The 67,439-nt window shown below is 43.3% G+C and overlaps 1 protein-coding gene across 1 annotated transcript; it reads right to left on the bottom strand.

The window, feature by feature from the left end:
* Positions 1-13,449: 13,449 nt before the first annotated feature.
* LOC115457794 (solute carrier family 12 member 9-like) lies at positions 13,450-65,974 on the bottom strand. The gene is given in 14 exon segments (XM_030187397.1): positions 13,450-15,629; positions 15,845-15,991; positions 17,005-17,179; positions 19,074-19,266; positions 36,183-36,307; positions 36,708-36,790; positions 36,926-37,083; positions 39,706-39,817; positions 43,048-43,155; positions 47,881-48,151; positions 48,633-48,787; positions 51,124-51,258; positions 65,778-65,796; positions 65,798-65,974. Coding segments are annotated over 14 exon segments (2,646 nt in total). The 5' UTR covers positions 65,924-65,974; the 3' UTR covers positions 13,450-14,790.
* Between the last annotated feature and the right edge of the window lie 1,465 nt (positions 65,975-67,439).

Here is a 67,439-nt window from a genome sequence, read left to right as displayed (position 1 = left end):
TAGATATGGAAGCTTTTATGTATTTATTTATTTGTACCATTTGTATCCCACATTTTCCCACCAATTTGCAGGCTCAATGTGGCTTACATTATGCCGTAATGGCGATCGCCATTTCCGGGTACAGAATTACAAAAGGCGTTGCATTAAGGTGCATACATACATGGTAAAGAAGAATACATTATGGTATTGCATATAGGTTCCTGAGTGATAGATTGGATTGTAACATTCGTTAGGTCATCAATTATATAGAAATCATATTCGGCATAAGAATTAAGGTGTTAGTGCTTGTTCATTAGTAGCATTAAGGTTAGTCGGTCTGGTGATAACAGTTCGGTTTTATCTAGTTCATGTTCAGGCTTATTATTTAGTATTTAGGATGGATGTTTATGGTATGCCTTCTTGAACAGGTCAGTTTTCAGTAGCCTTCAGAAGATAGTTAGGCCTTGCGTAGTTTTTATGGCCTTCGGTAGTGCGTTCCATATTTGCATGCAAATGTAGGAGAAACTGGTTGCGTATGTGGATTTGTATTTTAGTCCTTTACAGTTGAGGTAGTGGAGATTGAGGAATGTGCGTGCTGATCTTTTTGCATTCCTAGTAGGCAGGTCTATAAGGTCTGACATATAGCTCGGGGCTTCCCCGTGAATAATTTTGTGGACCAGTGTGCAAACTTTGAATGCAATTCGTTCTTTTAATGGGAGCCAATGTAATTTTTCTCTTAGGGGGTTGGCGCTTTCGTATTTCGCTTTCCCAAATAGGAGTCTGGCTGCTGTGTTTTGAGCGGTTTGAAGCTTCTTAATGATCTGTTCTTTGCATCTGGCATAAATGGCATTACAGTAGTCTAGATGGGATTAGCACCATTGATTGTACCAGGCTGCGGAATATTTCCCTTGGGAAGAAAGGTTTGATCCTTTTAAGTTTCCACATTGAATAGAACATTTTCTTTGCTGTATTTTTCGCATGGCCTTCGAGTGTGAGATTTCGGTCAATTGTGACTCCCAGAATTTTCAGGCTGTCAGAGACCGGAAGGGTGTAATCTGGAGTGTTTATGGTATTGGGTTTGTTTGTGTTATATTGTGAGGATATGAGGAGACATTGTGTCTTTTCTGCGTTTAGCTTTAGTTGGAATGCGTCCGCCCATGAGTTCATTATTTGGAAGCTGTATTTGATTTCATTTGTGATTTCAGTTAGATCGTGTTTCAATGGGATGTATATCGTGACATCATCAAGAAAAATGTGAGGAAGTATTTTTTCACGGAGAGAGTGGTGGATGCTTGGAATGCCCTCCCGCGGGAGGTGGTGGAAATGAAAACGGTAACGGAATTCAAACATGCGTGGGATAAGCATAAAGGAATCCTTTGCCGAAGGAATGGATCCTCAGGAGCTTAGTCAAGATCGGGAGGCGGGGCTGGTGGTTGGGAGGCGGGGATAGTGCTGGACAGACTTGTACGGTCTGTGCCAGAGCTGGTGGTTGGGAGGCAGGGCTGGTGGTGGGGAGGTGAGGATAGTGCTGGGCAGACTTATACGGTCTGTGCCTGTGCCAGAGCCGGTGGTTGGGAGGTGGGGCTGGTGGTTGGGAGGCGGGGATAGTGCGGGGCAGACTTATACGGTCTGTGCCCTGAAGAACGCAGGTACAAATCAAAGTAGGGAATACACAAAAAGCAGCAAATATGAGTTATCTTGTTGGGCAGACTGGATGGACCGTGCAGGTCTTTTTCTGCCGTCATCTACTATGTTACTATCTGCATAGATGTACGGATGATATACTACAAGTGAAATCTTCACTGATAAAGGCTCCTAGCAGCATTGCATTGTATAAAGCATATATAAATAAACAAAATTCTATAGCTACCAACTGGTATTCATGATCTGTTCTGCTGTTTAAGGAAACTATTCTTCCATCAACATGCTAATTTAAAAAACAAACAAACAATATTGTCATCATTTTCATCATTTCTAGGGCCTTATATACCAGCGATGAAAAACCAACACTACTTTTTTAAGGGGTTTGAAACATGCTGTTTCTAATGAAAATGATTAAAAAGAGTTTCCAGGTCTTTTTTTTTTTTTTTTTTTGTAAAAGTGGGCTAAAAATACCCTATTTTTGGCATTTTTGCAAAAATCATCACCTTTACACTCAATTTGTGAACTAATGGAAAATATTAGGAGAATGAAATTTTGTATTCGAAAACTTTGTGTTGATAAGTTGTTGTGTGCAAAGATTCACGTTTATCACACCTCTAATTCCAGAGATATAAAAAGCCAAACTTTACAATTTTTTCATGCTGCAAATTTTTCGGACCAAGTTTGCTCCAAGTTTTCTTCACGGAAATCGCTCATGAAGATTTTTTTTATTATTTTGTTTAATAGAGCGCAAAAAGTTGTACAAGATGGCCAAGTTTTGTGTCTCTCAACAAAATATTGCCGGAGATACAGTGTCTCAAAGTTGTCGAAATCTTGGAGTCATACCATAGAAGGCTGCCGTATGGGGTCAGATTACTATATCTCAGCAAGTATTGCATCGGTGAACGTAAAACTTTAGCAGTGTTCGAAATCCGTGATGGTCGAGCAGGGCACTTCTCTGAAATCAGACCAATTGACGTGGAATGACCCTAAGACGATCAGATAAATCTGATTGGTTTCTTTGACTGGGTGACAAAACAATTGGATGTGGGAGGGGTGCTAGATGTGGTTTACTTGGATTTTAGCAAAGCCTTTGACATGGTTCCACACAGGTGACTGATAATAAACTGAATGCTCTCGGTATGGCACCTAAAGTGACTGACTGAGTTAAAAACTGGTTAAATGGGAGGAGACAGAGGGTAGTGGTAAATGGAGCTTGCTCCAAGGAAAGGGATGTTATCAGTGGTGTGCCGCAGGGATTGATCACAGTTTTTTCTACATTTCCCAAAGCTAACCTATTCCAGCAAATAAATTAAAAATAACACTTTTTTTCTACTTTCGTTATCTGGGGGCTTTATTTTTCCAAGCATGTTAGGTTGGGAGGGTAGAGACATGCCGGGCATATGTAGGAAAAGAGGGAGGAGAAAATAATTAGAGAAATACCGAACCTCCAGGTGGGGAGAGAGGGGGAAAGATGCTGGAAATAATGGGGGGAATAAGAGAGTAGAAAGAGAGAAGACCTGGAACAAAGGGGAGGGGGAGAGAGAGGCTGAACCATAGTTGAGTGTTGAAGGAGGAAGGGAAGAGAGAGGAGAAAAGCTAGACATGGGGAGGGACACAGAAAGGAAATGCAGACCATGAAGGGAACATAGGGAAAGGGATATAGAGAGGGAGGATGTGGACAAAGAGGACTGTTGCTGAACATGGAGCAAGAGCAGGGGGCAGGGATGCTGGATAGGATGGATAGGGACACAGAAGAAAATAGCGGCTATAGAGAAGTGTCAAAAGGACAGGAGACCCTGGAAAGAGCGTAAAGAGATGCTGGGACCGGAGGAGCAAGATGGCGGCGGTACCATCTGTTCGCATAGGTGACTAACTCAACGCTGCTGGAGTTTGAAATTCTCTTGGTGTTTTATTTTTTTTTCCTCATTAAAGATTTTTCCTGGTTCCTTACCTTTATGATGCCGCACACCAAGAGAAAAGGGACCGTTAGACCGGCGGCCCAGTCGGTGCTAACATCAACGCCCGTCCAGCAGAAGCTTGATCAGTTTCTATTGCGACATTCCACTGCTCAGGTTGGAGGCCCTGCTGATATTACGGCGGTAGGAGACGCCGAAATCTTAGGGATAGACACCTCGTTGTCTCCTCCAACTATTTGCCCACCTTTGCAACCGGCGGCGATCGACTTCGGGGGTGAAACGCCAAGACCGGAAGTCGGAGTAGGCATTCTACCGTTGGGCCAGAAAGTCGGTTTGCCTCCCGGGGCCTCCATGCCAACGGAGCCAGAGAGCTTTATAGCTACTCAGGAGAGTCCATTAACATCAACGGCCTCGAATGCAAAGGTCACGCTGGAGACGATATGGGAAGTGCTCCAGCGTTTAGATAATACGATGAGGATTTCAACAAATAAGATCGATTTCCTGACTGAAAAGGTACAAACTTTAAATACTGCATTTGCCACAATGAAAAATGAGGTCAATGAGCAAATAAGCCTTTTGAAAACTGACTCCACCAAATTGAAAGAAACAACTGTAAAATTGATTCAAGATAATACACAGATTCACAATAGACTTGAATATTTTGAAAATTTTAATCGAAGATTGAATCTTCGATTGTTAAACTTTCCCAGGACATCAGTATATTCACCTATGGATATTTTCAAAAGATTTTTGGTGGAAAATTTAAAGTTTGCATCGGATAATATTCCACCATTGAGTAAAATTTATTACTTACCAACAAATAGATCAAATGTTGAATTACAGACTCCGCAAGTTGATATAAGTGTATCAGAACTTTTGGAAACATCTTTGACATCTATAACTAATAGGCAAACCCTTTTGGTATCATTTGTGTTTCAACAAGACTTGGAGCTAGTGAGGAAACTGGCTCTAAGAAATTTACAAAACCCCTTTTATGGGGGGAAAATATGGGTTTTCCCGGACGTTACCAAAAATACACAAAAGCAAAGAAAGGAGTTTTTGACCTTACGACCAGCAGTTCTGTCATTGGGGGCTTCCTTCAATTTAAATTATCCGTGCAAATGCATTGTAAAATATATGGATATAAAATATGTTTTCTTTGTACCGGATCACTTAAAACAATTTATTGCACAAAAGAATATTATGAAAGATGTTTGAAACCAATTTGTACTTTCTTTAGGGAATGTATTGAAGATTATAGTGGTAATATCCGTTAAGCCTTACTTCATTATTATATATTCCTGTTTCTTTTCTCCTAAAGTTATCGGCATACTCCCCCCGTTATGGTGGTCTAAAACAAGATGCTTTTTTTCTCTTTCCTGTATAATTTCTGATTAAGAAAATTTCTTTGTAATCATATTAATCTGTTTTTCTTGTACAAGTATTATAGCTTGTAAATTTGATTAAAAAGATAAATAAAGAATAAAAAAAAAAAAGAGATGCTGGGACCAAAACAACGGCCAGATAACAAACGTTTTTTTGCTGAATTTATTAATTGTAAGTAGGTCAGCTTTGGGACATGATATTTTGCATTTCAGTATGTGACAGATTTTCTGCGTAGAGCTCTGCAATGTGTTCACTTTTTGCAGGATTTGTTTACTGGAGCTCTTATGGGATTCTTCTTCTTCCTCCTCCTCTTCCCCCAGTCCCCACTACCTTCAGAGAGATGTTATAGGGAGGACCCATTCAGTCCTTGCTATCCCACGGTCAGATGTTCTTTTTTTTCCTCAGTTCTATAGAGGTATTTTAAGTTTTACTTACATGTGGTAAGGGTCATGGATTTGATATACTGCCTTTCTGTGGGTACAACCAAAGTGTTTTACAAATATTTGCAGATATTTATTTCTGTCCTCGGTGGGCTCACAATCTAAGTTTTGTACCTGGGGTCATGTAGGGTTAAGTGACTTGGCCGGGGATTACAAGGAGGTGCAGTGGAAATCAAAATTCCCCGGGTTAGTAGGCTACTCCACCACTGTGGTGTATGTTTACCCATTCCTGGATGCTCCTAGTTTAAAGCCCTCTGCAGTAGGTTAGCCAGGCTCTCTCTCTCTTTTTTTTTTTTTTTTTTTTTTTTAACAGGAAGCTTTATTGAATAAATCCACAAGACATACAGTAGCAAACATTAACAGTGGAAAACCACATAATATGCAGATTCATTACAGCTGAGGAGCCCACCAAAAGTGGCTTCATCTTATATATCAATATTCCCGTCTTTTTGTATTTAAGTGAGATGACAAAATGAAAAGCAAGCCCTTCCCAACACCCAAGAACCTGTCCCACATCCCGTAGACCCACACCACTTCCTCTACACTGGAACAAAATCATTATCAGTCTTCATCACACTAAGGTAGAGAGCAAAGGAGCCCAAATCTTTTAGTTTGATTCTTTTTTTTAATAGGTGGCCTCCATCTCTGCTCAGCAGCACTTGGAAAATCATCCCATATTTCAGAAACACACTCGATGCCACTATCTGCTCAGTTCACTTTCAGGATGGGAGCCTCCGTTTTGCCTTTACCCTTGTCAGGAAGGATCGATGAGATCATCGCCTATGTACTGTTTCATCTTCTCTCCCAGAGCCGTTAATTCACTTTTGATATATTTGGTGGGATACCAAGCCGTATCATTCATGATGAGCAACACCAGATAAGTCAGTTCCTTGAGTCTCTGCAAACTGTTCATAACATCTCAGGTCTTGGTACCTTTGCACCAGGTACACAGCACATTTCCCACAACATATGTATCCCTCAGAAAGGAATCCTCAATCACCACTACCTGCAGAGCGCGACAAATCCCAGGTGCCAGGTTGCCATGGTGACTAGAAATTTGTCCCTGGTGCCTGTGATTTTTGTTTGCCAGTTTTCAGCTCACAGTGCTGCAGCAGGAAATTCCTTTTCTCTGTGTTGCATAAGTCTGAGGCAGGTGATGCAAGAATTCTTTCGCTGGCTTCAAATCTCACAAGGCTAGCATGATATTTTCTGCAGTAGATGGCTCAGACTTCCGCAGAGCCATGCGATGCCCTGAAGAGGAAGTTGAACTCTTTGCAAGTTGTGACACTTTTCATTATATGCACACAACAATTACTTAAAAATGGCGAGTACATGAGCTTTCCAAAGCCCCTTCTCTACATGTAACAATTACAGCCCAGAAACAAAATATTCTTAGAATGAACGCTGTTATTGCATTCACTCCTTTGGAAGTAATCAATATAAACAAAATAAAACATGGAAAAGAAAATAAGATAACTTAATACATTATGCCCAATAAAAAAGGTATCATTTCTTTTCCATGTTTTATTTCTATTGATTACCATTAAAAAGTGGACTAACGCGGCTACCACACCTCTACTCCTTTGGAGAAAATTGGATTTTAACAAAATCTAAATTTCAAAAGTACAAGTTCTAGCAAATGTTTATCACCAGGCAAGTAAAAATTTATGACATATTCCAAACCTCTATATGCAAACATCCATGGACAGCTAGTGGGGCAGAAGGGGGTAGAGGCTCCTGGCTTGATGGGGCACAAGACTGAGGAGGAGAGGGAGAGGGTGGCTGCCTGGAGTGCAAGGCTGGGGAGGGGGGTGGCTGCTGATTGTCTTCCTGGGTAGTGAGGGCTAGATGGGGTGAGGCCTAGGAACAGGGGGAGCCACAGATGCCATGATAACTCCCCCCCCCCCCCCATTTTTTTCTCTGCCTCTTTCAGTGCGAGGTGTTTATTTCCTTAGAGCCGGTTTATTCCCACCAGAGCCAGTGGTGGGAGGTGGGGCTAGTGCTGGGCAGACTTCTACGGTCTGTACCCTGAAAATGGCAGATGCAAATCAAAGTCAAGTATATACAAAAAGTAGCACATATGAGTTTATCTTGTTGGGCAGACTGGATGGACCGTACAGGTCTTTTTCTGCTGTCATCTACTATGTTACCTTATTCTGTGACTCTTAACAGTTACATAATAGGCATTGGGAGCCGGCAGATCTTAAAACATGCGCAGATGGTCAAAAGCCCCACGCCATGCCACTTAGGCAGCCCATAGAATTGTTGCTCTGGGAGAGTGAGGTAAGGAAATAAATGCCTGGTGGTGGTGGGGCAGTATAGGAGAGAGATGATGCTTGGGGTGGGGGAAGAAGAGGAAGTGCCTGGCATTATGGGTGAGGGATAAGGAAGGAGTGATGCCGAATGCCAATGAGGGAGGGAAAGAGAAATGCTAGAAACCATACTGGGAAGGAACGGGCAGAAGAGAGAGTTGCTGGAGACCATGGGGAGTGAGAGGGAGGGAAGGGGCTTGGTGGTGGGGGTGTTAGGAGGGCAGGAAGGAGATATGCTGGAAATCATGGGGGAGGGGGCTATGGGATGATAGGGAAGGGTTGGTGGTTAAGCTTGGGCACCCCCAAACTAAAGGGCATTCTGCTGCCCCTAGGATGAGGGATAGGGCTAGGAGTGGCTGATATAAGGGAGGAGGGAGACAGACGAGGTGGAATGGGCTAAAAAAAACAAAACAAAAGGAGACTAGGTGACCAAAGAGCATGGTGAATGAAGATAGGATAAAGAGAGACACATAGACCTTAGAATAGTTCCCCCCTAATCTGGTCCAGGAGATTTGCTACTTTTCAGTTTGTCAGATTGCACCATTACGTCCTCAAGGTTTATAGAAATTTCATTCAGTTTCTCTGACTCATCAGCTTTGAATACCATTTCTGACATCTTCCTCAGTGAAGACTGAAGCAAAGAATGCATTTAATCTCTCCGCTATGGCTTTATTTTCCCTGATTGCCCCTTTTATCCCTCGGTCATCTAGCGGTTCAACCGATTTTTTTGCAGGCTTATTGCTTTTAATATACATGAAAACATTTTTATTATGTATTTTTGCCTCCAACGCAATCTTTTTTTTCAAAGTCCCTCTTTGCCTTCCTTATGCTGTTTTTTTTTTTTAATTATTTTCAGTCAGTTCCTTCTTCCATTTTATGAAGGATTTTCTTTTAGCTCTAATAGCTTCCTTCACCTCACTTTTTAACCATGTCGGCTGTCGTTTGGTCTTCCTTTCTCTTTTTTTAATACACGGAATATATTTGGCCTGGGCTTCCAGGATGGTATTTTTGAACAGCATCCACGCCTAATGTAAAATTAAGTCCTTTGCAGCTGCTCCTCTAAGTTTTTTTTCCCACTGTTTTTCTTATTTTATTGTAGTCTTTGGATTTCCTTTGTGTACTTACTCCAAAGCAGATATCAAATCTGATCATATTATGATCACTGTTCAAGCGGTCCCAGCACCATTATCTCCTGCACCAGATCATGCGCTCCACTAAGGACTAGGTCTAGAATTTTTCCTCCTCTTGTTGTCTCCTGTACTAGCTGTTGCATAAAGCAGTCCTTGATTTCATCAAGGAATTTTACCGCCCTAGCATGCCTTGATGTTACATTTAACCAGTCAATATCTAATTGAAATCACCCATTATTATTGTGTTCCACACTTGGTTAGCCTCCCTAATTTCCAATGTTTTTTCTACATTTCTAGCAACTTCCTGATTGGATACCTATTGGTGTCACTCATACTTCTAAGTTAGAGAACACAATCAAGCTGGTATGCACCAATTAATATTAAACATTTGAGTGGAGTGGAGGAGTGGCCTAGTGGTTAGGGTGGTGGACTTTGGTGCTGGGGAACTGAGTTTGATTCCCACTTCAGGCACAGGCAGCTCCTTGTGACTCTGGGCAAGTCACTTAACCCTCCATTGCCCCATGTAAGCCGCATTGAGCCTGCCATGAGTGGGAAAGCGCGGGGTACAAATGTAACAAAAATAAAATAGATACTATTGGAGATTCTACATGGAATGTTGCTACTGTTGGATATTCTACATGGAATGTTGCTATTCCACTAGCAACATTCCATGTAGAAGGCTACGCAGGCTTCTGTTTCTGTGAGTCTGACGTCCTGCACATTGGTGATCTGCAAGGGCCGACTTCTAGTGGAATAGCAACATTCCATGTAGAATCTCAAATAGTAGCAACAGTGGAGGAGTGGCCTAGTGGTTAGGGTGGTGGACTTTGGTCCTGGGGAACTGAGTTCGATTCCCGGCACAGGCAGCTCCTTGTGACTCTGGCCAAGTCACTTAACCCTCCATTGCCCACCGCATAGAGCCTGCCATGAGTGGGAAAAGCGCGGGGTACAAATGTAAAAAAAAAAAAACCAAACCATCACTGATTTGTCCCAAAGGAAACAGTCTGTATGCATCTCAGAAATTCTGAAAGGGGGTTCTCTTCTATAGGTCAGAAGCTGTTAAGGGAGTGCAGGTAGCCAGGGTTACTCTTATCAGTCAGAAGCTGTGTGGAGACCAGCAGGGGGCGACTCTTCTGTTAGTAGTAGTATACATGCAGTGTAATGTTTCATTTGATTTTGCAGTCTTTGGAAACTGTGGTATCTTTTACGGGAGACATATACTTGAGCTAGCACACCTCACTGGCTTCATGACCTTGTAAAAAAAAAAACAAATCTCTTGTCCACCCCTACCTTTCCAATGACACACATGCTTATTTTTTCATTGTCAGTAATTAGTTTATTCTGTTTGTTCATCTTTTGAAATAAAAACATTTTTTCCCTCTTTAACAAACAAAATTGTAGCACATTAACATACTTCTGTCCTTGTTCATAACATACTGGGGTTTGTGGCGGCATTACAAAACATGTATGAAAAAGATACATTTTATAATAAGTTAGTCATTGCCTTTATTGTTCAAGTCAGTTGTTGCAAACAGGAAATATGAGGATGGCATGTCAGTGATTTATTTAACTTTTTTCTTAAGAAGCATTTTATCGACAATTCCTATGCAATGCTGAAGTTCATTTGGTTTAATTCTATTTTCTGTTCTTTCTCTAAATACCCTTGGTTCTTCCTCTCCCCTAGACCCATCTTGGATTTTGTTACCTGATATTTCTCTTTCCATTCCTTCCCCACTGAATATCCAACCCAGTTATCCAAGAGGGGCCAGAGAATTGGAAGTTATTTCACTCCTGCATAGAGAACCTGCCTCCAGGTGATCTGATAATTGCCCCAAGAAACATAACAGCAGAGAGCAGGGAAATTTTATAAAAATAATTGAATTGGGGTCATCTCTCTAAGCATTTCCCTAGTTGACAAAGCCAACCACCCTCCGCCCCAGCCTCCTCACTTTTTATTTTTTTGCCTTATTTGTAAGCCAGAGCTTCTCAAACTTACCCTGATGATTCCATAGCCAGTAGAAACATCAGCATACCTACCCACACTGACCATACATGACAAATTTGGATATGTTGAGGGGCAGTCTAAGCCAATGGTGGCAATCTTGGGCCTCGTAGGCCACAACCCGTTTGGGTTTTTTAGGATTTTCCCAATGAAATGGAGGTGAAATCCTGAAAACCCAACTGAGTTGCAGTCCTGGAGGACTGAGGTTGCTCACCCCTGATCAAACTTATCTTCCGCATATTCATTGTATAGCTATCCTGAAAATGTGCCTGTCTGTGTAGTCACTGGGACAGGTTTGGGAAGCGTTGCTGTAAACTCTTTTGTGCAAGGTGGCATAGGGTGCTAATCATTCCTGGTGCACACACTGTTGACTCAACTTTGATATTAACTGTTCTACAGGAAATATAGACCAGCTATACAACCAGGAAAACAGCTTCTTACCAAAGAAAGCCAAACATCCATTATTGACCTGACAAATAAAAATAAAGGCAGTTGATGACCACCAGGTAACTTCATTTTTCAAGACAGGCCATACAATCTTGCTCTTGCCCCATAATGGAATGCGTAGCTCTGAAGGAACCAGCTAGAACTACCCTGGCAAGCAGGCACTGGTTGCGTGGTAACAAAAACCAGGCCCAGAACTTAAATAAAACTGGAGGCATTTGATCACCCCCAGTGATTGGGGTGCAGCAAGAAAAAAAAATTATCCTTGTGGTATCTGAGCGGGTGACATTACCGGCAGCTCTCTTATTGCTAACACATGACATTTCTGTGCAAAGTATAGCTAAAGAAAAACAACAGTACCTGGAACATGGTTGATAGATCCACCCACCTCTATTCAAATGGCAAAGGTCACAGGGTAGTTGGGAAATATGGTTCTCCCCATCATCTCCAAATTAACACACAGTACACCCAGTGTACCTTATAGTTTCAAGATCTTTCACAAGGCAAAATCAGTGATACAGAAAATGCTCTTGTTCCCACGCCCTACAATTTTTACCTAAAACCATCCTTCGTTATCACATCTAGTAAAGCAACATCTCTCTCATTGAGTGCTCGTGTCAGTGTATTTCAACATAAAAGCAAAAAGGCACAGCGGAGACAAAAAGGATGATGACAAAAACTCTAATGAACTCAGAGTTCACATCAAAAGTTTATTGCTAAAACCTGGACTCGACACGAGTCGTGTTTCAGCCGCTCAGGCCTGCCTCAGGAGTCCCTGTAATTTATATATATGTGGCAATTTCGAAACGGTTCCTCAGAATTGTATATTAGAATGGAATACCAATTCAAAGATAAACTTGACTTGAATGTATGTCGCCAAACACTGACGAACACCATCACAAGACGTCAAAAAATTACAGGGACTCCTGAGGCAGGCCTGAGCGGCCGAAACACGACTCATGTCGAGTCCAGGTTTTAGCAATAAACTTTTGATGTGAACTCTGAGATCATTAGAGTTTTTTTGTCATCATCTTTTTTTGTCTCCGCTGTGAGTTTTTGCTTTGCTTGACCTGCGCGGAGGTTTTTTTTTTTGTTCTTCTGTATTTGTTGCTTTTAGCATAAAAGGACACAAATTTCAGTTTTGTTCAGTTACAAACCTCAATCCTCCCACCACCCCTAGTTCCTGGAGAGCTCTTGGTGCTGGTTTGTGAGGGATGTCCCACTAAAGAAACAAACCATTTCAGCCATAGTCTGTAGGAATATACAAAATAGAAATCACCATCTAGTATCCATCCTTCCATCCAATAGTAGCACAACCTGCACTATAATGAACACATTGAGACAGTACCAACATCCTACTCCTGTTAAATACAAAACTAAGAGAATAAAATCTAAGACCCCTGGTCTTTTCTTACACAGATAAAAAGGAGGGTGGTGACCATGGAGTTGGAGACAGAGGAGTGTAACAGAAGGAGTTACCTTCCACCTAAAACTGTCATGTCTCCGTGGCACCTGTTTTCCCAGAAGAGAAACTTCCCTCCATTAGGCAGAGAAATTGTCCATGAAAACATCTGAGGTGCAGCCCAAAGCATGGACAATTTAAATACGTGAGGCAGAGCCTAGACTGAAGGTCAATAGGAGTGTGTGAGAAACAACCCAACTATGTGTCAAAAGAGTGTGTAAGGCATGGCCACACTGAAAGTCAGTTTATGAGGTACAGTCCACAGTGTATGTGGGCATGTGTTCAACCCAACAGGAGGAATATGGAGGCACAACCAAGATATAGGTTAACCTCACTGTGTGCAACCAAAATATAGGTATGTGTACGAAGCATAGCCAAGATGTAAGTCATTGACGGAATGAAGCATAGCCCAAACCGTGGGTGAAGGGGGATATGAGAGGCATCTGAACCTACCTACACGGAAGGAATAAAGTTGTGGGACAGCACTCTGAATAGAGACAGTGAAGGCTCCCCCCCCCCCATTGCTTTTTTGTTAAAAATCCGAATCACAAACATCTGTGGTTTTTCTCATTCCACACACATTGAAAACACAATCCTGTTCTCTCGTGTCTTTAAACCAAGAAAGGTGCCAATAATAAGTGTAGCTTGACTTTACTGAACGGGCTGTGGAAGACATCAATGGATCATGTTAAGTTTTTCCCCAAAAAGAGGCAAAAAGGAGGTCAGGCAAAAAAAAAAAAAGGAAAATCTGAGTTGATCGTTCTTGCATCCATCCTCAGCAGTGCAGTTCTGATGCTTATTTCTGCCATGCCTAAATTTGATCCGTTTTTTTTAGCCTCGGGTCAGCAGAACCAAGGCAGGTGCCTCTTCATTCCCCCTCTTCATCAAAACAACGGAAACATGTTTATTCCATCCATATCTGCCTTCAGTACCTGAAACACTATACTGTGTCTACTGCTGTGGACAGTTCCAAGTTCCCTCCCCCTTTACATCTACCATCGCTAGAAACGGATGTGTAGGACTAAGAAAAAATGGAAGACAACATAATGTCCAAATAATGGAAATCATTTTCAAAATCAGTACCTTCCACTGAATTTTAAGAAGTCTCTCCCCAATTTTTGCCACAGAAAAAGTTTTGGTGGGGGGATACAGAAAACTTTGAAACTCAGTATATAATTTTTTATGTTTTTTTTTTTTTTAAATCCTGAAGCCAATTTCTTGCAGCACCTCAGAAGTCATTGATTGGGGACTTCGTCCTGCTCACAAGCACAGTGCAGAACATAAAAGGAAGGGGCTGCAGATTGGAGTTTTCCCTCCTCCTCCTCCACTCTGACTACAGGAAGTGCCTAGTCATTAAATTTTTTAATTAATTGATATCTACTGGAAACCGAAGAATTGCTAAAGGCAGTGTTTCAATCCAAAGAGAAGCAGTTTTTTTTTTTTGCCACAAGAGTGAACCATAAACTGCTGTAGGCGAGTTTTACATACTGAAAGATTTTAAGTTTCCCATTATAGAACAGTCTAAGCCAATCCAGGTTTAATTACACTTTTCTTGTAAAAGTATGGTTTATGGCTTATCTGTTTGGAGTAAAAGCCAGAATGGCTCAAAGGGAATCTTTCCTCAAGGAAAATTATTTCCTGTTTGGTCTTATTCACTTCCACAACTTGCCCTTCCCTGCTGCAAATTGTGATATATTCCCCAACTGACCTCAGATTTAGACTCCCAGAGGCAGCTGAGAGCGCAGAATTTTTTAAAGGATAATAAATTTGCCCTGGCTGCAGTGTCCCACCTTGGCACCCGAAGATGTACAAAGACCCTCCACAATCACCGTTAAAGCAAACATGACTCCCCATTTGGCTGCTGTTTCTGACCTATGGTTTTGCTCATTAGTGACAGAAACACCACCAATAGGAAATCAAAAAGCCTTGTTACACAGAGTTTTCTGTAATCCATTTGTCAACTCATAGGAGGTGGAGAGAATAGGGAGCTGCAGACCATCTTACTACTGCCATACAGCAGTATAAGGTGCCTGGAGGTGATAGTGCTGGGGAGAAACACCTGCATCCACCCCACCTTAAAGGTCTGTGCAGGTGACAGGAGTGAGCCCATGAATCATTAATGTAGGCCCCAGGTCCTTTGTCAGGATGTCCAACTGCTCCAGGTAGCGCACATACTGAGAGGTGTCCGCAGGTGGCCTGGGCAGGTAGAGGAAGCGCACAGCTGCAACCCCACCTTGCCGCAACACCAGCTCATTGACAGCATGCAGGTATTCATCTGATATCCGCATAACATTCATGTTGACAAAGGCCTCCCCCTGCCCCTCAGGACACAGCTGCTTCTGCAAGTGAAGGGCCACCACCTGGTCCCAGGGCACAATCTTGATGGTGGCCCTGATGCGGAGCTTGGTCAGCAGCTCTCTAAGTTTTTCCTCTTTGCGGATCCAGCCCTTATCGCCAGACTCAATGCAAAGGAAGATACGCAGGCGGGCAGACTTCCAGGAGGCTACCATGGTCAGGATGCAGGCCATCTGCAGGAGGAAGAGGCTGCAGATATCCACATAGCTGGTACTATCCGGCCGCAGGAGGTTGAGAGGCCAGACATCTATGCATTGTTTGTCCGGCTGCCTTTTGGCAAAAAGTTCCTTCTTGTCCAGCAGGAAGAAATAGCGGGCCAGACAGACATTCTTCTGCATTTTGATGGCATCTGAGATAATAGCGACATACTCAGAAGGTGCCAAGGCTTTGCGGCTTTCCCTACCTCGGACAGGGGAAAAATGAGCCTGCAGAGAAGTGATATCTACTCCGAAATGGTCATTCTCCTGGCCCATGCCAAAGGCTGGGTCCTGAAGGAAATAATCCTCTGGTTCACTGTCATCATAGAAACCCAAGACCAGGGTATTTGGTTTCATGCCACCTGTGTAATAAAAACCATCAAAATGGTTAGGAAATACATTCAATGATTCTCTCTTCAACTTTAGCTATTATGAACTTTTAGATTACTATTGGTCTATTTTATGTTGCTCTACAGAAAATGGAGGGAGACCGCCATGAAAACAGAGGCATCACTGCTACACCAGCTGGTGCCCATATTGCATTGAATCCACTGCCTTACATACTGGTAGGGCTTACCTAGGCCTGTGATACGCAACAGGTGCTGAGTCCCTTGCCGGACCGATGGAGACAGGGTGAGGTCCACAAAAGCCTTCACATTGACCTTGTCCACTAGGCTTAGCCAAAAGGTATAGTGTGGTTGGACAGGATCAGAGGGCATACAGTCTGCCAGAAAGAAATGAAGAGCTGACCAGTTAGAATGACCAATTATTTTCCCCACATCCCGACCCCATCTCTTTATCCTTCCGATTTTGATTTAGTTCACACCTTTTCAGTAGTAGCTCAATGCATGTTACATTCCAGGTACAGTAGATACTATCTCGCTACTATTCCTGCACCTCCTCTTCTCCCCCTCAATTCATCTTTTTCCACCTCATTTCCTCCTCACTTTCCCATCCTTATTACATCTGTTTCCCTTTGCCTTTCCCCTACTTACCCAACCTCTTCACCTTTCCCTTTTCTATATCATCTGTCCTTCCCTACATTTCCTTTCTTAACTCAATGCCCCTTTATCACTTTGCTCCTGCTTCATCTCTCATCACGTTCCATATTACTCCTCCGGTTCCATCTCCCCATTTGATCTTTTCCTCAACTCATCACATTTCTCTCCCACCTGCATTTCACCTCATTTTAGTCCTACTTCATCCATATCTCAAACTCCTCACACACCATGCTACAGCACAGAGTGGAGGACTAGTCTAGTGCTTACAGTAAAGAACTAAGAACCAGAGAAGCCAGGTTTTAAATCTGACTGCTGCCCCTTGTAACCTTGGGCAGGGCACCTCATTACATTATATTACATTACAATATACTTCTATACTGCTGATACCTTCAGGTTCTTAGCGGTTTACAATAAAACCAAGAGTGTCTCTTGGGAAACAAAAAAAAAACCCAGAATCTTATTCAAGAACTAATTTTAACAAACTTCTTAAAAAGATAGGTTTTTACATTTTTCTTGAATAAGGAAAGATAACTGAGCAGAAAAACAAATATTAAAATCACTCCAGGACCTCGATACTTGAACTGCCTCCGGACAGGGAAATACTTATAGTACCTGAGAGTAAGTCACCCTGAGCTAGTACTGAAAAGGCATTAGCTAAAGCAAAAAAAAAACCCCAATGTACCCACATTTTACAATGTGTTAGGCCCAGCAGGGACACTGCAACTCCCAGACTCACCAAGGTCCCCAATCTCCACATGTCCCAGCACGTACAAGCCACCCTTTTTAAGGTCATTGATGAACTTGATGAGTTGGCAACTGGTCCTCGGGTTGGAGACCATGAGCAAAATCTGTGGTCTCCAAAACTTAACATGTTCCTTACGGATGTCCAGGAGCAGCAGATACTTCCGGACCTGGTAAAGAAAACAGGAGGAACAGATAAAAGACTTTAGGAAGGGAAACTCACTGGCCTCCTCCCTGAATTTCAAGACATCTCTGCCACTACTAGTCTTAATATTTAGCTCACAATCAAATAAAAATACAAAACAGTCTTTTAGCCCACATATACCGCAAGATTCAATGCCGATAACAATACAGAAGCAGCCAATCAATAGTCAGGAATTACAGAACATGCTTGTGAGAAACCAGAATTGTACAAAATGTAAGTGTCTTGACTTAGGTCTTTAAACATTTTCTAAATCCATGATAGGAACCTATTTTCCTTATCATAGTTGGTACAGAATTCCAGATACGAACAATTTGATAAAGGAGAGAAGAATAAAAAGCTCTTTTCGGATTAGAAAAAGAGAATTAAAGAGTTTCTAGAAGATCTATGGATTTCCTTCTCCAAAGAACATATGATGCAGCTTAAATAAGATACAGCTAAGCCAAACAGTATTCTATAAGCCAAGGTACAGATCTTAAACTCTGTTCGTGCCATGACTGGAAGCCAATGTAAGGACCTCAATAGTGGCATAACTATCAAAATGGTGGGCAGAAGAACAAAATAAAAATCAGCCTAGCAGCAGTATTTTGGTACCATCTCCAATGTTGTCAACAGCAGCTTAGTGCTACCAATATAAAACAAATTGCAATAATCCAATTTTGAAACCAGTATATTCTGGACCACTAGTTGAAAAACCTGAGAAATCAAGCAAATTTCTGATTCTGTACAATTACATTGAGCAATAAGACGAACTATACTTTTTAAAAAGGAGTTCTTAATTCAATCTCATCACTAGGCTCAAAATTGACCGAGAATCTGTCCGCAGAGCTACCTGTGTCTTCATATATTCTAAATTGATCATAAACCAAAGATTGTATATTCAAATTAATTTGAGTCCTCATCGTATTATTTTATTTACATTTGTACCCCGCACTTTCCCACTCATGGCAGGCTCAATGCGGCTTACACGGGGCAATGGAGGGTTAAGCGACTTGCCCAGAGTCACAAGGAGCTGCCTGTGCCTGAAGTGGGAATCGAACTCAGTTCCTCAGTTCCCCAGGACCAAAGTCCACCACCATAACCACTAGGCCACTCCTCCACTGTTGCTACTATTGGAGATTCTACATGGAATGTTGCTACTATTGGAGATTCGGAATGTTGCTACTATTGGAGATTCTACATGGAATGTTGCTATTCCACTAGCAACATTCCATGTAGAAGTCGGCCCTTGCAGATCACCAATGTGGCCGTACAGGCTTCTGCTTCTGTGAGTCTGACGTCCTGCACGTCAGACTCACAGAAACAGAAGCCTGCGCAGTCTTCTACATGGAATGTTGCTAGTGGAATAGCAACATTCCATGTAGAATCTCCAATAGTAGCAACATTCCATGTAGAATCTCCAATATTCCATGTAGAATCTCCAATAGTAGCAACATTCCATGCAGAATCTCCAATAGTATCTATTTTATTTTTGTTACATTTGTACCCTGCGCTTTCCCACTCATGGCAGGCTCAATGCGGCTTACATGGGGCAATGGAGGGTTAAGTGACTTGCCCAGAGTCACAAGGAGCTGCCTGTGCCTGAAGTGGGACTCAAACTCATTTCCCCAGGACCAGAGTCCACCACCCTAACCACTAGGCCACTCCTTGCCAGGTACTTGAGACCTGGATTGACCACTATTGGAAACTGAATACTGGGCTTGATGGACCTTCAGCCTGTCCCAGTATGGCAACGCTTATGCATGCATTGCAAACTACCTAAATCTACACGTTAGTTAAGGCGGTATAGTAAATATTTTCTAAATAAATAAATAAAAAATGTATAATCTTTTCCAGCTCAACTCTCAATATCTGTGTCTCACCTGGTGGAAGATAAGGGCCTGGCTGATGTAGCCCCAGCTGCTGGTGGCGGAACGAAAGTGGATAAAGCCCAGGAGGATGACCATGATGACAATGCTACCCGAGGCATAGGCTGGATTAATAAGGAACATCATGACGAAGCAGCTGACAATGCCAAGGAGACAGGTGTGCCAGCTGAAGACCTGGAAGGTGGGCCTGGCATCATTAAATAAAATACACCATCATTAAATAAAACACAGATTATAGTTCTAGCATTCAAACAATATGAAGCCTACTTACAACCATTTTAAAAAGGGAGGGGGGGGTATAGGTGGGGCAGTCACAGTCACTTGGTTGTTCCAAGTTGCTGGTACTCTGTTTTATCTATATTGATTTTCAACACAAAGGTACTCTAGTATTACTTGACACTAACCTTTAATGAGTAATAATAGATACCCATACACTATCCACAACCTAATATGGTTTCCTTAGGAACTCACTCATACAGGCCTTTCACACCGTATTATTACTCATTAAAGGTTAGCGTTAAGTAATACTAGAGTACCTTTGTGTTGAAGTTTGTATAAATTGTACTCTAATATAAGCGATTTTCCACTGAGTAAAATAGATTTTTATCTATATTGATGCCAAGTCTCTCTGTTAAATCCATACTGTACTGATGCTGATGTTGCTTATATAAATTAATTGCTAAGATAACTATGCTTTGTATTTTTGAAATGAGAATGTGTTAGGTAAACTATGTTCAGAATTAACAATATTCAATAAAGACTTCTAAAAATTTAAAAAGAAAAGATAACTATGCTTTGGCGGTGTACCTAATAAACTAACTTAATGCATTCAAATACCAGGGCTGTCACTGAACTTTACTAAAACAACCAGGATTCTTAAGCTCTTCATAGGGAATGAAAAGAAAGCCAGGCTAAATTAGAGCACATTACAGCTACCAGCAGAAAATGGAGGCCTAGCTTGCCCCACATTTAAACTGTATCATATGGCCTACTATTACAAAACATCAATAAAGAAAAAACATTTGCCCATGAGTGCATGGAGGGTACAAATGAGAAGAAAAGATCTCAATTTCTAATGTCCCTCAGCAGCTTAGCCGATACCTTGCTGTGCTAAGAGTTTCAATCAGCAGCGTAGCCAGACCTGCCATTTTGGGCGGGCCCCGCATTAACCTGGGTGGGCTGTTCCCAACCCCACCCCTACACAGTAATTTTAAAATATTCCCTCCCTCCCCCCCCCCCCGGCATTTTCTTCTGTCTCCCTCGGCCTACCTTGGCAGCGCTTTCTCCCTTCGCCATCCCCTCCCTCTCTTCTGACGGCTCGCCCCGTCCGCGTGGTCTGTTTATTTTTAGTCCTTGAAGCGCCGTTCTCCAGCACCGCACCGGCGATTCCGATAGCCTTTTGCCAGCATGCGTCGTCGGGAACGGGGCCTCTCAGGCGCGTCCTGAGGTGGGATGCGCCTAAGGAGAAGCCCCGCCCCCGACGATGCACGCTGGCAGAAGGCTATCGGAATCGCCGGTGCGGTCCTGGAGGGAGAACGGCGCTTCAAGGACTAAAATTAAACAGACCACGCGGATGGGGAGAGCCAGCAGAAGAGGCAGGAAAAGATGGCTTGGTTTGGGGCTTGTTAGGGTGGGCGCTGGGCGGGCCTGAAGGAAAAGTGGCTGGGCCTGGGCCCGTCCAAGCCCGCCCGTGGCTACGCCCCTGGTTTCAATCATGAGTTTTTATGACTTACAGTTGAAATTTCTAGCAAGTTATCAGCTAAGTTGCTGAAGAACATTAGAAGTTCTGAGATCTTTTCTCCTTATTTGTGTCTTTCATTCATGCATGGGCAAAATGTTTTTTTCTTTATCAACTGTTGTGTCATTTTGCTTTGCTCTATTTGGTGTCCTGCTATAAAAAATCATTACATATTACTTTTAACACACCACCAATGGATCACTGGATACAACTAGAGGGAATCTTCCCAAGAAAGAAATCCATTTTCAGCAAACCTTGAGAAGGCAAACACCCACAAACCCTACAACACTGATTACCCGTTACTCACATCAGTGCCATAGAAACTAAACATCCAAAGAATCCTCTCTCAATAACAAAATTGTGTCCTTTAATCAATTTACAGCACCAGAATACACAGCCTGGGTCACAAAGCTCGACAGGGCAAAGGCCCCACTCACGAAGCAGACAAATCATTCATGCCCACGGGTTATCACAAAATCTAACCCAACCAAACCTGAATCAAAGGCCTGTCTTTCAAAATGGACTGTTCAGTGCCCAAGGACGGTTACAATGTGACCAGCTAGATCGATTACAACAGACAAAGAACCGAGTATGATTACAATGATCTGATCCAGCTAGATCCAGACTGGAAGATTCATGAAATCCTTGGAAGAGAGACATTGCTACATCATACCAGTCACTTTGGAGCCTTTCTGTATACTTTCAAGCTGATCTATAAGAATAACAGGATGATTAGTCAATAATCATCCAATCTCCATCTCTTGTTTTGATGATCCTGACTGATAACAGGGATTATATATGGCTGTCCAGAGATCCAGTTTGGGAGAGACTGACAGCAAGGGAGAGAAACAAAAATCTTTCCCTCTCCCTCCCATCGGCTTCAAATCTTCCTTCCACTTGAGCGAACTATTGCCTGAAGAGCCGAGATGACATACTGCCACCCACAGGTCATATAGTTTTGTTCAGTGATCACTCAAGGGGATAGATAGATATGGATATTTGCTGAGAGTGTATGTGTGAACCAAGTGACACTGCTTATCTGTGTGAGACATCAGTATTAGTGACAGGAATTCTCAGAAACTATGATTAGGATTTTACTGTTGCTTGTTATCATATCTACCTTGCTATGCTAAATAAATCATTATACTGCATGAAGTCTTACAGTCCATATTTATTACCAGCAGATAGGGAGATTATAGTGAACCAAGAGAGTCAAGTGTTGAGTTTTGCCAGTCCCTAGATGTACCTACATCTTCTGAAACCCCCACAGGTCTGATCAGATAGCAAACCAATTTAAGGATGCCATTCTATCAATAGTATCACTTTGATCCTCTGTAATGAATAAATCCAACCTTCAACAAAAATGAGACCACCACATATAACCCATTGACACAGGAATGCTACAAAAATCCTAAGTCCAACCTATACAAAATCTTCTAAAATATCCTGGCAATGGGAATGATGAGTGAAGTAATCAAATTTGTATATGACCCAAATCTATTCATAGTTGTTAAATCACATGTAGGCTGCGTGAAATTGCAAGAGGACCTTGGGAAGCTAGAAGACTGGGCATTCAAATGGCAAATAAAATTTATGTGGCCAAGTGTAAAGTGATGCACATTGGGAAGAATAATCCAAATTATAGCTACATGATCTTATGTTCCACATTAGGAGTTACTACTGAAGAAAAGGATTTAGGTGTCATTATGGGCAATACAATGTAATTTACTCAGGGTGTGGCACCGGCTAAAATAGCAAACAAAATGTTAGGAACTATTAGTAAAGGAATAGAGAATAGAACAGAGAGTATCATAATGCCTCTGTATTGCAAACAGTACTCAAGTGAGGCATATTTTCAAAGCACTTAGCCTTCCAAAGTTCCATAGAAACCTATGCAACTTTGGAAGACTAAGTCTTTGAAAATATGCCTCATTGTGTAGTCTCAACATGGAGCTACTCCATCTTAAAAATTAAGCAGTGGAACAAAGAAAGGCAACCAAAGGAGCCATTCTACAAGGGCGCGTTAGGCTCTACGCACATGCAGCGTGCCCCAAAATGAGCCTACCGCCAGGCTACCATGCCTACCAAAAGCCTTGAAAACTACGAATGACCACCTAAACTTCCGAAAAACACTAAAAACTAACCTGTTTAAAAAGGCATACCCTACGGATCCAACATAAATGCCTGATCTTTGCAACACAACAAAACTAAAGAACGTAATGGACATAACACAACTCTTCCGTTGTACGATTCCCTAGTGTGGCTGTGCCACATGGACTTTATCTTACCACAACATCACTTTGTATTTGTTTACACCGGAGTCTGTAATGCCTCTCCGGTACTATGTAAGCCACATTGAGCCTACAAATAGGTGGGAAAATGTGGGCCATAAAAGTAACAAATAAATAAATAAATTCAGATTTGCCATGCCTGGATAATTTATTTCCTCCCATGTGTGGTGTTTCTGGCGCTAATTGGCAGTTGGCACGCGCCAACCGGTCACCATAAGTGAGCCCTTACCGCTGGATCAATGGGTGACATTAAGGGCTCAGGCCAGTTTTAGGCACGCACTGATTTCAGTTTTACCACATATCCTTTTCCCGTCCCTTTAAAAAAAAGCCCTTTTTTGCAGACGCGGTAAAAACTGGCCCGGGGCGTGCCACTACCGCAGGCCACTTTTTACCACGGCTTAGTAGAAGGACCCCAAAATGATTTAGGGGGTAAAACTCCTCTCATATGAGGAAAGGCTAAGGAGGTTCGGGCTCTTCAGCTTGGAGAAGAGACAACTGATGGGAAACACGATAGAGCTGTATAAAATCCTGAATGGAACAGGTAAACAAAAATTAACTGTTTACTTTTTCAAAAAGTACAAAACGTAGGGGAGGACTCCATGAAATTACATAGTAGCACGTTGAAAACCAATAGCAGAAAACATTTTAAGCTCTTGAACTCATTACTGCAGCACGCGGTAAAAGCAGTTAATTCAAACGGGTTTATGTCGAATCTCTATTAGAATAACCAAATCTGATAACCTCAGCGGTGCAACTTGACAGCACTCAAATTTCAATGCTGCAAGAATTTTGTAAATGGGCTAAGCTGGCACTTCATTAAGGAGACGTTCTTGAAACAGCTTTGGTAGGCGAAACATGATCATGTCAGACGTTGGGTCTGACTGATAACAAATTCAGTTCTAAGATAAGTGTATTCTATCATTATTTTGAATAAAGTAGAGGAATAAAATTTTCAAATCTGGAAATATTTGGGAAAAGAACATGAAAATTGAATTTTTAAGATGTGATATAAATTTCATTTGATTACCGATGAGGAGGTGGGTGCAGTAATTCAGCTCATACATAACAGCTCCTTTAACATGTCAATGCATAAAGCAATACGAAAATCTGTCAATATTTTCACTTTTTTTTAACCCCCCTCCCCTAACAGTGTAGCTGGTTTTTAAAAAGGTTTAGACAAATTCCTGGAGAAAAAAAGTCCATAAACTATTATTAAAGCTGACCTGGGGGAAGTCACTGCTTACCCCTGAGCATGGAATCTTGCTATTCTTTGGGACTGGCCACTGTTAGAAACTGAATATTGGGCTAGATGGATCCTTGGTCTGACCTGGTAGAGCAACTTTTATTGTGGGGGGGGGGGGGGTTCCCCAACACTTTTTCAATTTCTATTTGTTAATTTTAAAACAATAAAGACAGTGCTAGCAAACAGAATAACAGTAACACAATAGGAATGAGAACAGTAACAACACCCATAAAACAGAAACTCCCAATTCTCTACAAAAAGTTTAAAAAAAAAAAAATATAGACCAGCATTATCATCCATTGAAATTAAAATGGCTCCCTCCCCCTACCAATAACATCTCAAAATGTTCCCACAATCTGCACAAACTTATAAATACACTAGTAAAAAAGGCCCATTTTTGGGAGAGATGAAACGGGCGCTAGCAAGGTTGTGGTGTGCAGCCTCCCCAGCCATCGCCACCGACCCAGCTGTCCCCCAACCCCTGGTTTTGGTGTGCAGCGTTTCTCGTGGGGGCCGGCACGTGCAGCCTCCCCACCCATCTTCAGCGACCCAGCTGTCCCCCAACCCCCGTGCAGGCACGGGGAGATCACGTTTCCAGCCCCGGCACCCCATCCGTACGCATAGTCAGCGACCCAGCTGTACCGTGGTCAGCGACCCACCTGGCACCACCGCCCACCGACCCACATGGCCCCGCAGCCCCCTCCAGGCACCTGCGCGGTGTGATACGGGTCCCGTCTGAACCATGGCCGCCGAGGGGCAGGGGGAGATCGCGTGTGCTCGTGGACTGTGCTCCGCCCTCGACATCACGTTCTGACGCGAAGGCGGGGCACAGGACGCCTCAAAGTTCCGGTTTTGATGCATGGGCAAAAAGGATATCTCTGGTGCCTCACACTTACGGTTTGTAGACTTCATTTAGAACGTTGGGGGTCGCGAATTATGTCCGGAAGGGGCGTGGCCGAGGGCGGGTCTATGAGTGACAGTGAGTGAGCTGACAGCCTAGCCTTCACTGTTTCCCTCCCACAGAGTGAGCTTCAGAATGTTTTCCAGGTGAGAATTATTAATATAGATAAGAAGTGTAAAATTGTTAGGAGAGAAATACCAATATTAAATCTTATTAAAATTTAGAATTCCCCACATAAATGTTATGTTGTAAGAAAAATTGAAACAGTAAAATATCTCTACACTCTGGAACTCCTCCAAAAGCCACTGGATCCATAGCAATGACAAACTCTCCACAAACAGCTTCAGATGCTCATTTGCAGTGAACTGTAAAAGAACACCAATTAAAAAAAAATTGTCCTCCCAGAACACTTCTGACCCCGGTGAGAATGCCTCACTTGACCAAGATCAAGTCAGCACAGTGCTGCAAAAGCCACATCAGCAACTGAACCCTTCTTTCACATGTGGTGTAGGAATGTCCCAATTATTAATTTAGCTTAAGACGGCATTTATACTCTGCTTCTACCTAAAAAGGACTGAGGCAACAACTAGAGCTTCTGATTAGAGAACAACACAGGGAAGAGGACCCGCAGTAACTGTGGGGATGGGAACGGGGACAGAGCCCGTGGGGACAGGGACAAGCTTTGTCCCCATGTCATTTTCTGCTTTGAAGCATGTTAATGAACTGAACTGTTATTTATGTTGAGTGATTCAGAAGACGATATCTTGATTTTTTGGAAAAACAAGCAAACATGCTGGCCACAACTAGCAAAATTTGCATGGGGGGGATCCTGTACATTCTGCTACCAGCACATCTTCTAAAAAGAATTTTCTATTGTAGTCGCAGGAGGAATGTGAACGATTACAGGAGGACCTTGCGAGAATGGGCGTGCAAGTGGCAGATGAAGTTCAATGTTGACAAGTGCAAAGTGATGCATGTGGGTAAGAGGAACCCGAATTATAGCTACGTCTTGCAAGGTTCCGCGTTAGGAGTTACGGATCAAGAAAGGGATCTGGGTGTCGTCGTCGATGATACGCTGAAACCTTCTGCTCAGTGTGCTGCTGCGGCTAGGAAAGCGAATAGAATGTTGGGTGTTATTAAGAAGGGTATGGAGTCCAGGTGTGCGGATGTTATAATGCCGTTGTATCGCTCCATGGTGCGACCGCACCTGGAGTATTGTGTTCAGTACTGGTCTCCGTATCTCAAAAAAGATATAGTAGAATTGGAAAAGGTACAGCGAAGGGCGACGAAAATGATAGTGGGGATGGGACGACTTTCCTATGAAGAGAGGCTGAGAAGGCTAGGGCTTTTCAGCTTGGAGAAGAGACGGCTGAGGGGAGATATGATAGAAGTGTATAAAATAATGAGTGGAATGGATCGGGTGGATGTGAAGCGACTGTTCACGCTATCCAAAAATACTAGGACTAGAGGGCATGAGTTGAAGCTAGTGTGGTAAATTTAAAACGAATCGGAGAAAATTTTTCTTCACCCAACGTGTAATTAGACTCTGGAATTCGTTGCCGGAGAACGTGGTACGGGCGGTTAGCTTGACGGAGTTTAAAAAGGGGTTAGATAGATTCCTAAAGGACAAGTCCATAGACCGCTATTAAATGGACTTGGAAAAATTCCGCATTTTTAGGTATAACTTGTCTGGAATGTTTTTACGTTTGGGGAGCGTGCCAGGTGCCCTTGACCTGGATTGGCCACTGTCGGTGACAGGATGCTGGGCTAGATGGACCTTTGGTCTTTCCCAGTATGGCACTACTTATGTACTTATGTACTTATGACTGTGCAAGACAGGAGAGCTAGACTGAATCCTGAGATTGTTGATGACTTATTCACCCACAGATTAAAAATCATAACAATCCTTCGTACAGCATATATCTCCCCTGCTACGGCATGCAGAATGGGTTGTATTTTGTAACCCTGGACATTTTAACAGGCTGGATTAAGGTTCCTTGGGGTGGTAGAAGTCAGCTATTGTTTGGGTTGGAAGGGTAGATGGTGGTGGTGGTGATGGGGTTATTATAGCTGCTCGTTGTTATTATTGTTTTCTATTTGTAATTGCAACAGCATTAATGTTCCTTTTTATACTTTAATAAAAAGATTTAAATATAAAATCATAAGTATTCAAGGCTTCTGTAGATGAGGACAGAGCCCACGGGGATGGGGCGGGGACAGAGATGGGAGGGAGATGGGGGCGGGACAGAACCTGCAGGGATGGGGTGGGGACAAACTCTGTCCCCGTGTCATTCTCTACTTCTAATTCTAGGGGTTTATGTAAATGTAGGTGTTTATTTTAAAAACAATTGGGGGCTTTGTAAGGCTATTAAAAATCTGTGTAAATCAGTTTTCACAATTTAAAATTAAATTTGACATATTTTCAGGGGATTCCATTTTTTTTTTACATGTGTAGAGATCTTGGAAATCCCATGGTACGGGTACCTGCAGAAAATTTAAAAAAAAAACCCTACCAGGAGCAATACAATTTAGACATGACAATACATTTTGCTACTTGTTCTTAAGGTTTTAACTGATGCTGTGCCCTGTGTAATATCTGCAAATTTGCATTTACACCAACCCGGTGGAGCCTTGAGATTTGCATCATTAAGCGCTCCTTTTAGAAAGCAGCGCTACAGATTAGCAGCTCGCTGAATGCAAAGAAGCCCATTTAAATTCCCATGGACTTCTCTTCTTTCAGCGCATGCTAATCAGTAGCACAACTTTGTAAGAGGAGCCCTAAAAGATGAATACAGATCTTCAATTTTTTTACACTGTAGGACCAAAGCTTTGGAATAAGCTACCTGCCTCCTTGAGAGAACGCAGGGGATGATAGCTGGTATAATGTAACACCATATTCTTATCGTGTACAGAGGTATTGATCATTCAGAGAAGTAACGATGTCCAAAACATTTATCTGTTTCCTATCCCATTGAGCAGTAAATTGAATATTCTGATCCACACTATTATTATAGGTTACAAATTCTCTGAGTTGCTCCTCCGAATCATTATAATATCATCAATAAATCTCTTCCATGAGATCATATGCATGTCATACCGGCATCCACATACAAATAATTCTTCAAAATGAGTCATGTAAAGGCATGCGATGGAGGCTCCGTATTTTGCAAAATTACCGATAGGAATATGGTGTTACATTATACCAGCTATCATCCCAAACAGTTGCGGGACAGTGTTCTTATTGCTCAATTCCTCCAGCTGAAACGTTTGTGTTCCACAATAGAGCAATTTAAGCTACAGGCTACTGCTATGTTTTATACATTTTGTGAGTGTGATTATCCTAAATCTGTTTTTAAAAAAAAGTATATAAGAGGGCATTGTATGCCAATAGACAGTGCCTTATTCCCCTGCAGCCCTCAAAATTGGTCGAGCTATAAAGAAATATTACATAGACTGGACAAACTTAATCTTTAAATCCGAAGGGGACAATACAGCATCTAAGTACCTGTATATGTAAGCCGCATTGAGCCTGCCATGAGTGGGAAAGCGCGGGGTACAAATGTAACAAAAATAAAACAGATACTATTGGAGATTCTACATGGAATGTTGCTACTGTTGGAGATTCTGTTGCTACTATTGGAGATTCTACATGGACTGTTGCTACTATTGGAGCTTCTACATGGAATGTTGCTACTATTGGAGATTCTACATGGAATGTTGCTACTATTGGAGATTCTACATGGAATGTTGCTACTGTTCGAGATTCTACATGAAATGTTGCTATTCCACTAGCAACATTCCATGTAGAAGCCTGCGCGGCCACATTGGTGATCTGCAAGGGCCGACTTCTAGTGGAATAGCAACATTCCATGTAGAATCTCAAATAGTAGCAACAGTGGAGGAGTGGCCTAGTGGTTAGGGTGGTGGACTTTGGTCCTGGGGAACTGAGTTCGATTCCCACTTCAGGCACAGGCAGCTCCTTGTGACTCTGGGCAAGTCACTTAACCCTCCATTGCCCCATGTAAGCCGCATTGAGCCTGCCATGAGTGGGAAAGCGCAGGGTACAAATGTAACAAAAATAAAATAGATACTATTGGAGATTCTACATGGAATGTTGCTACTATTGGAGATTCTACATGGAATGTTGCTAGTCCACTAGCAACGTTCCATGTAGAAGGCTGCGCAGGCTTCTGTTTCTGTGAGTCTGACGTCCTGCACGTACGTGCAGGACGTCAGACTCACAGAAGCAGAAGCCTGCGCGGCCACATTGGTGATCTGCAAGGGCCGACTTGTACATGGAATGTTGCGTGGAGGAGTGGCCTAGTGGTTAGGGTGGTGGACTTTGGTCCTGGGGAACTGAGGAACTGAGTTCGATTCCCACTTCAGGCACAGGCAGCTCCTTGTGACTCTGGGCAAGTCACTTAACCCTCCATTGCCCCATGTAAGCCGCATTGAGCCTGCCATGAGTGGGAAAGCGCGGGGTACAAATGTAACTAAAATAAATAAATAAAAGTCCAAAATCCTCCCAAGCACAAACTCACTTCAGTAATAAAACATATTATTTTAAGATCTTCAGGATGTAATGCAACCGCACTGCTTAACAGACAATTTTCAGGCAGTTTTCAGTTCCAGTGAAACGCCGCAGCCATTTTTCATCATCAAGAATTAAGTATGCAAGAGAATCGTAAGCTTTGTAGGATCTTAAAAAATGTTTTCACAATAAGATGATTGTTTTAAAAGATGTAACATCGTTCCAAATAGTAGCTAATGAACTTTTTTTTTTTTTTTTTTTTACTTTAGTGAACCTCTGCCCTGAAGATCCAAAGCTTGGCCATGTCAGTTGAGGTTCTTCTGAGACTAAGCAGCTGCCAGTTAAGTAATTTAATCCAAGTCATAATTTTGGAATCTATAAGTCACAACTTTTGAAGTAGCTACACTTGATCACCTTTAATTATTGCATGACCATGCAGGTTGTGTACCATGTTCAATATGGCCGACAATTTTTGTTTGTCAAACTCAATAAGGCCAAAGGTTGACAGGGCCGCCGAGAGGGGGGGACAGGGGGGACAAAAGTCCCCGGGCCCGGGCCTCCGGAAGGGGCCCGGCGCCACCGCAGTCAGGCCCGCCCGCCGTCACTCCCGAACTAACTAACCTTAAACGCCTCCTTCCTTTCCTTTCACCACCTTCGCGGCAAGCAGCAGCAGGACAGGCCACTCCTTCCTTCCGTGTTCCGCCCTCGCCTGATGTAACGTCCGTGAGGGCGGAGCACGGAAGGAAGGAGAGGTCTGCCCTGCTGCTGCTTGCCGTGAAGGTGGTGGAAGGAAAGGAAGGAGGCGTTTAAGGTTTGTTCAGGGCCCGGTAGTGGGTGGAGGGGGGGCCCGGCAACCTCAGGTGGGGGGGGGACCGCCGGCGACGATGATCTCGGGTGGGGTGGGTGGGGGGGCTCGGGGGCGGCCTTGTCCCGGGCCCGGCTCTGGCTCTCGGCGGCCCTGAAGGTTGATGTATACTCAAACTGCATGTAATCTGCTGGAACACAGGTAGATACAATACAATGCACAGACTGATGAAAAACTGGCTGTTAGAAAACCTGTTTGCCTAGTCATAGGTTCACAATAGATTTACTAAATAAAGGTTTAAAGACTATATAGGACACAGTTTAATAGTTATCAGTGAATATGGTTTACATACTGTCCATGTAACAGCGAGCAGATGAGGATAATAGCCACACAATTGATGATTATATGGAGCTTCTTGTATTGACTGCACAAAATTTCAAATATTTACCTGAGATTTAAATCCATAATGCGTATGAGAATTCCATGTACAGTCACTACTAAGGCAATGCGTAAATGACATGGGGGAATCCCTCATATCAAAGAGGGGGAGGGGGATAAAAGGTGGGAGAAAGATTCAAAATGGCCGCTGACTAGTTCGGACGCTCAGCAAAGCTCCGAGAAGAAAAATGCCAAAGAGAAGGGGCCGCTTGTCCTCCGCTGCTGCCCCTCCACGGCAAAATCTTCCTTTTCAATCCACAATGATAAATTACCTTCGTGGAGCACAGATATCAGGAACATCGGGAGCAGGTCCGCTAGGTCGACTGGGTGGAAATGGTACCATTTCGGAGACCGCTGGACTGGAGCTATCGCTCAGCCCCGATGATAGGGCGCCTCCCCCGCAACCCTCGGGAGCGAGCACGTCGACGCCGGACCCCAGCAGGACGCCACCGAAGAGTGTAGTCGTCCACAGGGCCGAGGAGGAGAGTCGAACTGCGGACAGTGTGGACCTTTTTTGCGACCTAGGTGCCTCTCGAGGGGGAGATATGACATCTAATAACCAGCACCAGATGGAAGCTGTGACCGGAGATAAGGCACAACAAACCGCTGTTGTAGCTGCAGAGGTACAATTTCCTAAATTTCAGAAACCTACTGAAATTACATTAGAGACTCTATACACCTTGATTGTGGACTTAGGGAGTTCCTTAAGTCCACAAATTAAACAATTATCTCAAGAAATGTCTAAAATGGACCAAAAGGTTCAACAGACTGAACTCAAGGTAGAGACAATATCGAATCGGCAAGAAGAATTGGAAAAACAAGTGAAAGAGGTTCATTTAAACCAGGAGACTATGATTAAAGATTTAATTTCCTTGAGGAGACGAATTGAATTCTTGGAGAATGTAACCAGAAATAACAATATCCGCTTTCTAAAATTTCCCAAAAAAGTTGGAGTTTTACCAAGGGAAATGCTCAGAAAGTATATTACAGAGATACTTGGCGCTTCAGAGGAAATGGTTCCACCATTCACACAAATATATTATTTGCCCCTGAAACGCCAAGTGCCTCAAGAAAAGTCAGAATTAGATATTTCACTGATACTGGAATCCTAAGATACCGAACTAGTCCAAGCTTCTACTTTAATTGCCACAGTAGCCTTGTCGCCAGATAAAAACTGGCTGATGAGACTTTTCTTCCAAAATAAGGATAAGAGCTTCCTTGGTTTAAAAGTTAGTCTCTTCCCTGATGTGACTAAGGAGACTCAAAAACGTAGACAGAGAGTTTTACTTATGAGGCCTGGTGTAATTCAGTTAGGAGGTACGTTTTTTCTAAAGTACCCGTGCAAATGCCTAGTTAAATATCAATCTAATAAATATGTGTTTTATGAGCCGGCACAGCTTTCTTCGTTCCTAGCTGCAAAAGGACAAGGGAGTAATTAACTTAGGACGGCCTATATATTGAGAAGATATCTTTTATGAGCACCCGATAAAGGAAAGCTTCCTCAATTATTTTCTTTTGGAATCCATATTGTAATTTTTGAATCTCACAAAAGTGGACTTTAATTAACATGCTGTAATTGTTTGAACATTAATTGGTTTCCTTATATAGTTGAACAGTGATGTTATTTACCTGACAAGTTTATTTTTGCTTGTTTTAATACATGTAAATTGTTAAATAAAGAATAAAAAAAAAAAAAAAGGTGGGAGAAAAAAAAGGTTGGCACTCTGTACTAGGTTAACAAAAACTTTCTTTATGAACATTTGTATCTGAGGTTGTATATATATGGACAAGCGTGTATTTTATTGAAATGTCACTAATAAAAATGTTGTAAAATAAATATTGCATGACCTTATAAAACTAAAATGGTGGATCGATGATGATTTGCACCTTCCTGCCTGAACATTGTCCATTAAGCAGTGTGGTTGCATTACATTCTGTGCTTGGGAGGATTTTTGACTTTTAGATGCTATAAAGAAATATTGCCATGTTCTTGGTATTCATCGTTCTCTGAAGGATTACCCCCAAACTAGCATTTCAAACTTTTCTCCTAAGCCCTCTTAGTCTGCTGATATGGGTCACTTTAAATGCAGAGCTTGTATATATTGTCAGTATGCCATCGAAGCAGCTACAGTATTGATTCCCTACTCCGGTAAATTATTTTATTTACATTCAAGGACAGATTGCAATTCAGATGGGGTGGTTTATTATATCATCTGCCCCTGTGGTCTTTACTACATTGGTCAAACAACTAGAAAGGTGAAAACACGCATTGGGGAACATATCTGCAGCATTAAGACCAATAAGAAGAGTGCGCCTTTGATTGCTCATTGGAGAGAATGTAATCATTCAATTGCTGAGCTGAATTTTTTGGTGTTATTACAGGTTCAATGTCAGGGAAAATTTAACCTAGACAGATTAATTTATAAGGAGCAGCGATTTATTTATTTGTGGACCACAACGCAGCCAGGGGGATTGAACAAAGAAATTGAATGGGACTGACCGATTAGTAACAAAAGTATTCAGTGTAGGCATTTAAATTCCCATGGGCTGCGTAGCTTTGGCACACCGCCGTAAGGTGAGATCCATTCCAGACTGGTTTCCTGTGCAGGGTTCTCAGTTGCCTGAATAATTAGAAAAAATGTGAAGATTCAAGAAGTGTGTGTGGAATATAAAGATATATATTTTTCATACTCATTGGCAATATGTATTTAAGGGGAAGGTGGGTGCATCAGGGAACAACTTGATGCCTTGCATGTTTTTACAGCGGCCCTTTTGATAAAGAGGTGGGAAAATGTGGGGTACAAATGTAACAAAATAAATAAATAAAGCTTGAAGCGAAACTCGGCCTGAGTCAAGGCAACACGTTGAATTTGAATACCGAAGCAAGAAAGTTTTTTCTGGGATTCACACTGAGTTTTGAATACCTTAATGGTTTTGGAAACCATGGAAGCTGAATTTGATTGAGCATTTTGTAGCTGTGTTCCTCTATGATTTCAAGACGTCCAAGGATTATATCTTCAAGGACATTTTTTGAATGAGCAGAGGGTATCGGCTCTAGTGCTCGACTATTTACAGTTTGTCTTCATCATTGGATTCAGATTGTATTTTAACACTGGACTTTTGGGGGACATTATTCCTGCTTTCGATATATGGTTTATATTAAGTGGGCACTCGTAGTGGGTATTGTATTTTAGAATAAATATTTGCATGACACCTGTTTGTTTCTCGTAACACTATTTCTCTTTTGTTTTTGATTTATTTGAATATTGTATATTTTACATGATTTAATTATTTTATATTTAGGTCCTGTGACAATTTTGGTTTGGGTAGTTAAAATTTAATGCCAAGAAGTGATGCACTTGGGTGCAGAGATCCAAAGGAGATGTACATATAGATCGATAAGCACAGCTCAGGAGAGGGAACTTGGGTGATGGTATCTGAGGATCTCAAGGTGATGAAACAATGTGACAAGGCAGCGGCCACAGCCAGAAGGATGCTAGACTGCACAGAGAGGGGTATAACCAGCAAAAGAAAATAGGGTTCCAGGGCTCATTTATTTGATTGATCACCTAAGGCCGAAGCCATCAAAGCGATTTACATAAAGTAAAATTCCACATACAGCACAGTACATTGCATATTTAAAATTTTATAATATAAGCAAATATAGCAACACTCATAAAATAGTAACAAAGCAAATATAGATAAGGAAATACGAGCAGATGCAAGCAGAGGCATGCAAACAGTCCTGCTGTGTCTCGCAGTATCCTAAGGCCAGAGCAAAGAAACAATGGGAAGACAAAATTTAATCAGAAAAGGCCAACTGGAAGAGATTAGTTTTAAGCATAGCCTTAAATGAAGGGAGAAAGATCTTGGTATGCAAAAGGATAGGCAAGTTGTTCCAAAGGGATGGGTCCACCACACTAAACATCACTTTTCAAAATGTAAAAGATGGAATTGTACACAACAAAGGGACAGACAGCAGGTGTTGATGCCCTTTACAAATCGTTGATGAGGTCCCAATGAGAGTATTGGGTTCGGTTTTGGAGGCTGTATCTTGCTAAGGACGTAAAAAGACAAAAAGCAGTTGAGAAAAAAAACGGTATGGGGTTTGCGTCAAGACGTATGAGGAGAGGCTTGACGATCTGAACATGTATACCCTGGAGGAAAGGAGAGACGGAGTGGTATGATACAGACGTTCAAATATTTGAAAGGTATTAATCTACAAATAATCCTTCTCCAGAGATGGGAAGGTGGAAGAACTAGAGGACATGAATTGAGATTGCAGGACGGCCGACTCAGGAATAATGTCAGGAAGTGCTTTTTCATGGAGAGGGTGGTAGATACCTGGAATGCCCTCCGGCGGGAGGTAGTGGAAATTAAAACAGCAATTCAAAAATGTGTGGGGTGAACACAAAGGAACCCTGTATGGAAAGCATGGAACCAAACAAGCTTAGCAGTGATTAGATGGCACCACCAGTAATTGGGAAGCAAAGCCAGTTCTGGGCAGACGTCTATGGTCTGGGCCCTGATCATGGTTGAACAGAATCAGCTTCAGTAGCTGGAGAATAAGGCCATTGCCAGGCAGATGTCTACAGTCTGCCCTGTAAATAGCAAGGACAAATCAAGATCAAGTATACATATGTAATGTAGTATCACATCGTACCTTATGCTATGAGTTTATCTTGTTGGGCAGACTGCATGGACCATACAGGTTTATCTGTCATCATTATTTTTTTCTTCTTTCCCTCTTCCTTTGTTTTTTTTTTCCTATCAGGTTATTGTAGCTCTGTTCATTGTGTGCTGTATTTTTATATTATACACTGCTTTGGTTTATTCTTTAAGAATGGCGGTATATCAAGCCTTTATCAAACATACTATGTTACTAAGTAAAAATTATCTATGAACTTTGCCAACATGGGGCAGGTTGAAAAAAAAACCACAATAAAAATAAAGTTATTTACAAAATTAAAACAAGCAAAACTTTTCTAGACATCCAATGATTTAAGATCTTTGTAAAACCAAACTAAGAGTACAGACTGAGGCTATAACCGCTGCATCCTAAAAAATATGCTTTACAAGAGAGAAATGCAGATGCAGATAGAGGGGGCGTAGGAAGAGGAGAAGACAGTAAAATTGTAGTAGAGCCCTGAACACACCGAAAGTTGGGGGCCGATGCCCACTCCAGCGCCAGACAGGCCAAGTCTACAGCAGCATAAGCCATGAGGTAGAAAACCGTTACGATGCCAGCAATGGTGTTCAGCTTCCCAGCAAACAGCACAAGCTGCATGGAAACATATATATTTACTTTTAATAGAGGATTATGCACACCTAAGCAGAGAGGCAAACCAAGACAGTCGTTCACACATACTGTGATTGAGCCACTTCTTCCGGCATGTGGACCCACCAAACACTTTCAAAATCTCATCAATAATTAAGCACAGTTGGAGGTCAGCAATCAGTCCTAACACTATTTCCCCTTCTTGACCAACCCAACACCCCTGCCCTCTCTATTCTCCTCCTCCCCACATTCTTCCTTCCTTCTTTATTTATTCTCTACCCTGTTGTTCCCCTTCCACTATCTGTCCTCCATCCGGTTCCCCTACGTCTTCTTCCCTTCGCCTTTCTTCCTTTAGCCCTTCATCTTCTAACCCCCCTCCCAATCTTTCTTTCCATGAACTTACCTGCACCAGCCCCCAGGTATACAGTACAGCCACCCAGGGGTTCCCCCCCTTCGAGATCACTTTAGCTGGAGCCAGCACAAACCCTATGAAAGAAAGATACAAAATAATTTCATAAGAAAGAGGGATAAGACCATCTTGTTTGGCAGCTTTGGAGCACATGGAAACCACATACAAAGGCCCAGGAATGTCAGGAAGCACATCCACCACCATCATCTCACCAAAGAGGTCATCCTTGGCCAGAGCATGGAGGATGCGGGAGGCACCAATCAGGGTGCTCATAGATGCCGAAAGCGAGGTGGAGTAGACGCCAATAAGGATGAAGGGCGGCCAGACGTTGATGGATCGGAAGAAGCCATAATCCTGCTTCAGCAGAGTCCTGAAAGCACAAACAAAAATAAAAGATGGATCCTAGAGCAGGGGATGGAAACCTTTAGACACAGAGTATTTCCCCTAGTGGGCTGCAACATTACATAATGTTGGAACACGTAATAAAGAAAGCTGCGTCAGTGGCTCACTTGAAGTCAGCTTCTATTGAAGAGATTTGCAAGGCTGCAACGTGGTCATCAGTCCACACATTCACATCTCACTACTGCCTTCAGCAGGATACCCAACGTGACAGTTGGTTTGGGCAGTCGGTGCTGCAGAATCTGTTTGGGGTTTAGAATCCAACTCCACCCTCCTAGGCCCATTTCTGTTCTGTTCTAGGCTGCACTCTCACTTAGTTGTGTTTCTTTTCAGGTCAATCTTTGTTATGTCCTCGCCATTGCGAGGCCCAATTGACCAATGTTCATTGTTTTGAGTGAGCCTGGGTGCTAGGGATACCCCAATCGTGAGAACAAGCAGCCTGCTTGTCCTCGGAGAAAGTGAAGATATATACCTGTAGCAGGTATTCTCCGAGGACAGAAGGCTGATTGTTCTCACAAACCCACCCTCCTCCCCTTTGGAGTTGTTCTAGTTCTCTGGTTGCTTTTTATTAAACTGAGGATGACACTCCCGTGTCGCGGGCAGGAAGCCGTTCGCACATGCGAGGTGCACTCTGCCCACGTGCCGGAGCGTTCTCAAAGGTTTTTTTATTTTGCTAGCAAAATTTTGCCGGTTTCCTGGGCCCACGCGGACATCGATCCAATCGTGAGAACAATCAGCCTGCTGTCCTTGGAGAATACCTGCTACAGGTATGTATCTTCACTTTATCTCCTGATGAATATTCCTAGTCAGCGCTTAGGACTAGATTCTATATATGACATCTAAAAAAATCAGCACTGAAACGAAATATGCCTAGGCGTCTTCTATAAAGTACGCCCAATTTAGACGTACTTCATAGAATAAGCCTAAGTTTCCTTGCAGTTTATAGAGTATGCCGAGCGCCCGTCCACGCCGCTTCATTGGCTCCCTATCCATTGCCGCATACAGTTCAAACTCCTCTTACTGACTTACAAGTGCATTCATTCTGCAGCTCCTCAGTAGCTCTCCACTCTTATCTCTCCCTACATTCCTTCCCAGGAACTCTGTTCATTGGGTAAATCTCTCTTATCTGCACTCTTCTCCTCCACTGCTAACTCCAGACTCCATTCCTTTTATCTTGCTGGAACATATGCCTGGAATAGACTTCCTGAGCCAATACATCAAGCTTCATCTCTGGCCATCTTCAAATCTAGGCTAAAAGCCCACCTTTTTGATGCTGCTTTTAACTCCTAACCCCTATTCACTTGCACAGTACCCTATGTTTTATCTTTCCCTTATCCGTCCTATTTGTTTGTCGTGATTAGATTGTATGCTCTTTCGAGCAGGGACTGTCTCTTCATGCTCAAGTGTACAGCGCTGCGTTTGTTTAGTAGCGCTATAGAAATAAGTAATAGTAGTAAATTTAGTTGTGGCCAGTTATGCCAAGCCATAAATGCCAATGCTTAGATTAAGCGCAGACTGAGTGTATTCTATAACCCCGCTCATACAGTTTCAAAATGCTCATGACCCGCCCATTCCACGCCCCTTTTCAACTATGCGACTCAGAATTTATGTGCATCACGTTATAAAAAATGCTTAGACAGTTCTGTGCATAAATTCTAATTAATGCCAGTTAGTGTCAATAATTGCTTGCTACATGGCAATTATCGGCTCTGATTGGGCTGATAATTACATTGCACGCGCTAATACAGAATATGACTGGATTTGTGCATGTAACTTAATTCAAACTATATAGAATACTGGGGTTAGCGGTTAACCGGTTACATTGCATGATATAACCGGCTAGATAACTAATATTCAGCGCATTGCCGGCAAAGTTTGGTGGCCAAATCGGGCTGCCAAAATTGCAGGCCTATTTTTGACAACTATAAACTTAACCGGCCAGCGCTGAATATTAACTTAGCCAGTTAAGTTTAAACTGGCCAAAAATAAACCAGATATTCAATGCTGGTCACCAGAAACAGCCCAGCACTGAATATCTGGTCTCACCACTGAGCCAGGCTGCCTCCCGTGGTCTGAATATTGGTCCTTAAGTTACTAAGACTATTGCTAACAAGATTAATGGTTCTTGGGCTTCAGGGTTCTGTGTTAGCTTGGGTCTCTCTTCTTTCCAATTAGAGCTTGAAGAATCCATTGGGATGGCAAGTATTGGATACTACTTTCCACTGACCTACCCTGTTATTTCCCTCCACTATCTGTCCCTTCTCCCTCCATCCCCTCTTCACTTTCTTCCCCTCACCCTTCTCCCTTTAGCCCTTCATGTAATCTAGAAGCCACAAGAGCATAAAGTAAGGTCAGCTGTAAAGATTCATCAAGAAATGGTTGTAACCTAATCTTTTCTCCCAGTGGGCAGCAGCTCTCTGCACACATTGCGACAGTAAGATGAGCCAAGTGCTGTTGTTAGTGACCAAAGAACATAGCAGCTCCCAGGGCTGAAGGCAGTCGCAACTGAGTTGTGAAAAGGAGTGACATAGTAACAGACCCGAGTAACAAAGAAGGCATGTCCTACAAGTAGGAAGAAGTTAATCACACAAACCTGTCACAGGTGAAGGCAGTCATGAAGAACAGAAGGAAATAGATGAAGAATGTATATATGACAGCAACGATAGTGCCTTTCGGGATGGAGCTACTGGGATTCTTCAGCTCACCTGCCAAGGTAGAAGTAGCACATGGTAACATCTCGCCAGCTCAAATATCCAAAATACCAACCCCCATCCATCTGAAACTAGTCAACAGCCCCTTGGATTTCCATTATATATCATTGAAGGAATAACCCATCAGCTCACACCCCCCTCCCCCTTTGTCACAGGTTCATCGAGATAATTGTTTTCAAGCATTAACCGAGGCCACTGTTCGCTATCCAAACATTCTTATTCTCAGCAATTTTAATACCCATGTAGATATTCCAACTCATCATTGTGCTTGGTTCTTTTTATCAGCTCTCGCAGATCTAAATCTTCACCAGTGGTTTGATTTCCCTACTCATACGGGCTCTAGGTATCACTAAAGCTGATCCTTCTTTTTCTCCATTCTCCTTCTCTTATGACAACTCCCTTACACCGATCATTTTGTTATCTACTTATCTATTTCGCTTCCTCTCCCTTGTCATATTGTAAAACCAAGTCCAAAATTATCTAAATGTCTGGCTTAGGTTGACCCCACAGCATTTCCTCCTCTCTTTTCTCTTTCCCTGCAGATTTTGATGCTCTCAGTCTTCATAATATGGCACCTAGTCTCCATGAGGTACTATCCTCTGCCCTTGATCAGGTTACTCCTCCAAAATCAGGTTCCTGATCCATACTTAGGTCTATCATCCTGGTCCTGTTTCCAACTACAGACCCTTCAACTCTCTTTCCAAAACAGTTGAAGGCATGCATCCCACTTTTTGCTCTCTTGATTCATTCCCTTCTGCTTGGCTATCAATTTCTGGGTCTTTTGCCAAAGATTCTCTCTACAGTAAATGCCAGTCTTATCTGGACAAGTTCCAACCATTTGGAAAACCGTTATAGTGTGTCCTTATCTTCAAGAAACCATCCTTAGACCCATCAGTCCCTGCTCACTACCGTCTGGTATCAAACCTCTGTTTCTCTCAAAGGTATTGGAAAAAAATAGTTTTTGTTCAACTATCCTCTTTGCAGAAAAAAAAACTTTGCTCTTCACACTAAGCAATCTGGATTTAGACCCTCTTTCTGCACGGAAACAGTTCTTGCTGCTGTACTCGATTAAATCTACTTTCACGTGGACAAATACATGGTTGATCTCACTCTCTCACTTGATCTTTCTGCAGCTTTCGACTTGGTTAATCATGATCTCAACTATCTTTCTTTGGAATCGCCAGTTCTGCGCCATCTTGGTTTTCCTCCTTTCTCTCTGACTGCTCTTATCAGGTTACTGTTGTATCATCTGACTTGTGTTGTTCCACAAGGGTCGGTTCTTTCACCATTTTTAACTTGTTTTTAAGCCCCCTTGCTTCCCTTATCCAATCCACAGGAGTTTCATTTCACATCTATGTTTATGATATTCTTCATTTTAATCTATCTACTATGTCAATCATGATCTTTAATGTAACACCACTTGTATCTCTCACTCCGGAATGGCGATCGCCATGACGGAACAATGTAAGCCACATTGAGCTTGCAAATAGGTGGGAAAATGTGGGATACAAAAGCAATAAATAATAATAATTTTCTTACCAATCCATATAATTCAGTTATCGGTCCATTTCAAGACTGTCTCCTTGTTTCAAATTGGCTTACCAAACATAAATTAGTCCTAAATAAGCAGAAAACTGTGGCATGTTGGTTCATTGGTAGTCCTTCTGCTTCAGCTATTCCCCTATATCTTCTTGGTATCACTATTCACCCAGTTGATTCTTGTTGTTACCTTGGAATTATCCTAGATTCCTGTCCAATGTGTTCTGCCCAGATTTCGAAATTATGCACAACTGACTTTATTATCCTCTGTCAACTGCCTTCTGTTCACAGGTACTTTGATCAAAATACCTTCCACTCACTTGTCCTATCACTACTTACCACTAGACTCGATTATTGAACATCATATACCTTGGTTGTCCTCAATCTAATTTGAAAACACTTCAAACAGTTCAGAATATGGCTATCGAAATTATGTCATGCTTGTAAGTTCGATCACATTTCTCCTTTGCTTCAGAAATTTCACTGGCTTCCTATCAAGCAACGTATCATATTCAAACTGCTTTTCTCACCTTTAAGGCACACATAGGCGTGGTTCTCCTGATTATCTCGCCTCCGTAACTATTCCCTTTTCTCCAGCTACACTCTTACGATCCTTAAATGACCATAGTTTGGTTTGCCCAAATCCAAAGGCTGCTCAGCTCGAGTTTAGCCACCATTTGTGCTATTTCACAGCCCCTTTCCACTGAAATGTTCTCCCTCTTCCCATACGATCTGAACTCTTTCAAAAAATTTAAAACAGCCTTGAAAACTTGGCTTTTCAAGCAAGTATTTCACCTATATAGTTAAGAGGGTGGAGTTTTTGCTCAAATTCATCATACCTCCCTTTTTTGTTTTCCCCCACTTGCCTTTTATTTTATCTTTCCTGTCCCTTCACCCTTTTTCTGTTTACCTTTTCCTTCCCTTTTGTCCTTTATTATGTTTTTACCCTATATCTGCTTATTCCTGTCTCTTCCAATCTTGAATGACTATCTGCTGAGACCGATACTACTTTCTTATCTGAATATTGTATTTCTTTTCTACTCTGTCATCTGTGTTTTTAGTTTGTAAACTGCCCAGTTCTGTAAGTCAGCTTGGGTGGTATAGAAAATACTAATAAACTATAAACTCTCACTCCCAATGGCACACATTGAGTGGGTTACCCCAGTGGTGTACGAAGGGGGGGGGGGGGCGGTCCGCCCCGGGTGCATGCCGGTGGGGGGGTGCTGCGGTGCACATCTGCTCTGAGTTCGCTGACTTCGTGCGTTCGCTGCAGCTCCCCCTGCCCTGGAACAGGTTACTTCCTGTTCCGGGTCAGAGGGAGCTCCAGCGAATGCGCGAAGTCAGGGAACTCTGAGCAGGCGCGTTCTGCGGCACCCCCCCCCAGCACCGTGCACCCGGGGGGGGGGGGGGCGCCGCCCCGGGTGTCCGCTCCCCTAGGAATGCCACTGGGTTACCCCACTCAATTTCCATTATGTACTATGGAAGAAATCACCCTCTTATCCCACTGATAGCATGCCCTTCTCTTCCTTTCCTGGTGAGTTATATGATATAGTGTAGTGGAAGATAACCTATGGAACTTCCAATATATACCACAAGAAACTTACTCCCCTCCTCTATCTCTGGTGGAATGCATTGGGTGGTGTAACAGAAATAGCCCATGGAAATTTCTATCATACCCAACATACCTGACATGTTGGACCCTGCCATGATGCCAGTGCAGCCATTGAACATCACTGCAAAAACTGTTGCAAAAGTCATCATGTTGCTAGTAGTGTAGTCTTGGGAATACATGGCTGAAAGAGGAAGAAGAGAAATTTAGCACTGTCTGTATCAAATCACCAGTGAAGATTGTGAAAAATTACAAGAGGACCTTACGAGACTGGGAGTCTAAATGGCAGATGACGTTTAATGTGCGCAAGTGCAAAGTGATGCATGTGGGAAAGAGGAACCCGAATTATAGCTACGACATGCAAGGTTCCACGTTAGGAGTCACAGACCAAGAAAGGGACCTAGGTGTCGTCGTTGATGATACGGTGAAACCTTCTGCTCAGTGTGCTGCTGCAGCTAAGAAAGCAAATAGAATGTTAGGTATTATTAGGAAAGGGATGGAAAACAAAAATGAGGATGTTATAATGCCTTTGTATTGCTCCATGGTGCGACCGCACCTCGAATATTGTGTTCAATTCTGGTCGCCGCATCTCAAAAAAGATATAATGGAATTAGAAAAGGTGCAGAGAAGGGCGACGAAAATGATAAAGGGGATGGGACGACTTCCCTATGAGGAAAGGCTAAAGCGGCTAGGGCTCTTCAGCTTGGAGAAAAGGCGGCTTAGGGGAGACATGATAGAGGTCTATAAAATAACGAGTGTCCTTCCCCATAAGGTGTCTCTTCTTATGCCTTCCCATGCAGATATGAAGATATTAAACCTCAAGACACAAGGAAATAAAGTGACATGCCTGAATAAATTAAATTCATAAATAAATAAAGTTAATTTTCTGTCAGGCTTTTTCTAAATTTTGGCCTTGTATTTTCTACTTTTCTACAAATCCCTCCCCCCTCTTTCTTTTCTTTTTTTCCCTATTTGTTATTGATTTTTGTTGATTATGATCTTATTTTTAATTGTTATATTTACTATTTTCTTTTGCTTATAGTTCTTGGGTTTTATTTTTTTTTACTTTGTGATTCTTTGCAATTTGCCAAAAGTGTCTTTTGATAAGAACATAAGAAGAACCATGAGTCATATTAAAGTCCATCAAGCCCAGCTTCTTGTCTCCAGCAGTAGCCAGCTCAGGTCACAAATACCCTGCAGATCTCAAAAGGTGGAGAGGAGTAGCCTGATAGTTTAGTGCAGTGGCCTCAGAATCAGGGGAACCACGTTCGATTCCCACTGCAACTCCTTGTGACTCTGGGCAAGCCACTTAACCTTCCATTGCCCCAGGTACAAAAACAGTACCTGTACATAATATGCAAACTGCTTTGATTTGTACCCACAGAAAGGTGGTATATCAAATCTATCAAATCCCATCTTTTCCCTTAGATCCATCTTATAGCTTATTTCTGGGAATGAGCAATGGCTTTCTGCAATCTACCTGGCTGATCATTTATGGACATTTCCTCCTGTGCAGTTTATAAATACACGAAGACCTCCAATTCAGTGGGAGTAAAACAATAAGAGTCTTTGTAACAAATAATCAGCTGAAATATTTCTGGAACAACAAAGTTTTCAACAGTTTGCTACATTTATTTTTAAACTCTTTTATTGACGATATGCATGATACAATTCAGCTTGGAATAATCATACAACATGTATCAATATACAAATCAACATTCCAACAACATACTCAACATCGTCAGTTGCTTTTTTCCCCCCCCCCCCCCCCATTTTCTCCTCCCCCGCCCCCCCTCTCCTCCCCGCATCTTTTCTAACAGTTTTCATCAATGATAACATCAATAATAGAGCTGCACCATAAATCAGCCAAAATATTCTAACGCACTTGGTTCTCTGCAATAGAACTCCCCAGGTACATTCCATCGTTAGGATTTTAACCTTTTATGTTACTCCCCCTCTCTCCTCCTAAGTTTGCTACATTTAATGCAATTACTTTCACACCTCAAAGCCAACGGCGAGAAATTCCACAAAAATGGGAAAGCAGTACTAAACACTTTCTTACGAGAAGTCAAACGAGTAATAGTAACAGAAAAAAACATAAGCTTGTTAGTCTTTGAGACATTTGGCCAAAATTAGTCACTCATCCTCAACATCATTGTAAGGAGGAGCTTCAATATAAAGCAATTTAAAAGTGCTCAAAATCTTAAAATCAAATATGTGCCTGAATTAGCCGGTGGTGGGAGGCAGGGCTGGTGGTTGGGAGGCGGGGATAGTGCTGGGCAGACTTATACAGTCTGTGCCAGAGCCGGTGGTGGGAGGCGGGGCGGGTGGTTGGGAGGCGGGGATAGTGCTGGGCAGACTTATACGGTCCGTGCCAGAGCTGGTGGTGGGAGGCGGGGCGGGTGGTTGGGAGGCGGGGATAGTGCTGGGCAGACTTATACGGTCTGTGCAAGAGCCGGTGGTGGGAGGCGGGGATAGTGCTGGGCAGACTTATACAGTCTGTGCCAGAGCCGGTGGTGGGAGGCGGGGCGGGTGGTTGGGAGGCGGGGATAGCGCTGGGCAGACTTATACGGTCTGTGCCAGAGCCGGTGGTGGGAGGCGGGGCGGGTGGTTGGGAGGCGGGGATAGCGCTGGGCAGACTTATACGGTCTGTGCCAGAGCCGGGGGTGGGAGGCGGGGCGGGGGGTTGGGAGGCGGGGATAGCGCTGGGCAGACTTATACGGTCTGTGCCAGAGCCGGTGGTGGGAGGCGGGGCGGGTGGTTGGGAGGCGGGGATAGTGCTGGGCAGACTTATACGGTCTGTGCAAGAGCCGGTGGTGGGAGGCGGGGATAGTGCTGGGCAGACTTATACAGTCTGTGCCAGAGCCGGTGGTGGGAGGCGGGGCGGGTGGTTGGGAGGCGGGGATAGTGCTGGGCAGACTTATACGGTCTGTGCCAGAGCCGGTGGTGGGAGGCGGGGCGGGTGGTTGGGAGGCGGGGATAGTGCTGGGCAGACTTATACGTTCTGTGCAAGAGCCGGTGGTGGGAGGCGGGGATAGTGCTGGGCAGACTTATACAGTCTGTGCCAGAGCCGGTGGTGGGAGGCGGGGCGGGTGGTTGGGAGGCGGGGATAGCGCTGGGCAGACTTATACGGTCTGTGCCAGAGCCGGTGGTGGGAGGCGGGGCGGGTGGTTGGGAGGCGGGGATAGTGCTGGGCAGACTTATACGGTCTGTGCCAGAGCCGGTGGTGGGAGGCGGGGCGGGTGGTTGGGAGGTGGGGATAGTGCTGGGCAGACTTATACGGTCTGTGCAAGAGCCGGTGGTGGGAGGCGGGGATAGTGCTGGGCAGACTTATACAGTCTGTGCCAGAGCCGGTGGTGGGAGGCGGGGCGGGTGGTTGGGAGGCGGGGATAGTGCTGGGCAGACTTATACGGTCTGTGCCAGAGCTGGTGGTGGGAGGCGGGGCGGGTGGTTGGGAGGTGGGGATAGTGCTGGGCAGACTTATACGGTCTGTGCCCTGAAAAAGACAGGTACAAATCAAAGTAAGGTATACACAAAAAATGGCACGTGAGTTTATCTTGTTGGGCAGACTGGATGGACCGTGCAGGTCTTTTTCTGCCGTCATCTACTATGTTACTATGAATGGGTAGCCAGTGCAATTTCATCAAAAGCAGACGCACACCATCAAATTTAGTTTTATTCAAGTTAATCTAGTGGTCATATTCTGTAAAAGTTGCAATCTGGCCAAAAGTGTCCTGGTATAACCCAAGTCAAGTGAATTACAGTAATCATAGTAACACAGTAGATGACGGCAGAAAAAGACCTGCATGGTCCATCCAGTCTGCCCAACAAGATAAACTCATATGTGCTACTTTTTGTGTAGTATACCTTACCTTGATTTGTATCTGCCATTAAGGCACAGACCGTAGAAGTCTGCCCAGCACTAGCCCCACCTCCCAACCACCAGCCCCGCCCCCCACCACCAGCTCTGCCACCCAATCTCGGTTAAGTTTCTGAGGATCCATTCCTTCTGAACAGGATTCCTTTATGTTTGTTTATCCCACGCATGTTTGAATTCCGTGGGATAAACATAAAGGAATCCTGTTCAGAAGGAATTGGTCCTCAGAAGCTTAACCGAGATTGGGTGGCAATCAGTTTTGGAAAACACAAAAGCATACACCAATCTTCAGAAAAATAAGATCTAACCTGCCACAAAAAAAAAAAAAGGTGTAATTTCCCAAATACCAAAGACAGCACCTGATGGACCTGAGAATTGCGCTCCAGATCAGAATCGATCGACACACAAAACTACATATTTTAATTTGAACCCCAAAATGTTGGTTGCCTTGACCACATCCTCCGGCAACAGATTCTGCATTTAATTATGTACTGTGTGAAAAGACTTTCTGCAATTTTTTTTTCAATCTGCACGGAGGGTCCTCTTGTTTTGTTATTAATTATTCCATCCCACTCACAATTTTATAAACTTTTCTTTTCTCCAAGCTAAATAGGCCTAATCTGTTTAGCCTTGCTTCATAAGGGAGATGTTCCATCCCCTTTATCATGTTTGTCACCCTTCTTTGAACTTTTTCTGTCTTTTTTTGCGATGGAGGCAACCAGAACTGCACATATTACTCAAAGTACAGTTATATCAAGAATATATAGAAAGGTATAATGATATTCTCAGTTTTATTCTCCATCCATAACATTTGGGGGGGGGGGGGGGGGGTCCCGTTTTTAGCAGCCATGGCACACTAGGCTGAAATTTTCTATGTATTGTTCATCAACAATTCCAAGATCTTTTTCTCTGGTGGCGACTTCTAACTCATAACCCAGAATTTTGTAAATGACATTTTAGCATATGTCTAATTTAAATAAGTAAGCAGCATAGGTGGTCAACTGCTGAGCCAGCAATTACATTTCCCCTCACCTTTGAGGTTGTCGTGCAGTGTAGACACATTGAAGCCTGTGTAGCTGGCATTGAAGCTTTGATTCCCACCATGGATGATGTGGACATAGCGCGGTCCCACAGAGAAGAAGCTGATGAAGATGGTAATCAGGACAATGTTAACAAGCAAAAAGATAAAGAAAGAAGCCTTGGAATATATCTCTGCCCCAACCATGCACACCAGAAGGCAGAGGAAGAGGATAGCCGAGCCATAGAGAAAGTTCCAGAAGTAGCCCTGAGGGAGGGTACGCAGCTCTGACGACCCAGTGCCATCTGCAATGCCAAAAAGAGAAGCATTATTGGACAATACCTTCAGACGCTGCTCAGCTTGTCTGCTCATGTGTGAGCTCTGAAAGATGCCTGTGCTTGCTGGTTAAACATCCCTTTTCTTAGGCATTTGGAGAGTGACAGTGGAATACAAAGCCATATTTTTCCTAAAGCCAATGTAGCTGTTATGTAATGATGCAAGAGAAATGGTTGTCATGAATGAGCATGCAAAACAGAATTCCTACCGGTAATCAGATGAGCCCAAAGCAGGGAGTCACATGAATCACCTATACAGAGGGTATGCTGTAACCAACACAGACACATTTACAGAAGAGGGGTACTTAGCATTAAGGCCATGCAATGCCTACTTTTACCATCATCATACCCTCTCATTATATCCACAGATTATGTAATATGTTTCCCCTCCACATATGCCAAATACATGCTCTCACCATCTCCTTTATTACACTTCCTGAGGACTGCTACTCACCCATCCCAAACACATCCAAAATGGCCTCCACCAGACCCAGCACATAGACACCACAAGCACAGACGTTGGCAAGGTAGAACATCAGGCCAATGCTGCCTCCGAATTCTGGTCCAAGAGTGCGGCTGATCATGACTGAAGGATGCAGTAAGGTCAAGAAAAGGAAGAAGGAAAAGAGGTGTGGCTAGGATGGAGCACCAGAGGCTGGCATAACTTGCATGTAGTCAGTATGGTTATAACCCTAGGAGCAGTGGCTGCAACAGACTTCCAAGGAGAATGGTGTAACCGCTCCCTGTACCATTTACCCCCTTTCCTTCCTTGCTCTTTCCTCTTTTTATCCTTCCTGGTTCCCTTTAGTATGTATGGCTGTATTCTTTCCTATTTTTATTAGAGTTTTGTTTTCTTTCTATGATTTTAAGTATTGTGTTAACCAACTTGACCTTCCTTTTAGAAATGGCGGTATATCAAGTTTTATAATAAACCATAAACATCAACAAGCACAGAACAACCACATGTTCTGGAAGCAGACTCAAGTTTGGTGCTATCTGGATTGCTATAAAGATTGAGGGGAAGATAGAGAGTGGGCCTGTGTACTGGATCAAAAAGGAAGATGCAACTGGTTGGACCAGCCTCCCAGAAGAGGTGGAAGAGGCCAACACTAACAAAATTTAAGCATACTTTAAAAGGACACGAAAGCAGATCCAAGATGGCGCTAAGCTGCTAGGTCGCGTTGACTCAAGCTCCTAACATGCCGAAACGAAGAGGAAGAATAGCGGGCAGGGCTTCCCCGCTACCACCCTCCTTACCTGGTCCGTTGGATCGCTACTTGAGACCGCAAGGAGCCCATAATGGAAGCGGGTTGCAACCAGGTGTAAGCGCCGGCGAAACGGAGACTTTGGCGCTCTCTGGACTTGAAGTTACTCTTAGCCCCGCTGAACGCACACCTCCTCCCCAGCCGATTGGCGCCAGTTCCTTCTTCCTGGATTCGACAGGGTCTACTCCCATTGAGGTTAGGGGCCCAGAAGAAAAACGCCGAATCGAAGCCTCTTTTGCGACCGAGGAGGGACTGGAGATCAGTTTGCCCGTGGAATCGTTGCAAACTGAGGGGAGAAAAGCTGAGGGGCGAAGTGAGGACGCTGATCTGCCTGTGAGGTTTGAATTACCAGTAGAGTTTATGACTAAACCTAAAGATGTTACACTAGAGGCTTTGTGGGACTTGGTTTCCAATCTTGGTCAAGTTTTTCTTAAGCAGATCAATGACCTTCAACCTAAAGTGAAATCTTTGGAAAATAACTTAGGTGTACAAGATCAACAGATTAAAGACTTAAATGGTAAAATAGTTAACCTGGATCAGAGACTTCTGAAGATTGAAACCTTACAACCTATTATGGTGAAAGACTTGACTAATCTTAGAGACAAAATGGAAATTTTTGAAAATTACACTAAAAATCATAATCTTAGATTTACTAATTTTCCTCGACTTCAGAATATAACTCCAATAGATATGTTGAAACGCTATATGCGTGAAAATTTATTAATTCCGGAACAGAATCTGCCTCCAATGTCTATGGTTTACTACATTCCTGGGAAAGGAACCCCGGTACCTGAAGCCCCGATTGATATTTCCTTGTTACTTGAAACTTCTGATACTGAATTGGCGACTGCGGCCACGCTAGTCGCCACAGTGGTATTATTACCAGATAAGAATTTGCTCTTTCGTTTGTTTTTCCGTAATAAAGATAAACCCTTTTTGGGTTTAAAAGTTTTACTTTTTCCTGATGTCTCTAAGGAGACTCGCCGACGAAGGAAACAATTCTTACTTCTTAGGCCTGAGGTGTTGCACTTGGGGGGTACTTTTTTTTAAGGTACCCCTGCAAGTGCATAATAAGGTTTAAAGAAAGAAAATATGTATTTACACAGCCGTCGCATGTGTCTTCGCTTATAACCTCAGTGAAAATGGAAAAACGTTAATAATATTTGTGCTCTTCTTAGCAGCTTTTGTATAATCTTTATTAATTCCTTATACTTTGTCTCCGTAATTTTCCTGAAATCTTGGATCACATTTATGGACTTGAGTATAAATTTTCCTTAGTGAAGGTTTACTTTCATGTTTTTTTTCTTTTTAATTACTGTATACTATACCTGAACAAGAAATGTCTTGTAATATAATGGAAAAAGTTAATAAATATAAATTAAAAAAAAAAAAAAAAAAAAAAAAAAAAAGGACACGAAAGCAATGGTAGAAACAGGGCTGAGAGTTCAGGTATCATATGTGGAATAGAACTGGTGTTTATTTTCATATGGGAGTCTATCTAAAGTGGTGGTGAACTGGAGCAAGATAATAAAGGTGTCAGACTGGGTAGAACAGTTCTTCCTTTTCTGTCATCAACTACTGTGTAAAAATGCATCAAGACACCCTATCATGTCAGAATATAGTGGCTGTGATGGATAGGATTGGTTGAAAAGGATACAGTAAGCCCCGCCTCCTTGAACAGCACCATTGGTGGAGATGGCACTGACGGAGAGGACAGTCAAGCAGATGATGATGTAGGCGACAACCAGCATGAGCAAGGACTGCAGAAAACCAGCATGGCCGACCACAAATCCTGAAAAATAAGAGCCACAAATAACTTCAGAATGAGCAAGGACAGCAAGAATCTCATATGACAATCAAGGGAGCATCAGGGGCTGCCAGGGCCCCCGATTCACTTCTTAGTTTCACAAAGTAAACCCTTATACTTCATTTACTCTCTCAGGCAGAATGATATTTTTTTTTCTTACTTTTGTCAAATATTTTAATTGCAAATAAAATAGTCATGGAATGGATGACCATCTTTGAGACCCTCCTATGATGCACTGCAGAAATCAATATCATTCAGCAGACAGCAGGAGACAGTCCAGTTGACTTCATGCAATGCAGGTCTCCCATTTGTTCTGACATACATGCTACAGAAGACAAATCAACAGATCAAGGCAGACCAAGGAATAGGAGAAAAACATTGGAGATATATATAAAAAAAAACAGCAAGATGAAAGAGCATCCATTGAGAAAAGTTGTTACCACTTGTTAGAGACAAAAGTGCCCTCCATCTAGCTCTAACCCATCCTGAATGGCAGACTTCCCATCTGGAACCTACCCTCCCATCTTCATGTCCCCAAACTTTGGATTGCCTGTATGATTGTGGTTGTGGGGGGGGGGGGGGGGGGGGGGGGGGGGGGGGGGAGGTGAAACACAACAGGAAGGCAGAGCATAGACTAAGTTAGTGCAAGGAACACTAGGTAACACAAAATCCAAAGACAAGGGAATCTCATCAGTGTTTTCTTTAAGGTGCAAGGGTGGCTTCTGGCACCTTTCTTCCTCACCAGATGTTATACAGTATGGACCAAGCAGTCCAGCAGTTCCTCAAACAATAGGGGGCCCCGCATAGTTCAACTGCAAACAGGTGTGCCTGTCAGAGGAGAAAGGCGTAGGTAGTGGTAGCCCCCCCATATGCCTCAGAGGGATCGTTGCTTAGTAGGAAGAATTTGGGGAGTACAAGACTGAGGAAGCAGATAGCAAAAACATTTTTTAAAAACAGGAAGGAGGAAGAAGCTGACGGAAGCAAGAAGAAAAGATAGGAGGACACAAAAGCATTAGAGCAGGGGGCTCTCAAAACCAGTCCTCGGGACAAACCCGGCCAGGCATGCTTTCAGGATATCCACAATGAATATACTTGAGATAGGTTTGCATACAATGGAGGTAGTGCATGTAAACGTATCTTACACATATTCGCTGTGGGTTATCATGAAAACCTGAGTGGCTACGTGTGTCCTGAAGAATGGGTCGCGAACCATTAGAGTAGTCAAAATGGGGCATGGGGGAGGGGGCACAGATAGAAAACACACTGACTTGCCCAGAAAGATGTCAGAATTTTCCAAATTCCTAAAAAGCACACAAACAAAATAAAACATGGAAAAGAAAATAAGATGATACCTTTTTTATTGGACATAACTTAATACATTTCTTGATTAGCTTTCGAAGGTTGCCCTTCTTCGTCAGATCGGAAATAAGCAAATGTGCTAGCTGACAGTGTATATAAGTGAAAACATTCAAGCATTACTATGACAGTCTGACAGGGTGGGAGGATGGGGGTGGGTAGGAGGTATGCATGGGGACATCAAAGCATATCATTGATATTCTAACAGGATAGGTGTATGTCTCTGTTGATCACCCCCACCCCTCACCTATCCACACCCATCCTGTTAGAATATCAATGATATGCTTTGATGTCCCCAAGCATACCCCCACCCTCCCACTGTCAAAGTAATGCTTGGATGTTTCTCTTATATATACTAACACATTTGCTTTTTTCCGATCTGAGGAAGAAGGGCAACCTTCGAAAGCTAATCAAGAAATGTATTAAGTTATGTCCAATAAAAAAAGTATCATCTTATTTTCTTTTCCATGTTTATTTTGTTTGATTTCTATTGATAACCTTAAGAGTGGACTAACACGGCCTACCACACTCCTCTACTAAAAAGCACACAAACAGGAAAAGTTCCTCTCTGTGCAGGAATACGCAAGAAGCAGCAACAACAGAAGCATTGAAGCTCCCTGAAACAGAACCACTGCAGTACATCCAACAACACAGGAACAATAGCATACAGAGGATGCCAGGAGAGCAGAGAGGAGCCAGCCAGACACCCAACAGCATCTCCTCATTTCTATAACGGAAAGCACCACACTTGCTTTGGGAGTCAGGGCTTTGATTCCTAATGGGGAAATGCAAATCTTGTTACTCAAATGATTTATCAGCTAGTTTTAGGGTTGCTAGAATGAGTGTCAAATGTAAACATGAAATGTTACATCCCCTACCAGAAACACAGGTGGAGGCTGCAAGCACAGTAATAACTAGAAATGCTAACGGATACTAGACAGGTTGAGCAATCCATGAGATTAGATGCTTGGCCAACAGCCATTCTGATAAGGGTAACTATCACAAAGTGATGCATGTGGGAAAGAGGAACCCAAATTACAGCTACATAATGCAAGGTTCCACATTAGGAGTCACTGACCAAGAAAGGGATCTAGGTGTCGTCGTTGATAATAACTTGAAACTTTCTGCTCAGTGTGCTGCTGCGGCTAAGAAAGCAAATAGAATGTTAGGTATTATTAGGAAAGGAATGGAAAACAAAAATGAGGACGTTATAATGCTTTTGTATCACTCCATGGTGCGACCGCACCTCGAATATTGTGTTCAATTCTGGTCGCCGCATCTCAAAAAAGATATAGTGGAATTAGAAAAGGCGCAGAGAAGGGCGACAAAAATGATAGTGGGACAACTTCCCTATGAGGAAAGGCTAAAGCGGCTAGGGCTCTTCAGCTTGGAGAAAAGACAGCAAAGGGGAGATATGAAAGAGGTCTATAAAATAATGAGTGGAGTGGAAAGGGTAGACATGAAGCATCTATTTATTCCTTCCAAAAATACTAGGACTAGGGGGCATTCAATGAAGCTACAAAGTAGTAAATTTAAAATGAATCGGATAAATGTTTTCTTCACTCAACATGTAATTAAACTCTGGAATTCGTTGCCAAAGAATGTGGTAAAGGCGGTTAGCTTAGCAGGGTTTACAAAAGGTTTGGACAGCTTCCTAAAGGAAAAGTCCATAGACCATTATTAAAATGGACTTGGGGAAACTCCAATGCTTATTTCTGTGATAAGCAGCATAAAATGTTTTGTACTTTTTTGGGATCTTGCCAGGTATTTGGGACCTGGATTGGCCACTATTGGAAACAGGATGCTAGGCTTGATGGACCTTTGGTCTGTCCCAGTGTGGCAATACTTATGTACTTATGATACATAAGGAAAAGGTCAGGCACTGAGTGTGGATGAAAGGGCAGATCTTATGTGCTCACGTAAGGAGAGATTTCTCACCAGCAGTCATGGGATATGGCCATAGCGGCAGAATAACTGGGTAGATTGGACAGGCGTGCTGGACTTTTTTTTGCTGCTGTTACCTACTGCTGGGGAGTGTCAGCCTGTATCTTAAGACGCAGGAAGGCTTTTCTTCAATTGAAACCCAGGGCTTTGGCCCCAGGTATGACTTTTTTCTTAATGTTTCCCAGAACACGTTTTGTAAAATTTCAAGACCAAGATGATGTGTTTTTAGATTGTAAACAGTTAGAAGAGTTTGTGCAGAATCATGAGCAGATATGGCTTTATATTTTCCATCAGAAGTAGCAGTTAAGATTCAGAGGTTAATTATTTACAGATGCTATGACAATTATGTCTTAGTATTTTGCCTTTATGAACTAGTCTCCTCTTCCACCTTTATACACTCGTAAGTAGCTATCTTTTTTTCATTGATTTTTGTTTTCTACATAATTAATTTGGTGTACTATATTTGCTTAGTTTTCTTTGTTTTGAAATCATACTTTATTATAACATGGTGTTGACCATAATAAATTGAATAAAAATATAAAGTAAAAAAAAAAACTGTAGTCCTGGAGGGCCACAAACTAGTCAGGTTTTCAGGATATCCCAATGATATCCAGAAGATATATTTGCTTGCTCTGCATTAACTGTATGCAAATAGCTAACCCCCCCCCCCCCCCCCCCCAGTTTTCAGAAAAGGGGCTATACCTTCCTTCATAAATTACAGGGTAGAAGGGAAACAGGGCTCTTATAATACCCAGTCCAAGGTGTGGTCATTGCCTTTGGTTTCTGATCCCCAGCCAGAGCACCTAGATGCAAAAATAAAAGGGATTTGGCAGAGCCCTTGGCAATTCCCCTAACACCTATACAGGGGAATAAAGGGCTTTTGACTTCTAAGCATGAAAATAGCCGGTGCCAGTCAGGCCCCCACCCCTGTGGGCCAACACTTCACAAGACCAGAACACTGCACCAGTGATTTTACAGTAGAATACTGAAAAGTAATTTTAAAACAATACATGAACGTAAGACCTTTGAAATAAGAATGATTAAATATTTTGACACTCAACAGACAGGACTTAATAAGGATCTGGGTTTTCTAGCCCATTATAAACCATAAAGTTGTATTACTCTGTTTATTTCTCTGTTTATCACCCTCCTCTCACCTTCCCACACCATCCTGTTAGAATATCAATGAAATGCTTTGATGTCCCCATGCATATCTCCTACCCACCCCCACCCTCCCACTCTGTCAGACTGTCAAAGTGATGCTTTGATGTTTCTCTTATATATACTATCTGCTTCCACATTTGCTTATTTCCGATGTGACGAAGAAGGTCAACCTTCGAAAGCTAATCAAGAAATGTATTAAGTTATGTCCAATAAAAAAGGTATCATCTTATTTTCTTTTCCATGTTTTATTTTGTTTGATTTCTATTGATAACCTTTAAGAGTGGACTAACACGGCTACCACACCTCTCTACTTCTAAGCTGCAACACCTTTTTTACTTTACTGAATTGAAGATTTGTGACTATATTAGTCTCTGACCCTGAGAAGTCAAGACTGGGAACCGGCCTCAAAGCCTTTAAAGCTACTGGTTCGTTCACAAGAACACAGGAATGGAGAACTCATCTACCATCACTGCCTGCAGAGAGTGGAAAAGAGGAAAGAGAAGTGGTGGTACCTTATCCAGCTGGAGCTGAATAACTGATAAAGTGAAGCCTCCCCACACCTCAGATACCCCTCTGAAGAAGAGTCGGCTTTGCTTTAAGAACTGTAACTAAGAAAGGAGAATTCAAAAGAACATTAATGATTGCAAGTGGAGGAGTGGCCTAGTGGTTAGGGTGGTGGACTTTGGTCCTGGAGAACTGAGGAACTGAGTTCGATTCCTGGCCCAGGCAGCTCCTTGTGACCTTGGGCAAGTCACTTAACCCTCCATTGCCTGCCGCATTGAGCCTGCCATGAGTGGGAAAGCGCAGGGTACAAATGTAACAAAAACAAATAGATACTATTGGAGATTCTACATGGAATGTTGCTACTATTGGAGATTCTACATGGAATGTTGCTATTCCACTAGCAACATTCCATGTAGAAGGCTGCGCAGGCTTCTGTTTCTGTGAGTCTGACGTCCTGCACGTACGTGCGGGACGTCAGACTCACAGCAGAAGCCTGCGCGGCCACATTGGTGATCTGCAAGGGCCGACTAGGGTGGTGGACTTTGGTCCTGGGGAACTGAGGAACTGAGTTCGATTCCCGGCCCAGGCAGCTCCTTGTGACTTTGGGCAAGTCACTTAACCCTCCATTGCCTGCCGCATTGAGCCTGCCATGAGTGGGAAAAAGCGCGATTTACAAATAATTAAAAAAAAAAGTGTTATTCTTTAACCTACTTTTAATTACTGATATACACAATCTGTGTAAATAGGTTCCTGAGGTGGTTGTCGCGGTTGTTTGGCTATCAAACTTCAGTAAACCCTTTCATGGAGAGCAGTTGGGCCCTGCTGCAGTACCCCCCTTATAGATGTTGAGAGGTGGTGCCACAAAAGACGTAAGCCATGACCTGGCAGTGAGTGAAGTGGGGGAAGAGGAAATGTTGATTATTTGAGGAAGGAGTTAAAGAGTTGTGAAAAAAAAAAAAAAGAGACAGCAGCAGGACTGGCACTACCGTAAGACAAACTAGACGGCTGCCTAGGATGGCGACAAAAAGCAACTCTAGTCAAAGCAAAACAGTAAATCCTACTGCCAGCCAGTCTCACAGACCTATCAGCGCATATTTTACCCACACAAAGAATAGATTCGGAGCAGCCTCTGTGAGTGCTTGAGCACCCCAAATATTGAACAAACCCACCCCTTAGCTGTGTCCAGAGAGAGATAATATTGGTGGGGTTTAGCACCCCAAAATTTTGCAAAACTGGCTCCTATGTTGCCCTCATTAACTTATGTAAATGCAAAACGGAGTTTAATATTTAAAGTGTGATTATTATTCCTCTGTTTTCCCTTAATATCTAGTTTCCTCCTCCATATTATAGTAGTCTAAGGAACATTTTAATGTTTTCTGTTGCATAATTTGTATTTATGCATTCTTCCATTATTTTTATTTATTTTTTATTACATTTGTACCCCGCGCTTTCCCACTCATGGCAGGCTCAATGCGGCTTACATGGGGCAATGGAGGGTTAAGTGACTTGCCCAGAGTCACAAGGAGCTGCCTGTGCCTGAAGTGGGAATCGAACTCAGTTCCCCAGGACCAAAGTCCACCACCCTAACCACTAGGCCACTCCTTATTGCTTTCTGTATTTCTTGTTCAAGAGTTCATCTTGTAAATTGTACTGAAATTCACAAATAAAGTGTGACGTCTAGGTAAGTAAGCATTTTTACAAGATTATTGTGGGATGGATGATGTTGGGATAGTCACAACCGAGTTTAATTAAGGAAGTCTAGGGGGAAGGTCCGAGGCATGAAAGATTACTGAGGGGTTTACAAGACTGAAAAGTTTACACAGGGTGTCTAATAGCCTTGCACTGGTCCTGGACAGTAGGGATTGGAAGCCAAGCTGCAAAGTCAGAGAGACATAACAGTCTTGTTTGGCAAGCACAATGACTAGAATGAGGTCAGTATGAATTTGAAATGTATGATATCAGTGTGAATGGGATTTAAGCCAGGAGACATTTAGTTAAAAAAAAACAAAAGTGCAGGAACAAGGAAAAAGAGCTGAGATTACATAGTAACATAGTAGATGACGGCAGAAAAAGACCTGCATGCTCCATCCAGTCTGCCCAACAAGATAAACTCATATGTGTATACCTTACCTTGATTTGTACCTGCCTTATTCAGGGCACAGACCGTACAAGTCTGCCCAGCAGTATTTCCCGCCTCCCAACCACCAGTCCCGCCTCCCACCACCGGCTCTGGCACAGACTGTATAAGTCTGCCCAGCACTATCCCCGCCTCCCACCAACGGCTCTGGCACAGACCGTATAAGTCTGCCCAGCACTATCCCCGCCCTCCCAACCACCAGTCCCGCCTCCATCCACCAGTCCCGCCTCCCATCACCGGCTCTGGCACAGACCGTATAAGTCTGCCCAGCACTATCCCCGCCTCCCAACCACCAGTCCCGCCTCCCATCACCGGCTCTGGCACAGACCGTATAGTCTGGCATGTCTCAATGGGGGGTAAGGGGAAATGTGCAAGAGCATCCAGAACAGGGAAGAGTATACTTTTGTAGGAAAAGACTGCTTCACTGGCATGCTGATGACATAAGAAGAGAGGTCATAACAGAGAGGACCAGCTTGGATGTTCCTAAAGATGTTGGCAATGCTGGGCAAGATCGGTGTGGAAGCTGTTTAAGTGGTGGTCAGGTAGAAGGATAGCAATGGAAAAGAGTGAGCTATTGGAAGTAGGACTTCATTTCTGGGGCTACCACCTGGAATGCAGTTCCATCATAGCAGAAGTGTTCTGCTCCTGGCCTTTCCTTCCAGCAACCTTCAGGCAGAGGAGGGGAGAGAGAACACTCCCTCAACACACTAATTCCAGCCCTCCTGTTGCCAATCTTCCTCCTAAGGTGTGCCTCAGTGCTGAAATTCTTGTACTAGTATTATTATTATTTATTTAGATTTTGCTCACACCTTTTTCAGTAGTAGCTCAAGGTGAGTTACATTCAGGTACTCTGGATATTTCTCTGTCCCAGGAGGGCTCACGATCTAAGTTTGTACCTGAGGCAATGGAGGGTTAAGTGACTTGCCCAAGATCACAAGGAGCAGCAGTGGGATTTGAACCAGCCACCTCTGGATATCAAGACCGGTGCTCTAACCACTAGGCCACTCCTCCACTAGGCCACTCCTCCACTCCGGAATCTTGCTATTCTTTGGGGTTCTACATGGAATGTCGCTACTCTTTGAGATTCTGCATGGAATCTTGTCACTCTTTAAGATTCCAGAATCTTATTTATTTAGATTTTGCTCACACCTTTTCAGTAGTAGCTCAAGGTGAGTTACATTCAGGTACGGTGGATATTTCTCTGTCCCAGGAGGGCTCACAATCTACGTTTGTACCTGAGGCAATGGAGGGTTAAGTGACTTGCCCAAGATCACAAGGAGCAGCAGCGGGATTTGAACCTGCCACCTCTGGATTGCAAGACCGGTGCTCTAACCACTAGGCCGCTCCTTCACGCTTTCCTTCCTTCCTGTACTAGTGCTTTCAGCGATATGTTTTCCTGAACCTGTACAGCCTTTCCAGCGCAGGGCTTTCCTCTATTGGCCAGCGCTCAGGTGCGTTGCTGGGGGTCATGCCCTCTGCCTGACAGGAGGTGCGTATTACTGTGCTTCCGGTTGGGCAGAGGACCCAGCAGCAGGCCTGAGCATGGGCCTATAGAGGAAGGCCCTGTGACAGCGCTGAAAAAGCTGTACAGCTTTGGGAATAGGCATCACTGAAAGCGCCAGCATGGGGAATGGAAGGGGGATGCTATTCTTACAGCTACTGCGTCAAGAGAAGGTAGACCGTGAGGTAGATAGGGAGAGTAAGAGACAGTAAGGGCTGGAACTGGCATGTGACAGAAGAATACAGTGCAACTAAATCTTTTGCTGTCTGCAGAACTTTCCAAGCTTCTAGTACTCACAGAGAGGATTTAGTTTTAATGAATGTGACAAAAAACAATGATTCAAAATAGGCTAGAGGTTGACCACTGAAAGGATATTTATTTTTATTTATTTAAAACATTTATAGACCACACTATCCTACAATTCTAGGCGGCTTCCAAAATACATACACAATAAAACACTATAGACAAGACATAGAATAGAACACTACAAAACTAATAAAAATAAAACTAACACCAGTCCTTAATTTCTTAAAAAAGCTTGTGCAAACATCTAGGCTTTTAAGCACTTTCTAAATTGTACAACAGAAATTCAGGTAGGGCCTCAATTTGGGTTTCTGCCAGGTACTTGTGACCTGGATTGGCCACTGTTTGGAAAACAGGATACTGGGCTAGATGGACCATTGGTCTGACCTAGTATGGCTACTCTTATGTTCTAACAGGTCCAAACAGATTTTACAGTTTAACTACACGTTTACACTGTCCCACCAGTAGCAGGCAGTAAACATTGCAGCCAGAAGCAAACTACATAGTTCAGACCTTGGTACGGTGACCATTAAGGAAGTTTTACAGTTCAGTCATATGTTCCACAGTGGAATTTGCAAAGAAAATGAAACGCACGTTTGAGTCACTGACAGCTATCCCAGCAAGGATTGGGTTGTGGCAGCAGGGGTGGGGATATGTAGTAGGGAAAACACAGAGAATGTGCCTCATGGAATTATTTCTAACCCCTCTGTGTCTGCATGCGTCTGTGACCAGAAGAGGAGAGGGGAAGTGCAGCTTGAAAGCAATTCTCCAGTCTGTCTTTCGATTTATCTGCTGTAGCTGCTGGGGACTTGGAGACTGCCTATCCCATAGAAATTTATTGGGCCTTTTTTTTTATTTCTTTTAATGGAGAGATTTTATTTCATAACCTAGTAGGTGACGGCAGAAAAAAAGACCTGTACGGTCCACCCAGTCTGCCCAACAAGATAAACTCATATGTGCTACTTTATATGTATACCTGGCCTTGATTTGTATCTGCCATTTTCAAGGCACAGACCGTAGAAGTCTGCCCAATACTAGCCCCGCCTCCCAGCCACCGGTGCTGTTCATTTGATGAACCCCCGGTCTCATCCAGCCCATTTTCAAACCAAATGTGTCTTTTCCTCCACCAACCACAAATTTGGTCCCATTTGGTTCAGCTTTCAGAGAATTATTTTGTCCTCAACACAAACAGATGTGGCAGGCAAAGCCTTAATTCCTTTTGTAGAATACCGTATTTCCTTGATTCTAAGGTACATCCTCCTTTTGCGGAAGTGGAAAAATAAACCCTCGATTCAAGATGCATCCTCATTTTGCAAAAGCGAATGAAAAACACTTATTTACAATTACCAGTACGACAAACACATCCTTTTTTGACACTTACAGTAACATGAACAGTACTATGGGCAATACATTTACTGGTTAACTACCATATACCGGTAGTAACTTTTGAAAAACAAAATTACAGGCACCAGTATATGGTAAGGAGTGTGACAGGTACCGTAGGTTTCCATGTAGGTGCCCCAAGGCCAATTTTTGTCCTCATCTAAGACGCCATCAAACATAAGCCACACCTACTTCCCAAGCACATTCAAATGAGTAAAAATGTGTGTCTTAGAATCTAAGAAATATGTAATTTGCAACGTTCTACTAAGGTTGGAAAGAATAAACAAACAAACAAACAAACAGGAATGGTACTGATGAGGCAGAGGGGTCGAAACCTGCAGGAGGGAGAAAGAAGTAGCACACCACCACCATCATCATGGCCATCCGAGTGATGTGTGCGGGAGAAAAATCATCAGTCTTGACCAAGGGTAGCAACTGAGGCAGAATCCTAAAGCCTCAGAGCAAATATTTGGACATGAGAGATGGAGAGGTTATGAATTTAAGTAAGTGCTGTGGATACAGATCCTTCTACTACCTGGAAACTGTTCTGCAGTGGCCTCAACAATTTAGTATAGATATTACTGGGGATAAATATTTAAACTAGAAGATCAGATCCCAAAACTATATCACAAAAAACGTTCTTCCTTTAAAATATTTAATTTCTTTTATTACATACATATATCACATAAAACCACTTATGCTGTGTAAGTTCCGGAACTTGCCCAGTCACACCCTTCACTTCACCACCCATTCACTTAAACCTTGTGTGGGCACATTTCTATATATCCATAATCTGTGTACATGCTCCCCAATTGTTGTTTCCTCAATTTCAAATCTTCCACTTGTGTCTTAGATATCGTCCTTAAAGGTTCAAATTATAGTCCTTATAAATCATAAAATCTTCTAAATCACATCAAGCAGGAGCACAGTGTTCACAACAAAGTCTCTCCAGCACTCTTCTTGGAGTAGTGTTAGTTCAGCAGAGTGAATCAGTGCAGTGTGTCAAGGGCTTCCTGGAATTTACATACTGTTTCCAGACTTTAAGCACCTTCTAACTCTTCACACCTTCTCTCTTTTGTTCCTCAACAATTGTTTGCTCAACAATTTAGGCCATCATTCCTAACAAACAGCAAAAGTCTTCACCACCAACCGCAACTTTACAGACAATAATTAACAAGCTTGTAAAATAAATAAATAAATACCCCCACCCCCGGCGGAGAATATTGCATGGTTTGGCGGAGAATACTGCATGGTTTATTGACTTTAAAAAAGCTTTAGATTCTATTTGGCACCATGACTTTAGCCTCAAAATTACACAGCAACTGGAATGGAACAAATAACCCTATAGTTGTAAAACACTTAATCCTTCAGCTGACAGGTAAAGATAAACCAAGCTGCAGACAGCCAGCTTCAGGCAAGATACAGCCTAGGATCCACCTGCTAACATGATTTCCACAGCCCTTGAACAAATACTAGAGATCAACTGCTGGCTACATGCAGACAATCTGACAACTGTGGGGGGGGGGGGGGGGGGATGAGAATTTCACTACTGCATGGTAATCTAGCCAATTATAATATACATCATCATGCCTGTGAACTTTACGAGTAAGGGGAAGGAGAGAAATGCATATTAACTTTTTCTTCTCTTCCACCCTCCATTCATACTCTCTCTCCCTTCAAGAGATGACTCCAATACTCTTTCCACGTCTAGGTTCAACCTCAGCACCCTTCTTCCCCTCCTATAATCACTCGCATCTTCCTGACTTGTTCCTCTTGGTGGCTCCTTGCTCCTTCCCATTCTGCCATCAGCTGAGTTCCAGGGCAGTGGTTCTCAACCCATCCACAGGACACCTAGCCAGTCAGGTTTTCAAGATGTCTGCAATGAATCTGAGGTACTATCTTCATTGTATGCAAATCTATCTCATGCATATTCATTCTGGATATCCTGAAACCTGACTGGCTGGGTGGATCCCCGAAGACTGAGTTGAGAACTCCTGGGCCAGAGCCTTGGAATCACAAAGAGCTGCAGCCTGAGCTGTGTCTGCTCTATCCCCTTCCCTGTTTCTTCCCATATATTGCATGTTTAACACCGATAAGGAAAGGGTAAGGCTGGACACATCAGAACAGAAAAACAATCGCTCTGCTCTCTTCTCCAGAAACTCCTAAGATACAGGAGGTGAGGGAATGAGAATAGAGTAGACTTTGAAGGTCATCAAGTGGAAAGAAACTAGAGTGGAGTAGCTGAAATACACACTGCAGGTCAGAAAATAACTGCTCCACTTCTCTCCCCTCTTGTCCCCTACATGTTGCCTGAAGGGGAAGGACTGGACAGCAAAGCCCATGTCTGCAGTTTTCAAGTCTTACCCCAGAAAACCTGCAATTTATGCAGCTTCTTAAGCCAATTTTCATCCATAAATTTACACTCCGTGGACTTTTGTGCAAATATTTGAAATGTCTGCAATATTCCCCTCCGAAGGGACACCACCTTGCAAGTGGTGGAGGGGCTTCCATGTTTCAATGACTCAGAGGGCTATACTGTAGGGTTACCCATATCAGACAGGCCTCTGAGGAGAAACCAGACAAAGAGTGTCCCAACCTGGAGGATCCAAGATGGCATTAAGGGAGGACGTACATTAGTTGAGTTTCCCGTTTTACACCAGAATGCCTGAAGAAGGCGCGCTCCCCAGAGAATGGGGAAAAGGCAAAGCCATGGTGTTTGTCCTCCTCGAACATGGCTGGGGTTTCCCACCCACTTCTCAGTCTATTTTGGAGAGATTCGGGGTCATAACGTCGGGGATATGGTTCCTGCTTCGGGGAACAGCAAGGCTTTATTGCTGAATCTCAGTGGAGGGAGTGACTTTGAGTCCCCCTGTTGGCACGACCCCTCCAGACCCGGAAACAGTATGCTTCGCTATGGAGGTCAATAATGGAAACGCCTGAAGTGGGCTAGGATTTTCACGTGACCCGAGGAGGTCCTGGCGCAGCATCAACTCCGGATAATAAACCAACTGGGGGATTGTTTGTTGTGTATGGTTCAATTATAAGTGGTGGAGGGTTGCCATCTCCACCGACGAACATGTTATTTACCCACGAAGAGAACTACCTCTGAAAGATGTCCCACCCTACCACAGCATGGGTAAGAGCACTGAACCGGGGCAGCCAGACCACTCTCATACAATCCACACCAGGCATATCTTTCTTTCTTCTTTTAGTGGCAAATCTGCATCTACCGGGGGTCTTTGGATACTTAGGTATCCACAGTTGCTGCTGGGAAAAGTTCCTTCTGAAACTCAGCTTGTAGGACTACGTACACTTTCATCTGAACAGCACAAAGGGGAGTCTGAAATGTACCTCTTTGTGTATTACTTTTGTAAAACAGATATATAATTATCTGGCCAATAAAGATTCCTAAACCTGAGGGGAGACAGACAGCAAGAGTGTGTGTGTGTGTGTGTTCACACATCCCAGCCTCCATCCCTCTACTGAATGGATGCTTCACTCGCAGCTAAGTATCACATTTGTTCTCTGAATAAGGCAGTACTCCAATTATCAGAACCATGCGAATCTCATGAGAACTAGGGTAAGTGGGAAATGCAGGAAACAAAGACTGGGACAGGGAGGGGAAGTGGGAGCCACTGCAAGGGGCCAGAGATCCCTGGTCCTCTTCATCACAGCAATAGGATCAAATGGTTGTCAATCAGTTTCTATGGTAGCTATTTGCCACTGTATTTCAGACAATGCTTCAAGATTGGCAGGTATGAGGCTACTTCTTATGAAACTGGCTGTCTGGTAGGCTTCTGTGTAGCCACTAGATATCTGGTCACACTGGCTCAAACCCAGCAGTCAGGTACCTACCTAATAAACACTACTGGTAACATTAATTTGTGTGGTACTAATAGGTCAAACATACTCACTCTGACCCAGGACTCTGAAATCTGGCAGTCATCGTATTTATGCTTGTAGTTGGTTAGTAGTTATGATGTTAACGCAGTTATAAGTTTTATGTCAAGCTATACCTGCTTTTCACCACACTTGGGTAAATTTCTTTATAATGCCGGTTAATAAATCCAAATAAATAAATGTGTGATGAAACCAGATAGTCAAATCATTTTCCGGGGTTGCCACTGGCTATCTACCTTCACACTGCTTCTGTAGATCACTGGCCAAGTGACTACCAGAAAATTCTATAGAAATGGTTGGGCCAACACTTACCAATCCTCATGAACACCACAAATGCTGAACATGGAGAGAACAGTGGGGACCACCACACCAAAGAACGTGGATAGCTTCTTTCCCTGCTCCATGGGAGGTGGCGGTGGTGGAGTGACACGGACCTCTGCCATGTCCTGGCCGTCCATCCTGTCCTCACCTGGCGCATCCCCAATCACATTGAAGAGGCGGTAATTTAGCAGGGGGAACTCTCAGTGGACATGGCAAGGGGTGGGGAAGCGAGGCAAGGAGACGTCGCCAGGATTGCTCTAGAAGAGAAAACAACAGGAGACTGAATGAGGGATGCAGCAAACTCGATGTCCCACCACTGCTTTCCATGCTGGTGAAGCGTCACTCTGCAACTGCAAGGCCTTCTTGGAATCTGTGCCTAGTTGCCCTGGAACTCCCACTGGCTCTGTTTATGCCTAAGTTTCCAATCATACTAAAGAGGTACATAGATTACCAAGCTCAAGTTATAACTGATGTTCAACCATATAAATCTCTCCTGCCGCCTCCATGATATATGGGTATGTGTAGAAACCACTGCATATACAAATAAACTGCTTACAGTAGGTGTTAACACTCTGCACTGTTATTATGGGTTAAACTATGGTATTTTTACAGCTGTCAGGCTTCCTCTTAGGACACACTGGTAAGAAAACAAACAAATGTCTGTGTACATACACATAAGTGATACATACTTGTTCAAACTGAGTGCAGTAAAAGTAATACACCAAGGTGCCATGCAGCTGTGTGTGCCCTAGAGACAGGGTCCCAATCACAGCTCAGACCCTCCCAGGTCTCTGGCTAGGGGAGAGAGGGCTGCATGCACTGCTTAGGTCGCACTTATGCCAAAAGAGGCCATGATTGGGCTGAAGTCAATGTTTTAGTTCCAGACACCGGAGAACGGTGCTGACAAAAAGGCGAAGCACTTTTATTTTGTACACAAAAATACATTGATAAATTACACATACCACAAGCACAACCTCTGTGAAAAGGAGGAAGTGTCACCACCACCCCCAGTATTTCGGAATATCCCTTCTCCCTACACTCACAACACATGCACAGCGGATACAGCTGGCCAGGGCACGGTGACGTATGGGGACCACCCCGGTCCCTCCACTCTTCCCTCTACCCCAACCGGGTGACCATCAAGAAAGACCCTCTCCCGGCTACAATAAGGCATTACACATGAGCACACCGGCTAGAAATCCTTTCTTTCTGTGCACAGACGAAACCCACCTCTTCGCCCGTCAAACTCCAGCAGCGGGGTGGAAATCGGGTTTCGTTTTGGAGAAAACGTTGCTGGAGAGAAGAAGGGAACCCAGCAACAGCTCCTCCATGGGAGCCCAGGCCCGGCCGGCAAGGAAGTCACGGGACTCCTCCTGGCTCACGTGAGCAGTTGCAGTCCCCGCCTTCTCCCTCCCGTTCGCCGGGCTCGAGCTGCTGTGCGAGGTTCGAGACCGCGTCAGTCCGGCCGAGAGGCCCCGCCCATAGGCAAGCAGCATTGGACAGGAGCCAGAGCAGAGGGGCGGGGCGAGTACTGGCTAAACACCGCCCCTCTCCTTCCCCGCCACTGCCGAGGGAGCGAGAGTCGAGTGTTGTTTCGTAAAAGCAGATTCCTTACCTTGGTCAGCCATCCAAAAAGTACAGAGTAAATGACGG

Source organism: Microcaecilia unicolor, chromosome 14 (assembly GCF_901765095.1).
Source record: "Microcaecilia unicolor chromosome 14, aMicUni1.1, whole genome shotgun sequence".
NCBI classification, from domain to species: domain Eukaryota; kingdom Metazoa; phylum Chordata; class Amphibia; order Gymnophiona; family Siphonopidae; genus Microcaecilia; species Microcaecilia unicolor.
Note: the sequence above shows the minus strand (reverse complement) of the source record. Positions and strands in the feature narration are given on the sequence as shown.